At 30.7% G+C, this 72,089-nt stretch overlaps 6 protein-coding genes and 1 long non-coding RNA gene across 12 annotated transcripts in view; 2 read left to right on the top strand and 5 right to left on the bottom strand.

Annotated features, from left to right (window-relative positions):
* LOC132732249 (uncharacterized) overlaps positions 1 to 23,038 on the bottom strand; it is a 28,204-nt gene extending 5,166 nt beyond the window's left edge. Inside the window, exons 1-20 of one of the 5 annotated variants that reach the window (XM_060718638.1) lie at positions 22,886 to 23,038; positions 22,280 to 22,396; positions 19,276 to 19,355; positions 15,674 to 15,877; positions 14,236 to 14,409; positions 13,952 to 13,978; positions 13,443 to 13,617; positions 13,086 to 13,188; positions 12,788 to 12,874; positions 12,342 to 12,408; positions 12,172 to 12,260; positions 11,193 to 11,366; positions 10,751 to 10,842; positions 9,248 to 9,311; positions 8,101 to 8,283; positions 6,967 to 7,172; positions 5,875 to 6,214; positions 4,712 to 4,858; positions 2,007 to 2,181; positions 1,643 to 1,830 (exon numbers count right to left, since the gene is read on the bottom strand). In XM_060718638.1, the coding sequence (XP_060574621.1) occupies positions 1,643 to 1,830; positions 2,007 to 2,181; positions 4,712 to 4,858; positions 5,875 to 6,214; positions 6,967 to 7,172; positions 8,101 to 8,283; positions 9,248 to 9,311; positions 10,751 to 10,842; positions 11,193 to 11,366; positions 12,172 to 12,260; positions 12,342 to 12,408; positions 12,788 to 12,874; positions 13,086 to 13,188; positions 13,443 to 13,617; positions 13,952 to 13,978; positions 14,236 to 14,409; positions 15,674 to 15,877; positions 19,276 to 19,355; positions 22,280 to 22,396; positions 22,886 to 22,950 (2,757 nt within the window). In that variant the 5' untranslated portion in view covers positions 22,951 to 23,038. Of the gene's footprint in view, positions 1 to 1,642; positions 1,831 to 2,006; positions 2,182 to 4,711; positions 4,859 to 5,874; positions 6,215 to 6,966; positions 7,173 to 8,100; positions 8,284 to 9,247; positions 9,312 to 10,750; positions 10,843 to 11,192; positions 11,367 to 12,171; positions 12,409 to 12,787; positions 12,875 to 13,085; positions 13,189 to 13,442; positions 13,618 to 13,951; positions 13,979 to 14,235; positions 14,410 to 15,673; positions 15,878 to 16,305; positions 16,610 to 19,275; positions 19,356 to 22,279; positions 22,397 to 22,885 lie in introns of those variants that run through there. The other 4 variants (XM_060718639.1, XM_060718636.1, XM_060718637.1 and 1 more) reach the window with 4 other exon arrangements.
* A 1,717-nt stretch (positions 23,039 to 24,755) lies between these two features.
* Positions 24,756 to 27,241, bottom strand: LOC132732255 (uncharacterized). The gene is made up of 2 exons (XR_009626003.1): positions 26,313 to 27,241; positions 24,756 to 25,905 (listed from the first exon to the last, which is right to left on the bottom strand). It is a non-coding gene; the product is annotated as an uncharacterized LOC132732255 (long non-coding RNA).
* A 1,477-nt stretch (positions 27,242 to 28,718) lies between these two features.
* LOC132732254 (uncharacterized) lies at positions 28,719 to 33,031 on the bottom strand. Its single transcript, XM_060718645.1, has 5 exons — positions 32,737 to 33,031; positions 32,268 to 32,297; positions 31,744 to 31,950; positions 30,300 to 30,467; positions 28,719 to 28,921 (listed from the first exon to the last, which is right to left on the bottom strand). Exons 1-5 carry the CDS (start codon positions 32,816 to 32,818, stop codon positions 28,734 to 28,736), a joined length of 675 nt encoding a protein of 224 aa, XP_060574628.1. The 5' UTR covers positions 32,819 to 33,031; the 3' UTR covers positions 28,719 to 28,733.
* A 7,852-nt stretch (positions 33,032 to 40,883) lies between these two features.
* On the bottom strand, positions 40,884 to 53,199 carry LOC132732252 (von Willebrand factor D and EGF domain-containing protein-like). Its single transcript, XM_060718642.1, has 16 exons — positions 53,037 to 53,199; positions 48,572 to 48,799; positions 48,173 to 48,343; positions 47,434 to 47,460; positions 46,900 to 47,062; positions 46,538 to 46,640; positions 46,261 to 46,347; positions 45,551 to 45,781; positions 44,809 to 44,979; positions 44,310 to 44,392; positions 43,924 to 43,990; positions 43,404 to 43,598; positions 42,818 to 43,038; positions 42,106 to 42,439; positions 41,700 to 41,860; positions 40,884 to 41,024 (listed from the first exon to the last, which is right to left on the bottom strand). The coding sequence occupies exons 1-15, from the start codon at positions 53,089 to 53,091 to the stop codon at positions 41,726 to 41,728; spliced, it is 2,271 nt and encodes a 756-aa protein (XP_060574625.1). The 5' UTR covers positions 53,092 to 53,199; the 3' UTR covers positions 40,884 to 41,024; positions 41,700 to 41,725.
* Positions 53,200 to 54,478: 1,279 nt separating this feature from the next.
* LOC132732253 (pancreatic secretory granule membrane major glycoprotein GP2-like) lies at positions 54,479 to 60,037 on the top strand. 2 transcript variants are annotated; one of them, XM_060718644.1, is made up of 7 exons: positions 54,479 to 54,600; positions 55,029 to 55,061; positions 55,686 to 55,895; positions 56,323 to 56,490; positions 57,297 to 57,347; positions 58,274 to 58,387; positions 58,786 to 60,037. In XM_060718644.1, exons 1-7 carry the CDS (start codon positions 54,555 to 54,557, stop codon positions 58,839 to 58,841), a joined length of 678 nt encoding a protein of 225 aa, XP_060574627.1. In that variant the 5' UTR covers positions 54,479 to 54,554; the 3' UTR covers positions 58,842 to 60,037. The 2 variants fall into 2 exon arrangements, with proteins under 2 accessions (XP_060574627.1, XP_060574626.1); XM_060718643.1 differs by having other exon boundaries at positions 57,204 to 57,347.
* Positions 60,038 to 63,056: 3,019 nt separating this feature from the next.
* On the bottom strand, positions 63,057 to 65,443 carry LOC132732251 (uromodulin-like). Its single transcript, XM_060718641.1, has 4 exons — positions 65,241 to 65,443; positions 64,717 to 64,884; positions 64,052 to 64,156; positions 63,057 to 63,206 (listed from the first exon to the last, which is right to left on the bottom strand). Exons 1-4 carry the CDS (start codon positions 65,299 to 65,301, stop codon positions 63,103 to 63,105), a joined length of 438 nt encoding a protein of 145 aa, XP_060574624.1. The 5' UTR covers positions 65,302 to 65,443; the 3' UTR covers positions 63,057 to 63,102.
* A 6,233-nt stretch (positions 65,444 to 71,676) lies between these two features.
* The window catches only part of LOC132732247 (von Willebrand factor D and EGF domain-containing protein-like), a gene marked incomplete at its 3' end in the record, with an annotated part of 17,296 nt that continues 16,883 nt past the window's right edge, over positions 71,677 to 72,089 (top strand). Inside the window, 1 exon segment of the mRNA XM_060718634.1 lies at positions 71,677 to 71,921. Coding sequence (XP_060574617.1) covers positions 71,855 to 71,921 — 67 coding nt within the window. The 5' untranslated portion in view covers positions 71,677 to 71,854.

Genomic DNA, 72,089 nt, shown 5'->3' with positions numbered 1-72,089 from the left:
ATTCGATTGATAATGTCTGGCAGAGCCAGACGTCTTTATTGTCTAAGAATAGATTATGATATAATCAAAAGATTAACCAGAATCTTCAAATACGCTTTCATATAGAAAACAATTGTAGCAAACGTTATAATAGATGACACAAAGTTGGACAACAAAAACCACCAAACTGTCCAACCAAACAATAGCGAGCATTTCAAAGAATGAAAGGGTTTTGCGTGATTCATTACAACTTAATCTCCCTTCCCATGTGAAAGTGTACAATTTGCGCACCTCCTGCTGTTATTGTGCAGTCATAAGATCAAAGAAATATATAGTTGTAAATTCCAGACATATGGAACAGATTAATTAACGTTACAGTATAGGCTTGAAATACATATCTTAAAGAAATTGGTGATGGTTACTAATAAAACATAAACGAATTTATATGCGACATAAATTACGATTTGCAGTTATCAATCGATATCAGTTACACGTTTATAAGATCTTCTTTCCGGCTACTGGTTTGACAAAAAGTACAAAATACTCAGCAAAGTTTGGAAATGAAGTTGACTTTTTCTCCGACTATAATTACTTGAATTGTTTTTATTCAAATAAATTATCTGGTTATTTCACATTGCATCACTACATTTAAAGCCAATACCTGAGAAAATATTTCACTAGAGACACAATGTACATTAAATTCTTAGCGAAAGTTCTATTAATCTAGGTATTTTAGACAGTGTAGCAATACCTCGTGTCCGTTACATCATTTTCGACGAAATTTCCGAAAAAAAAACATTGCTTGATCCGCAAAAAAAAAGCCGTAAGAATTCCATTTCTGCATCATTTTTTTAATATTCGCCAGTCTATGCGGAAAAAGATTCACTTACCACGAAATATTGGATCTCCTTCAGAAAAGGAGGTGTTTCATCTTGAACACTTTAAATCTAAGAAGTCTTTTGTACAAGAGCCGACGGCAGTTTCAAGCTTTTTCGTTTTCTTGCATTATCTGATCTATGGCATGACTAAAAAAGTCAGGTTAAACAGCATGCAATACCGAAGGCAAAATCCAAATTAAATTGTTGAAATTGTTATTATCTACAGCGTCAATCTTATCTTACCTTTGTCTTCAATTGTTAATAGTGGCACCGGTTCCCGCTGTTTTCATTTTCAAATCAAACAATGTTTGTGTTGGAAATTATGCCGAAATGACGACAGAGACACGTGGCATTGCTTCACTGAGACATAAGTATCTAAACGTATCATTCTCTTTAATTTGGATTTCTCTCCCCCGTCAAACGCAATAGCATAGTTATGATGTATAAGAATTTATCCTGGTAAGATGCCGAATCCAATTTTTATCAATTTATCTCCCTTTAAATACATGCATGTTTATTTTTATTTGGAACATTTACATGTCAGGTTAAATAGATGTAACAAATGTTTTTTTCTTGAATAGTCTCCCTAACCTTCTTGAACAAAGAGAGTGGATAAACCTTTTAGGGAAATTGTATAAACGAAATCGGAAAGGGATCATGTGTTTTTACAAAACTATACATTGATCTATTCACATTTTTCATGTAATTAATGTAAGGCGGAAACTAGAACAATGATATATTAATAAGAACTTTGTAATTAAAAAAGAGTGTTTTTAAGAGTAAACCTGTATCATAACTCTTTTGCAGAAGAAGAATTCGTGTAAAGCCTCCAACTGAACAGCGAAACAGCTACAGTCTTTACCATAGTTCAGGTCACAAAACCCTCCTCCCTCAATATCCTCAATTACTGGCCCGTCTGATTTGATATTACTACAGGTAGGTCCGAAGAAATCACTGTTGCATGAACATGTTCCTAAAACACATAAAATAATTGTATTTTTAAAATACAAAATGTACATTTTACAGTAATTACACGGCCTGGTTTTATGACGACGATTTTTACTAATTTGCTTAGAAGGACATATCTTAATGACACCTAAACATAGTTACTAAAGAAAAGGTAAAAATTTAAAAACAATTTTGCCCTACCATTTTCTAAGCAGGCACCATTTCCATTACAATCATAAGGGCATGTTTTTGTTTTGAATTCTTTCAGTTCGTCAGTGTGAGAAATCGTGTAATTAGCATCCCTTTTATAACTTGTTTCTATGGCGGATAAAGCTGCTTGTTTGTGTGTCTCCATCCATCCGCGATCTTGTCCTGTCTGGATAGATAACATTATTCATGGATTACCTACACCAAAAATACTTAGTTGACCTAACTGATTTTAACATAAATCAGAAACCTTTCAATCAGAAATACGATAATGCTACATTAAAATATCGTCTTATTAATACAATGAAATAAAAAATATGTATACACTTTGCTCAGATTTGATATTACAAAATATTAATATGTGCTACTCAGTCTCTTTGTAAATATAAAATAAACATGTCTTGACTTAACATAAAGTAGATATGTTATATTCTTTATACATTAGATTGTCACAATATGAACATAAAGTGTCATTAAAAAACTGACAGTTTTATTTTAAGAGAAGACCAACCAATTTTACTTGACCTGTAATAGGGAATGTAGCTTCACAAATATAATTTGTATATTCTTTTATGCAAATTAGATAAATTTAGTAAGAAATTCATGCATTTCAATAAATTCTACGATAAAAACAAAACAAATTTACTTGACCTGTAAAAGGGAAATCAACTTCCCAAACATAGTTTATTCACTCTTTAATTCAAATAAGAGATCAAGAGATATTTAGTAAGAATGTTGTGGATTTCAATAAATTTCTGTTACTAGAATATTTAAATTGTGGATGCAAGGATGAGCAAAGTACATCTTTCACTGGTTTTGCTTGAACAGAAAATAAGCTGAAGTTATCAGTAGCATACATGTAGGAAGCTAGACCTGTCTTTACTGATACAGTCCGGCCTGGCTTAATACTGTTGGCTGATAACTTCAATACATTTACATCGCAGTTTTCTTAAAATTGACATTGGACACATGGGCAAGATCGTATTAGAAATTAAGCAAGTTGATAGTATAAAAGTATTTGTTTATGACTACTTTGAATTAAATACATACTGTACTAATCTTTGAGTAAATCTTATATCTTAAATTATACACCTGAAAATAAGTTAAGTAACTCCCCTCCTGGGGGTTTAATAGCAATTGTTAAGGTGTGTATCTTTACCACGAAGGCGTTCTTTTAAATATGACCAAAAAACAACGTATATTGCAATTTCTTTCAATACTGTGACTAGAATATGAAGTAGGAATTGGCCAGCAGAAAAAAATTTTTTAGTGTGAAAAATGTGTCTTGAACTGAAAGTGTGTTCAACGTAAAATATACTCTGTATTAGGTATATATCTACAGCTTCCACCTTGACGATTTCGGTAACAGTTATTAGTATAAATGTCGTGTCAATGTAATGCCTAAACCTTTTAATATCGCTCATCGTACACAGATGAGTGCGTTTACTTTAAGTCAAATTTGCTGCATGGTAATCTGTCTATGTAAAGCTTCTTCCAATTGGTTCAGATTCTGAGGAGATTGGTCCATGTGTTGTATTCGACGTCCAAGAATGTCCCAAACATGCTCAAAGGGGTTCAGATCGCCACTTTTGGCTGGCAAAGGTGATGTTGCAATGGCGTTTACTTATAAAAATGCCGTTACTGTTCTGGAACAGTGAGATCTACAGATGCAAGTGGATGGTTGTCGAAGTTAGGCACAACGACTGGCTCAATGTATCGTCGGTCTGTAAGCGTTCCTTGTATCGTCATCAATTCCGATTTGTTACCATTGGATATGTAACATCACACCATAACAGAGCTTGCCCCGTGCAAAACGGTCGTTTTGATATTCTTTAGTGAATATGCAGTGATCCTGTGTTGACAGATCCTGTGATCCTGTGTCGCCAGCAAGAAACTGTCCTCATCAGACCATTGGACTCGCCGCCATGAAGTCGGATTCCAGCCTCTTCTCACTAAGCACCATTTGGTTTTGAGTGTCGACCAAGGCCGCTTTATTCTTCTTCGAGAGAACAGCCAAGCTTTAGTGAAATTCGTAAATGTGGCAGCCATTAATTGCTATTCTCGAAAAGCACGGGTAGTTTTATATCTACGCCGACAACTCCTTGCAACAGTATTTCTAATATGTACCAAAGCTTGAATTCCGTCTACGGAATACCATTTGAGACAAAAGTTAAACATATTTATCAAAAACAAAAGCTTAAATATTTTATGTTAAAAAGTATCAAGGCGTGCTTAACATATATCCAGGTGTGTTTTTTATCGTTAAAATTTATTGAAATGTTAGAAATTCTTACTAAACATACTCATATCGTGTCCACCATCAGTGTATAGAGTTTAAACACACTTAACATATTTCTTTGTGTGAAGTCAAACAAGGTTATTCTATATCTAAAAAGAGACTGTGTAGCAAATATGAATGTTTTCAAGTTTGAAGTTTGAGCATAGTATATCTTTAAAGCATTTACGTAATAATTGTAAAGATGATGTATTGTGTTTCAAATATGCTTACATAAAGTTACATTTAGTTGATTTAAAAGAGTGATATCATTTAATTCATTGTGAAGGAGATTGCTTATATTCTATCTTTTGTCCGCTACATATATCAGATATTGCTTCAGTATAATAAAATTGAACATATGAACATACATTATGGAGTAAGATAAAATAGATACAGAACAAAACTGGCACTCTAGAATTACATAAACATCCCAGGTGCATTCCCAAATGGCTTGAGATAAATTAAATCCTCCCAAAAGTTGCAATTTTTCTTCAATCGCCTGTGCGTGCAAATAATTGGAGCACTCATCTCTAGCCATTTCTTCGGTAATATTCTCAACAACTTCCCTCTGAAAATTAATGCACTCAAATTAAACGACAAATAATGTTACCATTACAATCAACGTTTCGTTCAAAGGTTCTATAAGTTGTCTCTATGCCTCGTGTATGTTTTACTAGGATACGATAAGCCAAATATTGCAATAACTATCAATAGTTCTATAACATATAAAAATACTCTGATGTTGTATGCAAAACTGATAAGAATTCGAATGGTTGGGTTTATATTGATTATAAATATATTTATCACACACCCGTGCCGATTTTGCGACTCCGTAAATATGGTATTGCACGGCCGTGCATATATTTTGACGTGACGTCATTAGCGTTATACAAACATAGTGTAAAGACGCGCTAAATGTTAGCGTTATACTATAGGCGCGTCAATGAAAAATGACTCTTATTTCACTTTAAACGGTCTTTATTTTGGGTATGTGATAAATAGAATATTAAATTCGTGTAAGTTCATTACTGAATTTATTGCACTCGTTGGATAAAATAATATTATGCTCGCCAGAGGCTCGCATAATATAATTTTATTCAACTCGTGCAATAAATTCAGTATTGAACTTACACTCATTCAATATCCTCTATTTATTATTCAATACAACCGGACTCTTTTATGCAAAGTGTTTAAGGTTGCTGACCTTAAAACAATGACCTATCACTGCTTTGGGTTCGACTCCAGCCAATGACTTAAGGATCTTTCATGTAAGTCATGAATCCGTTTGTGCATTAAGTGTTGCTCAGAGGGAACCCTACATCTTTCTCAAGGGGGAAAGCTGAAGAATCAAATGTTCACCATACACATGTTTAAATGTTGAATTCTGTTTAAGTCGAAGCTTGGGTCGTGGACAGTCGTGTACTTTTCAGAACTGTTCATGAACAGGCTCAATCAAACCGAGTCTGTAACATTTTCAACTCTGCCGTTTTGGACTTTCTTTAGGGAGTCTCTATTTCTATGTTAACGGTGTCGTTGTGATTTAACCCAATGAAGAAATAATCCATACTTATAAATATTTCTTACCTTTGCAATAACCTTATGAGGAAGTTCTGACCTTGCAGCTAGACGTCTCATTTCAATTTCAGGATCTTGTTTCAGAAAAAATGAATCTCCACGTTTTGCTCTTAATGGAACATAGCACCGTTTATTGAAATACTCGCAATATTCACTTGTTTTTCTGTAACTAACAGTACAGTTCACGTACTGTGATGGAGAACATATAACCTCTTCTTCAGGAGCCCCACAATCATATTCTGTATCATGACATCGACAAGAACAATAAAGGGCTTGGTTGTCTGCTGTCCATGTACCAACATTTAAATTACAAGTTGGTAGCAACAAATTGACATCTTCGTCGTTTAGTCTAAACAATGAATTAGTAAAACACAGAAAACATAAGTGATACATTCTTACATTTATAATTTAGTAAATTCTTTTCTTAATAAATAGACTGAAATGCGGATATAATATATTATGAAATATTGTTTAAACAAGGGGGTAATCTGTGGTTATTATATAGTTATAGCTTAAATAAATAAAATCAAAATACTGAATTGTTGTACCCATCAACTATTTAAGAAATGGTACATATCATTGAGTGTTTTATAGCGTTATTGTGACCGATCAGTCAGCCCGGAAGCCATTCAAAGACCGAAGCCGAGTACATGGAGTAATGTGTATTATTTCTTATATTATATCGCACTTTAGTAGAACAAAATGGTAAAAGTTCAACAAGAAAAAAAGTGAGTACTTCTTGTAAATTGTACTGAAGCTCGTTTTGTACAATCTCCCTGTCGGAAAAACACTACTTAATTTAAACTGTCCAATAAAGACAGAATAGTGCCCGATCAGGTGGTCACTATATTTTTGTAAGACAGCTGACATCATGGTAAACATCATTATCTACTGACTCTTACATGGACATTTACGTAAGGTTTAATATTAACTATTACACACTTCTTGTTAGGTCAAAATCATAACTTACACAGAAGAACTTGCTTACGTCGATTTTATTTAAAAGATATTGTACTGGGGCTTGATTTAATTCATTGAACTATCATTGGTCATTATTCTTTATTTTAAAAGGCTATTTAAAACGAAAAGGGGAAAACTAACGTCCAAGCTTTTAAAAATGCCTTTTCGTCGACTGGGTTTCCGTTTCTATCGTGGAAATCATTGTCCGTGTCGCCGTCAAATGTTCCACATAATCCTTTGGTTCTATTGAGGTCCTTTGGTGCCATATATATATCAACGTTCATCATATTTCTGTACTTGTCTGTTAATATCTCTATCTTGATCAAGGTCCCTATATTTGTTTGAACCTATAAATGATGATTTTAATATTCTATGGCAAGGATTTATTCTGAATTCAAATAATTAAGTAAACAAACTATAACACCGGTTCATTTAAGTGTATAAAGCTTAATATCATTCTGCTTTTTGTAGTATAACATTTGTTTTACAAAAAAGAAACACTTCCTTAATATCTGTATGAAAGAAACATGTATTCATATACCCTTAGAAGTGAATGCTGTATGCACAAACCATTCCTAAACGGTTTAAAACTTACCAAAATAGTTGCATTATATTTTGTTCAGTTTCCGGTCAATATTCATGGTTGTAAAAATAATAGTAGTATATGTTACTACTCTTTCGAGAATCAACCATTAAATTGCCCAAGAAACTTCATTTTTCCATTTATAAATTTTATGATTTTTTTATTAGATATAGCTTTTTACATTGCAATATTAACAAACTGAAAACATGTGTGTAAGTGGAATGTAATTAGATAGTATCTTTACGAAGGATGATATTTTTACTGTTACTCACAAGTCTTTGTGTTATTTATTTCATAACCCTGAATAAAAACATGTCCTGAATTGAGCTAGTATTTTCAACTACGTCTAAATGTAAAAATTTGAACAAAGAGTAGCAATAATTCAACTATTTTATCTTGCAAGTGTAAGTGTACTTGAGAAATTGTTTTTCATTCATGCATATAAATTTTAATGAAATTATTCGTACAATAATAAACTGTCAACATATTTGAACATTAGGACTACCACTGTTTCCTCCAATATTAAATCTCCAACAAATCGAAATATGTTGAAGTCATTGATTTTCGTATGTATTTGCTAACGATGATAAATATTCAAATTCATGAGTCATTTTTTTCGCTTAACGTATTGTGACAATAATTTCAAAAGACAGCAACTTCGTGTTTATACAAGAAAAGAAACGATAAGTTACCTGGTAATTAACTTTTGACGTTTCCCTAATTATCAGTACACCCCCGTCTTTGCAAGAGGTCATGTCGATAAAACGTAACCCCCCACAAATATTGATCAGGAAGACATCACCACCAGCTCGCACTGCAACTGCGCATGCGCAATATGCCCTATCACTATTGCAGCCTATCGTCTTCATTTGTACCTAAAAAAAATTAGAAAAATATATACATATGAAAAGGGCTAAAATAACTGTGATGATTACAAACGATAAACGCTATATTTTTGTACAAGCTGTTCAGTACTAATCTTGGGTTATTTGTATTAGAAAGAGCATCGAAACAAGAGGCTATCTGATTTGTACGAGGGGAGCGTAGCCCCCGAGTATATTAATCAGAATGTCGAGTGTTAATATTCTGCCACGGTTTCTACATCGTACTCGCCAGTATAAGCATAATGGCTTCGATTACTTTTCCCTAATTGTATCTCTAATTTTCAGCAATTGTGTTCATTACCCTTTTTCAATGCTTTTAGTTTATGAAGATGCATGGTGGTTTCGGTTCACGTCACCATGAAATGTGCGGACGTGATAGTGAGTGTAGCAGACGCTGTGTATGGTTTGTTTCTCTCTTTTATTGACATTGAACGTTCACACTGGTAAGAAGTGACGTTACATTAATACCACGAATATTAAGAATATATAAGAATTTTTGTCTTAATATTTTCAAAACTTAGTGCGTAACTTTAAATAAGCAAACTAAATTTCTGAGTCACATTTGTGAGCAATATAATCAAACTATAATTTTTTTATGAAAATGATACCATGCAAAGTTTCATAAAACTGCATGTTTGTTACGTTTGTTTTAAATAATTAGACAATTGACGTTTAGGGATTTCTTAAACATATTTAGCGTACGGATGCAAATAATTATGAATCAAAGCTGTATTTGTAATATAGAAACTTTTAAAAGACAATTTGGTAGTTTACTAACGGTCATAAATGGCTTTACTTATATTCCATTTATATCAGACTGTTTCTTTTATGAACATAAGAAAATATAAATACTGCCATGACATTTGCAATAATAGTGCATAGAGAAATGGAATATTTAGCAATGGATATTCTTGTATATGACAAAGTAATAAGAAAAAGCAAATAACGTTGTCACCTGTATCCCTGATTCGTGTTGGTACAATATGAATGACCCATTAAATGCATTGTTCTCAAAAGTCCTGTTAAGATAAAACATTTCCGTTGTAAAGCAAGACAAAACAAAGGATAGTTAATAGAGTAATTGAAACAGGAAGCATATACATTTGTCTTATCTTATTAAAAGATAATAAGCATAAGTTCAGTGCATATATATTCCATATAATATTCCTCATAAATTTAGAATATTGTCAGAAATTTATGATTTATATTATAAAATGATTTATTAAATGAAATGATCAATGATATCAATGTTTTAGGTGAAATTTACCTTAAGGTTATTTTAATGTATCTTGTCAGTTGCTCTTTTAACCAATCCTGAGTGTTCAGATAAAGTTTTTGTAATTTACAACTCCACTGGTTACAATGTATTTCAAATACGATTTTAAAACGGATGCGCCGAGAAAAACGTTGGTTTTTTTAGAAGTCAAGATAAATTTAGATCGTAGTTTTACCATTCCCGACGTCGATATTTTACCAAAAGTACCTCAATAGAATCATTGTAAACAAAATAAAGCTAGATACACATTAATAATAATTAGCTTCCACGTTATTATATACGCGTAATCACAATCAGTTTCGCCTCAAAATATAGTTCATATAGAGACATTTATATTGTCTGTATTTTATAAACTTGTAATTTATGAAAAACCTTCAAATTATTGTAAGCCTCTAAATGCATCATATTTATTCGTTTTATGTTGTTTTTATTTCGTATGTTAAAGCCTGATTTAATGGACATGATGATGGAATATGTGTAAGATATGATTGGTTTGATGATGATTGATATGGTCGACATGATAAGGAGTATGATAAAATGTATATGGTGATGAAAATGATTATAATCATGTATATGACGGTGAGTATGAAGATGATATAATAGCGATGGATATGATGCCGGATAGGATGGTGGATGTGATGGTGGGTGTGATGATGAATTTGATTGACATTAAGATGGGTTTTATGACTGATACGAATCAATTTTGATAAATATGACAATAATGTGATTATAAAAAACAATCATGATAAAAAAGCTTGTCTATGAACTTAATGGTGGGCATGATGAACTTGGTGAATATGGTTAATATGAGGATGAATGTGAGGATAATGATTGACATGTTGATTGATTTAATGATGAATACGATGATGGATATGATTGATATGGTGGATATGATGATGTAAACGATGATGAACATGTTAATAATGATAGATATAATGATGGATAATACAAATTTTATAATTGACATGATAATGGATATGATGTAAGTGATAAATAAGGTCGATATGATAATGATAACGATGATAAATAACGATCAAAATAATGAATTTAGTGTTGGACACGATTAAGCAATTTGAAGAACAACTGAATTTATTTCTGAAACAAAATCTCAAAAAAGAAAGGAAAAAGGTTCATTTATCAAAAATAAAAAATGCAAAAAACTGTATTTCAATATAATCGTACTTTCCATCACTTGTTTTTTGATGGGGGTCAACGTGCGCATAACAATGTGTCTTTGTTTCTTCATTATATCTCTCATCTTGAATTATAAACAACTGAAAATAAACAACTTAAGGGTGATACATTCTACATTATTCATTAAAAAAATATTGCTATTCTGTATCCAAAAAAAAAGAGATTCAAATCTAGGCTGTCGGAACATACAGGAATATCTAGCTCTCGAGTAACTCGGCATAGCGAACAGTTATCCAGTTATCCTCGAGCTAGACATTCCGGTCTTTACCAACAGCTAGTGTAAGATTCTTATTATTATTCGACACAGTATTATATAACACCACATACTATAACATCGAATCATATCACATCGTATAATAACACATCTTATTGTTCTGCTACTTAGCTGACTTCTATATTTTCAATAAAGTCATAAGTTATTTCTATTTACCTGGAAATCAGATATAGGGGCCTTTTTCCATATAACATGTGTCCCGCTATTTTGTGTTTGCAAACTGAGTTTGTAAACAGTTGGATCTGAGTTGGAGAAAAATGGTGATGATATTTTGAGAGTGGCATTGCTCATTTGTTTTTGTCCGTTTTTGATATCCTTTGGTAGAAATCCCTGTCATTGATAAGTAAAAAATTGTTAGCAATAAGGCACGTGATTGATAAATAAATAAAGAAAATTAATAAGATCCTGTATGTTGTAATTGAGGTTGCATACCACACTGAAGTGAAATTATATATATGTATCGAATTATGCTAATAAAAAATTCAAACATCGAAGAATATGTAAAGTATGTACTGCAAATATTTGTACATATCATATGTAATTATTAAAATATATGCACTCATTACTTATTGAAAAAATTGACTAAGACTTTATAGAAAATCATTTTATTACCTCCCTTTATTTACATGAAATGTTAAATTCGGTAATATCTTTATAAATCTTTTTGGAACTGACAAAATTGATAAATCTTAATTTGAGCACCGTATTTATGATATAAAACCCTAAAAAATTGTGTGACAGGATCTTTTATAACTTAAATCTGTTCTATTAAAACTCTTATATAAGCTTCCTTGAAATCCCAATGAGAATTATATAAAAAAAAGCCTAATAATAGTTTTTCTCAAATTCCGGTTAGAGTTCTCCTAAAACTCTGTAAACTGTTTTTATCAAACAGTAAGAGTTCACGTCAAACACTAATATCGAAACAAAGTTGGTGTCTCAATTTCAAATTTCAAAAGCAGTTAAACCATTCATTATGTCTTTTTCTTTATGTAGAATAATTTATGTTTTGGTAACAAGCTTAAGCAAATAAAATATTATTATAACTAATATGCATTGGTTTTTCTTTCCTAAATATCAACAGTAGAAATGCGTTTACGCATGAAACAAAGAAAAACAAAGGTGTTATTGGTACCGAAATTTCTACTCCACATTTAGCTTGTACGTCTTCCACCTTTGGTTGTGATCCAGTATCAGTGTCTCCGATACTACATAAGTTATCTGATAATTCAGGGTAGTACAAGTTTATTGAAATCTTGCAAGGAATGTCTCTGTCGTCATTAACTCGTGCATAGCAACCGTATGGAACAGTTGGTTGAAGAGTGAGATTTGCAGTATCTTCTTTCTTCATATTTATAAAACTTGGATGAATCTGAAATTACAAGGGAAGAAAACAATTATGTTATTCTTAATAATCATTTTTGAAAATATAACCACTTTGCAATGGATTTGAAATCTGCAGATATGAGGCTTTTTTAGTTGTATTAACTCCAAAATACATCTGTTTTGCAATATATTCTTTTGTCGACAACTCTCACAACACGGAAGTCATATAGCGGAATATTACCTTTTGATTCTGATGCAGAATACATTTACTCTTCCATGCTAGATACGTAAAATGTATCTTTAGTAGGCTCTATGATTGTTTGACTAATTTAACTTCTATTCCTCGTCCATACCCATTCCATACCAAATAAAAATGAATATGTTTAATAATGAAGGCAAACTTTTATTTTAATTCGGGTCATTACCTTAACTCCGGCAAAGAAGCTTTCACTGTATTTCATCCCTGTCTGGTACCCAGTGACAGATGTTGATGTTCGAATACCACAGTGTATCTTAAAACAGATTCCAAAGCGATAACACAAATGTGACACAATAACTCTAAATTTGAATATGTTTTAAATACAAATGTATACAAAATTTCATATGACATTGTTTAGCCAGAAAAAATTGTTATAAAGAAAGTTAAACTTACAAAAATTTATGTCGCTTTTAAAATGTAAATATTTTCAATATTGTTAATAAATACTGGCAGGGCACACATACCGTAAATCCTATTTTATATCCCAGGTCTGTAAGTTCTTCTTCGTCTAACGGCATGACATATTGTTCACTACGGAATGTCTTTATCAGGACCGACTCAATGAACCTGTATCAAATATTTACCTCGATTGAGTTGGTTTCAAATTGTTATGCAAATCCCTCGAAACAGTGAAACTGATTGAGAATGGAAATCGAGACTTTGCGTTATTAATCCTATCTTGAGAGCTACTAAAAAGTCAAGTATTTTACTTTTCCTGGCAACGAATTTAGCAGAATTTAATCTTCAACTCTCAGAACAGTAAAATCTAAAGGTAAAATAAATAATACAGTATTTTTACTTTAGAATGAACTAGATATTACCAGTATGTTGAGTACAATAGATTTGGCCTGTTTGACCGACCGTGTGGTGGGTTTTCGTTTTCACTACAGTTGAATCTAAGGAAAGGTATTTCAAACCCATTTGTTATTTTGAACTTCAGTTCTGTATGGACTGATAGATCGCCTATTGTAACATCGGTTGGCGCTGCCTCAAAATCTAAAACACAGAGATCTCCGTAATGTGACCTCAAATAAAAAAATGACACATAGAACTATTCTTAGAACTACATATTTTTATTTATCGATGAACAATTGCTTAAATAAGTAACAAATTAATAAAACAAAAACAGAATACATAGCGATTTATCAGCACACATGTATAATTGCAAAATCATAAAAGGTACTAGCTTTGAGATTATTTTTATCTGATTCTTTAAGAAAATAATTAATACGTTTTAATATTCAATATAAGGTGTATTTTGAAATTTGAACATATATTTCATTGTTAATCAAATACATTGTATATTTTTCTGTTTTAATTTTTTACTGACCAGTTATCCCTTGTATATCAGGCGGATCTGAAAATGAAATAAGATTTCTGTTAGTTTCTGAAACAAAATTGATAAACCGACTATAACTTAAAAATATCTTTAAAGATATCAAAATCTTTAAGCAAACTTATTTGACGACAAATCAAAATGAATGTTTTTCATGCATAGACGGTCATTTCGAGGTAATATTGGTCACAAGAATTGAAAACATATCAAAAGAGAAAATAAAGCTATTTTAGCTTGATAATTAGACTTGATTAACTAAATATTTTGTCTCAACTTACCCATACAGTATGCAGCTGTATGACTCGTACGTACAAGATAATACTGTGTTTCATCACCGCATTGTCGTATATCTATATTACGTTCATTGGAGCAATTATTAAACGGATACCATTCACAAGTGACCGCATGGTATACTGTCTCACCAGTCAAATCAGTCACTTCAGGATGATCCCCTTTTAGAAAAATGAAACGAATTTAAAATGACTGTCAGTGCATCAATCGACGCAACATTAAGACCACAAACTACTTTATTCTTCAATGGCAAAGAAAAATGTAGATATTCAAAAACGGTTTAAAAACATTTATTATTTATACCGTTTCTCCTATTGTGTGGCTACACTTATTGCATAACTAAATACATATACAATTATGTTGCTTTCGTAGTTTATTGTTAGTATCTGTTTCTCTAAAAATATTTTTTATCATACTGACTGATTCAAGTATCAACCAAACAAACTATTATATGTAAATCATTATTTTCCTGTAAATCCTGTCTGATGGTATTTATTTAAATGGTATGCATACTTATTCAAATCCAAAGTTAAGTTAAAGTGACATTATGCTAACATTTTCATAGTCAAATTAAGCTGAATTGACTTTATATCTCAAAAGATTGACTGTCAAAATGGTGTTTGACCAACAGTTGATACTGACAAATGCTTAGGATAAAATTATAAATCTGCCAATTTAAAAAGACTGCCCCACTCTTTTAATAAAATAAGCATTATAGTTAAATTCTAATGGATATTTACAGAAATTTTGTTTGGATTTGTGCGTTATTTATTGTTTGTGCGAACTTATTTATTAAATTAAAAGGAATTATGGCAAAATGACAACTTATTTTGATCTTCACCCGTTCACTCACTATATACCCGAGGATGGGCATAATGTCACTTTAGCTGTGTTGATTTATTACATTTTTCTTATTGGTTTTGTTTTATCAGTACCTATTCACCAGCCCGTGATTATTCAACTACTAAAACCAAATTTCGAACTTTCTCAAGCAAATTTTTACTTTTTTCACATATACTAAAAAGGGTTTGAATTAAAAATGAATTAAAGCATAGCTTATATGATACTATTATTAATTTACAATTGTTATTTTTTTTTATTAATAATTGGTTTTCGGAGGAGAAAAACTAAATGATTTTGAGAAAACTAAACGTTAGATATGTTTTAATATGATATCACCAAAAAAAAGGAAGATTGTGTGTTTATTGAATCTTTTGTAGAAATGACATGTGAAATTCAAAGATTTTAATTGTCTCGAGTAAAATATAAATACATTGTATTGTAAACACTGACATATGTTTTAAATAGGATCGTAAAACGTCAATATGAAAAAGAAAGAAAGCATTTTTGATGACACTTTTAAACAAAATTTTAAAATACATGTTTTATGGTCTTGTCTAGAGAATGTTGATTATCTTATCTGACCTTTGATGTAAATAGGAGCCTCTGTTCCACATGCCAAATATTCAGGTACTGTGTGACTGTCAGGCATTTTATATTGACCAACACTGAACCAAGCCGGGCCTAAATATTCATCATATATATATTCATCATCTTCCCCTTTAACTATATAGTTTCTTCCCCGTTTGTCTATGTCTGGCAAACGTGTTGCTGTTTCACATCCGAATGCTTGGTTTGAAACAAAAATAATCAGCAAATAAAGTCTAGGAAACTTATTTTGCTAAAATATTATATTTTGATAAATGATGCATAATTTTAAACATTTTTAACAAAATATATCAATAATTATAATCCAAATGTTTAATACAAAATTAGCAATAAATCAAAGGGTTTGAGTTGTTTGAACTAACATATTAAAAACGACCAACAAATATACTCATTACTTGCAATGAGAAATAAATATAAACGTTTTCAAAACATAGAAAAGAACAAGTATTATTAAATCAGTTGTAGAAATATCTCTAATTTGCTAATTCTTTTCCTATAGCACTTTTAGAAATATATTATGTGTCCAATTGGACTTGCAAGTAAGATATTAATAATTCATTTCTACCCGATTATATTTCGTAAATAAGACTAAGTAAATAAGTTCTTACCGTGGCTATAAAGTGAACACAAAAGTAAACATAAATAAAACATTTTCGACATTTTCGTTTAAAATCCTCACAAAGTACACGAGGAATTGACAGGGTGTAAGATCAATTAATTTTTAATGTATTAATCATTTGATCTAACCATTAGTACTTCCTCTTTGGTTGTAAAATATAATTGATTTAAAATGCCTATTCACCGACTTGTGAATTGAGATAGCAAAATCTGCAATTCAACCACACGTTGAAATGAACCTGCTATTTTTATTAATAAGTTGGCAAAATAACAAAACCCTGCCATTTACTAAAAAGTGTTATATACCAAGTTTATTAAAAATAACGATACGAAGATGTATACATCCGTATGAGTATATACTTATAATACATGTACGTAAATAATTAACTGCATAGTTTTCTCAAAGGACACTTCTTAATTAGTCACAAAGCTCTGGTAACGAATAACGCTCCAACAAAATTGCAGTAATTTCATTTCGATGAACGTGAAAATTTGAAAACATTTAGATAACTTTCGAGAATTTAGTTACTGTTGTAGGGCAATGCAAATAAATGTATATAAAATTTAATTGCTGAGAATATAATTTAGAAATATCTTTAAGCCTTAAAAATCTGGATAAAGTGTGATCCCTGGGAAACCTTAATCACAACAGAATTACATGAGAATTGCATACTCGTGTTGATTGAGTCTTCAATATGAATATACGAAACAGACCTTAAGGAACACCAGTATCTTAAATGGTAAAGGTAAAAAAGTAAAGGTCTTGTTTATTATAGTGTCATCTGAACCGAAAGGGCCCGTCTTTTCTGATTTATGAGACACCTTTCTGCTTGCATACCATGTACCTTTAAACTCCTAGCACTATGCCAGGCGCCAGGCGGATATACTGAAGGGTAACCAATTATTTAATTTCATCGCGGCTCACGAAGGAATGATTATTTTTATATGGTTTACCATTTTTCTATCGACGTAGAACTACATTTCAAGTTGTGTCATTATTATCATACTCATGCCAGTTTTGAGGGAAAGAAGCATTTGACAGAGCGAAACGATGACTATAAACGTTTTTGACCGATTTATTGAATGTTTAAAGATATACTATGCTCATCTTTGAGTAAACTAATTATTTTGCAGAAATTAATTGAAATCTAAAAAATCCTTAATCAATATGACTTTTTTAAATACAAGAACGTATAAACCTTGTATGGGAATCTGCGGTCCTTAGATTAAGGGGCACAAAGAACTAGTCCTAACAAAGAAACACCTTCCAGTATTTCCAAGGTTACGATATATTCAGTGTGGCACCTACAGACAATGCATATTGTTTCATAACCTATAATACAGGTTACGCTGTACCTTGGTATTTGATCAAAGAATATAATCTATATTGTTTAATAACAGCACAATGCAAAACTGGCATAAAGATAATCTTCCAATTGGTTGAATGATTAATTTTACAATATGAAGATAAAATGTTGCCAATAAAAAGAACACATTGTTATATTTTTAGTAGCCTTTTTGTGTTGTTTTGTCAGACAAGTTAAAAGAATTGGTATGTAGTTTGATATTGTTTGGTATTGTAATAATGCTGGCACAGACTTTAAAAACATGTTTATTTAATGTTTAAAACGAGACCGTGTAGTACTTATTAATATTTTCAAATATAATTTTGTGCATAGTATAGCTTTAATCAATTTTGTATTCATCGAGGTCTTTGAGTTAGTTGTCTGAAATGAATTCGTATCAATATCAAGTTCAACCATCTTGCCAAAAGGTGTTTAACAGTCGTATTTTAAAGGACAAATTATTCATGCTGTGCTAAGTTACCAGTCATTCAAATGAATAAAATAAGATGAATTGATCAAAAAGTAAATTCATCATGGTTCAATTCGTATTGTCTCAAATACAATGATGAAGCCTATATATTTTGTTATCACACGTGGCACCTACAGACAATGCATATTGTTTCATAACCTATAATACAGGTTACGCTGTACCTTGGTATTTGATCAAAGAATATAATCTATATTGTTTAATAACAGCACAATGCAAAACTGGCATAAAGATAATCTTCCAATTGGTTGAATGATTAATTTTACAATATGAAGATAAAATGTTGCCAATAAAAAGAACACATTGTTATATTTTTAGTAGCCTTTTTGTGTTGTTTTGTCAGACAAGTTAAAAGAATTGGTATGTAGTTTGATATAGTTTGGTATTGTAATAATGCTGGCACAGACTTATGACGTTACAAGGTGATGATCTTGCATTAACTTATACACTTATGATTCAGTAAAATTTATAATAAAACAATGGAATAATTATTTTGAAATACTTGACGTGAAACATTTAAATTAACACGTGACTGCTAATCATGTTCAGGAAGTTTGAAATTCAATCTGATAATTATAGATTCATATCGGATTTAAAACAGCTATCACAAAGGCCCCTTCAACTTTAAAGGCTTCATATAAAGAAGACGTTCGTGACTGCATTACATTCACATATTGTGCATACAATAAACCAAAATTAATTACACCCCCTTAAAGCTATTGCGAATAATAAAAGTCATTCTTGATGTGCTGTTATGAAATTTTAAAAGCATGTCATTGACATGTCCTTCAGATATTTAAAAAACATTTTGGGGATTTTTCGAAATAGCCCGGAAGTTAAACCCCACAGTGAGACAAGGTCTATACAGCTTCTCAAATTCGGCAATTTTCACAAAGATAATTCTTACAAAATGTGAAAAGACGAATAGTTTAAGGCGGATCTCTTTAACACCCACTTTTTGCTACTCAAGATTATTGAGATACACGATTTGTTTGTGTAGCTCAAGTACTACTTTATGTAAGTTTGAGATAAAATCATTACAACACTTTGAAAACATAAGGTATTACTGTAGTAAGCCAGCAAGAAAGCATGTTAGCTATGCAATGAAGGCAGATTAAATTACTTACGTGTGCTGCAGTTCTCTCCGGTATACCCGTTGCAACATACCTGTCTTTCACAAGTTGATTTGCAAGGATAAAACCTCTCTCTGTATTTAAAATAAAAATTTACATTTACAAAAAAGATACATTAGGCTAACATAGTATGAGAGTCTTTAAATAAGTTATTTTTATGACCCCATAATGAAATTGTCTTTCATTTAAAAATGATGAAAATTTGTATGAGTGACAAACAATTATTGAGATACTAATTGACATAGAACACAATCCCGTGCGACATATGTCGTCACATATATATGACGTCATTTGAACGTCGCTCAAGCGTCATGGTCGCGGTTAGTTGTCGTGAGGGTAGTTTGACAGAAAAATTGTGTTGACTATACTTCATTTAATTCATTCGAGAAAAATCCTGTTGATTATCCATAATGACTAAATATTCAGTATAATAATGACTGAGATAAAACACTTTTCTCTTTGCAAACTTTTGTATCTGCGTACATGTATATGTTATCAAGCATTGTGTCAAAAATTAATAACTTTCGGAAATTACATCAGCCATGATATACTTTTTAAAATGATACAAGTGAGACATGCCATGTTAGTGTAGACATTACACTAATGCGTATGCTCAGCTTACAATATCTGGGTTGAGTGGTAGAAAACTTAATATGTGCAGCATATATGTTAATGAGTGTTTATGATCAATGATGAGCGTTCACGAGCGTCGCGTCGATGAACCTTCATCCGAGTTGATTTTGTGTTCATGAGTGTTTAAATACATCCATAAGTGTTGCTGAGCGTTTCTAAACAAAAACAATGTATGAACATTCACAAGCGTATGTTAACATTCATGATTGTTAATGTTGATGTTTGTTCACGAGCGCTGCTGTAATACCATGTATACTGATGTGCGTTTATGAGAGATATTGTGTTTATGTGTGTTGCTTGTATTTATTTTTGTTGTGTTGCTGTATATTCATGAGTATTCAAGTGATTTTATTGATTTGAATGTGAGGTTATGAGCGTTGATGCGCGTTAATTGGCCATATTAGCTAACAGCCGAGTTATTCATTAAACAATACTAGAACAAAATGAAGAATGAGAATAATTTGGGCATACTTCTACAATTGTAGTTGAATTGCAGAGTATTCACGATGTCTCTTTTCTTCATTAATCGGTTGATAATCAAAAAGATCCAAGCCCATTTTTTTTTTTTGAATTTGGATAATACGAGCCAGACGTTGTGAAAAAATATTATGAACAAGGACCCGCACCTTAAAGGTTATCTTGTAAATATGCAAACATATCAAATAATCTGACACTGTTTCGACCTTTGATTGACTATTTTGGCAACAAAGGTTTATCTTTATGCCTAAAAACATCCTTTAAACTGAACAAGATCTTAGTTAAATTTTTTATATTTAAATTTCAAAATAAATATCGGTTTTGTTTTGCCATGCCAGTCATGCCAGTATTTGGCAAATTCAACCTATATTTCTACGCGCTTAAAAAATGAAACTATCAAAATTTTAATATTTTCTATATATACTAATGGGGTTAAAGTAAATATGGTTCGTTTTTCTATCTTTTATATTGTTTGTAAAAAAAGAGATACAATTATGTATAAATTTTGCCATGGTCAGATTGTTTACCTGTTTGCCATGGTAAATGCTTTGTAGCAAAGTGAAGAAATATTTTCCATGGTATTTAAAAAGGGGTTCAACAAATTTCTTCTAAGACATTTATAGCAGCTAAATTGTAATATTATAAATCTACAAACTTAAAATTTACCATACAGATCGCTTGTCACAATAAATGATAAGCTATCAGACACAGAATAATGCCACTTTTCTATTTAAGCTCCCAGCATTAAATTGTCAAAAGAAAGTCACCAGTTCAAATTAGTCGAGACTTACTTGATAATATTGAAAATTATATAATTTAGATAAGCACACATGAGGTGACTACTTTACGTTAAAAATAAGTAATTTGTATGATCAACGACATCAAAGGCATCACAACATTAAATCAAATGTCAGGACAGAACTAGGAAAAAACTGTAAACATCAGATATCAATACAAAATTGAGAACACATTATTAACAATTGTCCAAAAAGAGTGCTTCCCTCTGTTTTCTGTTTCATCTCTTATGCAAAAGATAACATAACCGTATATTGTACACGCTGTAAAACACCGTTTCCATTATATACTTTTGTTTAAACTTTCAGCAACATGGCAAGTACGACAAATTGCAAAACAATCAGAAATATATAGAACAACGAATTTGAAATGAAATGACGATTAGATAACACATGATGCTGGCTGTCAACGGCAATAATGCAACTTCAAAATAGTATGCCCCATAAAAGAATATATCTTTATTTCTTAAGAAATGGCAAACATGAGTTCATATTTCAATACATGTAATTATTTTGAATTATGTAAGATGTTTGTTACCTGAAGAAAATAGCGCTTAATGTGAAACAATGTGTTATAAAAGTTAAAAAATGTAAACAAATCAATATTTTGACTTTCATACAAAAATCAATATCACTATAAAACTTAATGCCAAAAAAAAATATTATTATGGTTCAGATAATTGAGCAACTTTCTGGAAACTGTTAAAGACACCAACAATAAAAGAGAGAAGTTTTTGAAAAAATAAGGTTAAAGCATTTCTAACGCAAAATGTGCCTTTGACAAGAATGCGTTAGATAATTATATTTGATATTCTTTTTGTTTTTGTTTTACATTCGACCTTTTCTTAAACTTTCTTTAAAAAACATCATATAACATTGTCAAGCATCATCATACTTGCAGTTATGTTTGTCATCATGTACATGTATTAGTTTGATATAAGTCATAAAACAAAGTTTTCATAGTAAATGAATGAAGAAAAACTAGATAAATTAAAATAATCATTTAATAAAATAATATGGGGTAAACATTTCGAATATTTCCTTATAAGCGCCTGTTTCTCACGGACTTAACTTGAGAAAAATAGTACACATACCTGTAAACGGTGCAGTCTGAAAGGTCTAAAAATCCACACGAAGTTTTTTCTTTATCTATTCTGGGGCAATTCTTATAACACTCGTATTGCTCAGTACAATATCGTGACATGGACACTCTGTCAAATATAATTAAATACATAGTTAATAATAATTGCATTTGCAAGCCATAGCATGTGTCAAAATAATTAAAAACAAAATAAACGAAGACTATATGGCTATAAGAGACCGCTAAAATAAATGATGATACAGGCCACGTTTCTGAAACCTTTATTAAACAAATCCGTTACTCCTAGCGAAAACGTCGAAATGAAATTAAGTTTTACTTTGACACCGAAACTAAATTGTTTCAGTGTTTATGTACAATACAAGACAAGACATTAAAAATAATGTAATTCTAGACCAACACAATATTTAATAGAAAGCTTTCGGTGTCTCAATAACAATCAATTCCTTTGTAACCCTGTATTATCTTGCTCTGAATACTTATTAATTAAAATGATCACATAATACTAAAAATGGGCGTTGTGATATTTTTTAAGATAATGCAAAATGCATAAGTAAAGATTAAATTAATTTCAAACAAAAATCTAATAAGTGTCACTTACATGTCTTCAACATAGAAAGTTATGAAAAACAATCCAGCAATTACGCTTGTTAGATATGCAGCCATGTTGAGCACTTTTCTGCCTTTGAACAAGGAAGTTGATATACATTAAGACCGGTCTATTGTTTAAACGATTTTATTGATAAAAATCTTGTTATACGCATATTAAGTATATTTATTATATAAGACTGTCATTTTAACTGTACAAATAAGAAGCTTTGGTAGTTTAGAACGGAGAAGGTAGTCTAGTACTGGTGTAACTCTCCAGGAACGATGGTTAGGAAACTACCCGCCCATATGACTGAAATACTGTTGGGAAAAGGCGTAAATTGAAACAAACAAACAAACAAAATTGTACAAATTTTACTGTCTGTAATGAACTATCGAAAACAGTCGTATTTAAATATGTCTGTAAAATCCAATTTATCAATGAAAAATCTAGTACTCTCGTCAATATAAAAAGAATAAAAACAGAAACATTATCATTATCATGATTGAGTTATCATATTTTTTTCTCAAACTCTTCATTTTTCATTATCGATCAAGTTTAAAGAGATTACGACGAAGTTAGTGCGCAGATCTGCATTATGCTAATTTCTTCTACCGATGAATGGCCGTAATGCAGATAGGCCTGAGTCTTTATGGATGGTCGACTTTTCATCAAAATGAATATTCACATATTTTCAGTATATGAGGTATATGTGGCGTTTTAAGAAACGTAATGCAACGTCGTGAAAAGTTAGTACATTCATGACGCTTTTTTGTTTTATTATTAGGATAGTAAAATCTATAACTGATATCGATAGTTATGGTTGTGGTTGCGTTTGTAGTTTACCCTGCGGATCACAGCAGTAAACCACATTGAATAATCCAAAGTTAAGTTCAGTCACCGCATCGTTGACAGGCTGTCAAGCAGTTTACCAGTACTATTTGTCCTCACGGATTACTGCTGTACATGCAAGAACAGAGGTACAGAGCTAATGACGAAAGAAAGAATTTCATGATCAATCACAACGAAAGTGACATGTATCTTCCGGGAATTTAAACTGGGCCGCCAAATTCACAGTAAAATGCTCACCCTTTTGAGCTACGCGGACAGCATTCATATCGAGGTTCAGCATTTTACGAAAATAGAGTCTAAAGTCTTGTCATTCCGATGTACGTAGAAGTATCAATCTTAACAGTGTTTTAACAGAATTCTTGCATAATATTGTAACGCCCATTTGTATATAAAACAATGAGATTTTTCATATGACAGGACGGAAAATAATTTTTCGACATAAATGTTCCATTTGGTGATGGTCTAGACCAGAAACTCGGGTGTAAAATTTCAGGACATTCGCTCTCTCCGTTTTCCACAACAATAATTATAATTGAAAAAACAAATAGGATTGAAAAGTGCTGTAAAGCTTTTCACTCAAATCGGGCTAAGAATAGCATTCATATTTTTGTTTCTAGACATTTGGAACTACGTGGAAGTCTGAAGGTCAATATTCGATTCAAAGATGTTTACCATAAACAGCTTGATCGTAAAATTAGAAGTAATGGGGAAGTTCCAAAACGAAATCAAAAAGTTGAAAATTTGTTGGATTGAACCTGTTCATGAAAGATAAAGATAGGTGCAGTATCTCTTATGCCTTCTGCATCGGCATTAGTCAACAGCTCCTAAATATCTTAATCTCCAAATCAGCACCCCTGATGGACCAGATAATTCGAACCATGAATAAAAGAGTTTTTAATACCGTTTATTTTACAACTTATCACTTATTCCCGCCTTGAACTTCTTTTTACTTTTAAGACGTTTCTGTTTCCTTAGCTGTTTCATTATCAATAGTAATTCATCTGAGAGCTTACATGAACAAAGAAAGCACTTAACATATACTTGTTTATTAGCAAATCCATTTCGAAAGTAATAATCGTATATGCATATTCATATAAACACATGTAAAATAATGAAAGAAATGAAATGCTATGATAGAAATGTGGTAAATGTATTAAATCCACTGTCTACGTTAACTTCTTTAAATGTTGAATCATAAAATAAATAATACAATTGCGATCAAACAGAAATGAGTCAGACAAAAGATGACACGAAGCTTTTTCAAATTGTATGAGTGAACTTTCGTGGGTTTGATATTCTTTCTTTTTTGTGTCATAACCATATACAAAACGATATCAACCCCTGAAAAAATAAGCCAAATAGCGGATACAAGTCAGATCCGTTTCTCTTATCCCCTTGTCTCGGGTCACGTAGTCGGTTCAGTAAGTGCACGAAATATTCATATATGTAGCTTTTAATGTTTTGTTGTAGAAATTATATTCATATCCTAATTATAAATTTTTGTTGTAGAATTCCAATTTTAATCCCTTTTTGAGTGGGAAAAAGATCTTCAAAATTTTAGCGCGACTTGTTTACTGATTTTTATTTGAAAAAGGCTTATACTAAGTTATATATATATGATAAGTTCATGTGCTGAGATCTACAAAATACATTTCAATTAATGGGAATTTAAATGCGTTTTCAGATCTTCACCCCAAGTGTCTATAAATTTTTAGTTGTAGAATTCTATTTTTATTCTTAATCCATCCCTTTTGAGTGGGACAATGATCTTCAAACTTTTATCGCACTTTTTTACTGAATTTTATTTGAAAAAGGCTTATACTAAGTTATATATATATATGATAAGTTCATGTGCTGAGATCGACAAAAATACATTTTTATTAATGGGAATTTAAATGCGTTTTGAGATCTACACCCTAAGTGTCTATAAAAGGATGTCATTCCGTATGACAGATGTTTCAATCGAGAATTGAAAGAATAATGTTCCTTGTTCTGTGTTTTAGTTATTAAAATTGTCATTTGTTGTGACATTGAAGCTGACATCACACGTGCTGGCGTTTGGAACACTACCTTCATTCTTATTAAATGTTGACAAATTTGTATTTGCTCTCGAGTCATTAGCAATATGCTTAAATGCTTCCCCATTCGTCAAATCTTCAGTTGATATGGAATTCTTCGACCTGGAAATGCAAAGATGATGTTTTTTTATTATTTATAAACCAAAACAACATATAACCATCGTAGTCCGTGCACAAAATAGCGAATATAATAATAATTATATAGAAAATCAATTAATGTTGAATGCATGTGCTACGGAAAAAGTTTTTTCAACCAAACATAACATAAAGTCATGTTGCAAATAGAGAGCCAAGCTTTAAGCAAAAACGATAAATGAACACAAATAAGTTCTTAATATGTTTTACATTATCGGAGCATTTTCCGTTTATCAATGAACTTTGAATATAAAAACAATTATGTTTCTTTAGTTTGTAGATGAACCTGAATAGTTAAAGCGTGAACAGGGTAAGTAAATACAACCAATTTACTGAATGAAAGTTTCAAAGCTAGAGTAACAAAATATAGTTACGGTCGAACTTTGCAGATCTGTTGATTAAATTTTCTATATAAAGCGACACCATTTGCTATCAACGATAGCACAGCTATCACCAGCAAACATATAAATGCTTCCGGATACAGTATTGAATTATCTGAAATAAAGTAAACAGATTTTCTCAAAATAAACTCCGTGTACAATTGTAAACACGGTACCGTACACCGGATAAAACGTGTTTTTATTTTTAGTTGTAACAAACTCGAAAAGAACGTACACGAGATAAGGAAGCTCATTTTAGCTCATTTGACACTTATGCGACCTGGGCTAGAATATATGTTTTACCTAATATATATTCAAAATATAATATTTTTGCAAGTATCAGCAATGAAAACCACAATTGCTCACGGGAAAAATCGTTGCCAATGTAGCAAAAAATAGTTTCTTTGAAAGTTCTGTCAAAAAAAAAAGTAAATAGGCAGTTTTCGTTAACCCCTATATTTGTACAAACACGCATTTCTTGTAACATTGGCAAACAATATAATTCTACAGTTCAAAAATACACGCACCAAGTGTACTGGGTCTGTATATTATATGCTCATAGTGTATTACGTTTGATTAGCAATTGTGTTGAGTATTAAGCATAATAAGAATAATCCGAGGAGAAACACACTTTATTTTCCCACAGTTGCTAGTAATTTAACCGTTCGACTTGAGAGGGTAGGGCAGAATTCATCAGGGTACATCTTCATACATGAATAGAAGTTCAAGTTTCAAGGTCATTAACTGTGATATCATGTCCAGTGTTATATATTATGTTTTGATATAACAGGTCCAAATGACCTTGACATTTAACCTTTTAACCTAAAAGAATTTGATTAAAGTTCCAAGGTCAGTGCCAATGTGGCTATACCATGTGACTTTTCGGGTACGGTACACGCAGATTTTACACCCGAATCAGGAATGTTTTTTATTAATTTTTTTGCTGTTACTGAACCGATTTTTGCCAGGAAATGCACGTGAGTACCTGTCATTATATAAGCTATCCACTGTAAATCGATATTCTGAAAACCCCTGAATAGTTGAGTACAGATTTTTTCTTAGCTTGGATGGCTTATATAATGACGGGTACTCTGCGCCTTATCTGATAAAAATCGTTTGAGTAACAACAAAGTTATTAATAAAAAATCATACCTGAATCGGGTGAAAAATATTTGTGTACCGTAACCGAAAAGAAAGTAAAATCGTATCAAATCACTTACTATTGATGATAACTGATACAATTGCGTAGGAAGCTTTAAATACATAGAAACCCTGAGCAATGTATGTAAAATTTATTAGGAAACATCGACTTGATCCCAAGTGACAAGAGATCCTTAGATTACTGATCCTCCGCATAAACCACTTGTCTATGCCGACACACAATAATACTAACGCCAATGAGCCAAAATGTATCAGACAGACGGTATTGTTGATATATTTCTTAAGATTTTTATATCTATATTTATATATTTTAATCATATCTATACTCCACAGAGGTTTTTTGACATGAAGGGACAGTAAAAAAAAATGATATGTCAAGATTTATGAACCATTTGGTCTGGACCAATTACGTTTGTGCAAAATATCAGATTATTTGTCTAATTTGTTTTAACTTCTAATGATGTTGAATGACAGAAATACGCAAAAACGAAGAGCGATAAACGCTTTTTACTAACATGGGGCAAAGAATCGTACAATAAGATTATAAGTATATTTTCATTAATATCTTTTGCATATCTGACAGTGCCTGAGTTGATTCCTGAAATGAATTCAAATTCTATGTTTTTTAACTTTCAGATTTCAGTAGATTTCCTTCAAGTGAAAACACAAAATCAAACCCATATCAGATAATTGCCATATATTAGCTAAGGAATCTGGTAATTTCGTTCCGATGTTATTATGACTAAACCCCGTGTATATCCGGTGTATGATCCCATACCGTGAACATAAAACAAAATTTATTCAATACTACTTCAAATCATAGTGATGCATAATATTTGATAAGAGTAAAAACTCTTAATTGTCTAAGAACAAATTTAATTCTCGAATATTGTATAATTATCGAATTAATAATGTATGGATGGCTATAGAAAGATAACAGAAAGCGTTCCATTGTTAAATAAAGTTCAAAGAACTTTTGAATATATACGATTGGTAACTTTAAAAGATAGCATATTGTTTTCTAGTAGTCAAGGTGATAACATTTTACAATTTGAGACTAATGGTGGAATGTGTTTTACTATATTACAGAATAAACATGATGATTTTGTTAGTCATATGCTTATCATGTTTGGTACATAAAATAGACCATGTAGGATTTAAAGAAATTGACCATCAACACAAGTATTACTCCTTACACCTTTGTACGCTTTAGTTATTTAATTTAAAATCGCATTCGAAATTCAGTGCGAAAATTCATACAACTTGTAAGACTAATTCAATACATTTTAGAAACTGAATGATAAGTGCCAGAAATGAAAAGAGTGTTACTAAAAATTTACCGGGGTCTTTAACTTCTTGTGGGCTACTTTCGGTTGTTTCAGATACAATTGTAACTGTAGTTGTGGGCGCAACAGTTGTTGTCTCAACACTCAAATCTGTGTCTACAATCAAAAACAAGAACACATACAGTACAATCTGACTTATTTTCAGATCTTTCAATGTTATGCATGCTGGTCTGATCGTTAATATGTCGATTTCGCCTTCCAGTCGATTTGGAATTTTCCGATAGAACTTTTTAAACCAATCAATCATCAGAGCAGCATTTTACAAATCATAATTATCAGTGAAAAGAGACAACACATTAATTTTACGTTTGTGGACATTTTTACTGCGGAACATTTTATTATATCTTTTTTTGCACCGAAGCGTTGTTTTAAGATTATTTATCCTAAAAGCATGATTGCCAATAATTTGTGTTCACCCTTTTTATCTTGAAGTCATGAAATTCACGTACACATTTTTGGTTTGCAAAAGGTTAAAAATTAGAAACTGGCCAACTTTAAAGAACACATGGCACTGATAAGCTGATTGAAATTTCATGAAAAGAGGTGAAGGTGACACCCTTTTGGTGATTGTCAGATCCTAAAATTTAGCTATTTAGATAATTTTTAATCAGATAAATTACCATGCGTAATATATCAATGTTTCAATAGTGTGCAAATCATATATTGCCGTATACTCAGAATAAATGTAAAAAAGACATTTATTAGGCACGACCTATAAATGCCCTTTAATCCAATTTTGCATGTTTTATATTAAATAATTTTGAAAAAAATGATTTATCAATTCTGTTAATCTAAAAGTGGTACATGTAGGATATTGAATGTTATTAAATTGTTAGTTTTGAGAATTTAGATTAATTTAAACGAAGGCTTGAAGGTTATGTTAACTTCCTAAAAGTAAATCAGAACTGATAAGTAAAAAGGCAGACATATTAACCACTAACACACCGCTCCCTTTGTAACAATGGTGCCTTGAGTGGATGAATTTAAAAACAGAGGGTTATTCCTTTTTCATGCCGCAACATCTCCAGAAGCACAAGGAGGCATTCAAATCCTGACCACAAGGAGAGATATTTAATTAGGTCCAAGGGCTTCCTCATATATTGATGCATAAAAGGTGTATGAGCACTATTCTTGCATATAAGCTTGTATCTATTCTGCATTTCAATATTTTCTTATATTATCTTATGTCATGATTAAATTTAACGTGGTCGTCTGTGCAGTCAGCTATTTTTACAAGGCGCCCTCGGTCACGCATATTTTAAAAACACATACAAACAGTGCATTGTGTTTTTATCCTGAACGTGCGCATTTTATATGCAAGAACAAATTTAAGTTACACTTATGTACTTTATTACCTTTATAAAAGATAAAATTACAGAAAAGGACAAAAACGAAAATTATTTTTTGTGTTCCTTTTTGCAAATGATATCATTGTATGATAAAGGAAATATGACAAACTTCAAAATAAACTGACCTAGACAGAATCTGCTATGGCATGAGGAATGTAGATCCAGAAAACAGTACACCATATAATATGTACAGTTTCTTATCTTTAAAGCTATGGTGGACTCACAGCAACTTGAAAAAGTTTTTACACAACCTACTCCATCTACAGTGCCCTCTGTATCAGCTGGCAGACTTCCTGTGATAAATACAAAGATTGTATATCTTAGTAATTATTTTGCTACCGAAAAACAGTACACCATATAATATGTGCAGTTTCTTATCTTTAAGGCTATGGTGGACTCCAGCAACTTGAAAAGGTTCTTACACAACTTACTCCTTCTACAGTGCCATCTGTATCAGCTGGCAGACTTCCTGTGATAGATATAAAAATTGTATAGCGAAGTGTTTATTATGCTTGCTACCGAGCCGTGGACCGAATAGTGAGATAAATAATCCCTTAACACATTACCCGATATACACGCCTTTTAACGCCTTTTTCACCCCTCCCCCTATTTGTTGTCCCAAATGGTGAAAAAGGCCTTATTTCTGCCCCCAACACATGACCCCATTGAGAAGTTGCAGCACTTTGAAATCAATTTGGGTGGAAAAAATCAACTCAAAATCGTGATTTTTGGCAATTTTGGGATATCCCCTAGTTGCACTGTTCACAGGAAATTTAAGACTAAGCATGTCGTTACCAAGGTGAAGGTCAAGTCAACATTTGTGCCAAGTTTGATAAGTATTGAAAAAGTTTTTATAGTTAAATAGCAATTTGAACTTGTATCGGGAGTTTTTTCCAATGAAAACAGCCATTTTTCACAAAATGCTCATGCAGTAAAGGGTTATTAAGAAGGACCAAAGCGACGGCAGAACTGAAAAAGTTGCAGGCTCGGTTTGATTGAGGACGTTCAATGACAGTAAATGAAATTGTAAGCTACTGTCCACGCACTTTGGCACTAGCTTCAGCGAAATGACACCTTTAAATATTGTAATGGTGAAATGGAAAAAATTTGAATTTAGAAACATCCGCCAAAGTGTTCATACGATCGCAGTCATGTTTAAATAAACCTCTGCCGTTTATTAATATAGCCAATCAATCAAAATATTCATTTTTTTAGTCTTACCATGAATGGCGTTCTTTTAGTCCATTATGTATTAATATCACTGTGAATATTCAAATTATCAATAGTTACATTATTAACACTCATTAACTCTTTGTTATTATTTACAAAATAAATTTATAACTTGTCATTTTTCAAAGACGTGGTGTCAGAATACAAAATTAAACATACCAAAATTTAAAAAAACAACACATTTTCTCAAAGTAAGAAGTAAAGCTAATAGAAATACTTTCAATGACAAAAATGACTTTATTTATAAATAATCATGCAGATGTAACAAGGTAAAGTTTGTAAGATTTGATAATACTATTAACGTTGCAAAAAAACGTCTAAGATGATTACAATGCTTACCATTAAGCCAAATAGGATCCGACGTTCCGCATTTTCTATGATCCACACATTCTGTTATAAGGTTATAACTACTTCTATACCAGACATCGTGCTGGAGTGCATGTAAGTCACAATACTTAGTATCGTCTGTTGATGATGAATGATCGATGGAGGGATGTCTGTCATAGACATAAGGCAACTCTTTATTGTAATTCAATTTACAAACTTCTGAAATTAGGAATAAAGGCAAAAAACATTTAAAAAGTTGTTTACAAAGCATAGTATTTCTTAAAATTTACCTTTATATGAAAGGCACTTAAAGCTACTTTCTTTTTAAATAAATCACAAGTCAGTGAGATAATAATCTATGTTGAAAGTATATTTCATATGCATACTTTCGTGTTTAATTATTGAGTACAGATTTAATGTCATACTTGCTTTCGTTTAACATCATTATTATCAACAAAAACAACACCAAAACAATCAATAAAGTGCCTACATTAGAATAAATATAAATATTTAATCCGGCGATTATCTCCACTTACCTGATGATGTTGAATCACATAAACTGGACGCTGAAATAACAACAGAAACTGTTGTAAATCACGTGTAGATAGAGATTAAAATAATTATTTCATTACATGTTTGAGTTTACAGCAAGGTTTATGTGAGAAATTATATCTTTAATTTACTCTTTATAATACCGATACTTTATATCTGTGTAACAGCATTTCCGCTCACACATTCAATATTAAGTTTTTGTCACTACAGCACACGTTTTCTTGTATTATTGATAACAATCCAATATCAAGTTTTTCAAATATTAGATTCGTATCTTCGAATTGTGATTTTTTTGCCGTTTTGCCTTTCTCTACACTGTATCATAATAGTTTACAAAATTAGATTTACAAACATCAGATGTAATAGTTTTGATAATCGCTTAAACCTAAGATGAACGATTTAGTATTATGTTTTATGTGTAATTTAAGTAACGATAAAAAGTAAATATCTTACCTTTTTTGAAGAAAACAATAGCCAAAATCAAATAAATATCCTTCATCATTAATGATACTCCTTCATTAATATTTCTTTTCATTTAAGTGAATTAATTCAAGTTATTTCTGCCTCATTTTAACATCAAAAAACAAAAATAGTGTAAGACAATAACAGTATGTTCGTAATGAGAGACGTTAATCAATAGGTAATGCATAATCAACCATTGTTACGTCCTATCAAATTTCAAACAAAATAACCACTCTGATAAAGACTCTATTAATAGATTTTTTGTTCAGTGTTTACAATGCAAGTACACGTTATTACAAAAAAAATAAATGTGCACATAATAGGACAAGAGAAATGAATCGCTTGTATACAATTGTAAAGTCTTTAAAAGGCTAGTTTTGATATAACAGGAACTTTTAAGCCTAGTCAAGAAGTTAATACCTATGCTGGAACATTTTCATTCTAAAATCTGTCAAAACATATGAAAGTTATTCAACGTGTCTTTTATTACAATTTGGTCTTGTTTAAAAATATATATATGAAAGAGGTACAAAAACTAAGCCAAATGTTGTTTTTTTATATCATATCTTTATATCAATATTTCTTAAAGGTATAAGGCAGTATGAATAAATTATTGTCTTTTTAGCAATGCATGGAGTAGTCTCATTCCTCTTATTACAGTTATAAATGCTATAAATGCGATCCATTGTTTTCTGCTTATAATATGTGTTGATCTAAAACGTTTGATAATTATATCGTGACGCCAACGGAAGTATAATAGATTTGTTAACAATGCGTGGTAAAGAATAATCTAGTTTAAAATTAAAATGTCAAAGGTAAAATCTGATAATCTTCGCCATTGCATGCACATCTTCCTTCAAATATCAATCTACACCGGCTGCATTGATTAAATAAACGGACTTCTGCACTTCTTCTTAATAGATATAAACTTTTTTTCTTATAACTATTCTTATAAGAATAAGAATAATAAGAGCAAATACACCTAAAATAAAGAAGAATAAAATCCGATTTTAAAATTTCAGTGAATCTATGGGATGGTTCAGTGGTTTAAACTAATTTGGCATGTAACAAATAAATCAGTCGTTGAAATTTTGTTTATTTGAATTAAGTTATCAAGTTATCTTTTATATAATAGCATATATTTACAAAGCTTTAGAAAATGATTTTTATCATCTATCTCAATGACATATTCTTATTAGTGATATAAATATTGTTTTTACATGGATGGTTGTCTCTTCCTGCATACCAGGATAATGCTAAAATCACCATTGTTTTTCTGTATATTTATTCTGACCCAACGGTTTAAAGATTGACATGCGTATAATATTGTTTTATGTCAAATAAAACAATGTTTGATAGCAATCGTCCTCAATATCTCAAGGCTGCATGTGTTAAATCGTTTGCATCTCTTATGATATACCCGCGTTATCATTTCTTGAGTGATGACTGAGAAATACTAAAGTAAGAAAACGAAAAATCGATTTTCAACAACAGATAAATCTTGACGGCCTACCCAGGAAGGATGCGGAAGCCATGCTCTTGTGAATTAAAATTGGCTAACTGTCTTGGTCCAGGGGATAAAGTTCGAATACCACAATCACGATAGCCATAACGCCTGGGAGAACGCATTTTAAACAGTTAACAAGTACAAATGTTGCTGCAATGCAGGAATTGAGAGGCTCCGCGCAAAACCAAAATCAACTCATAACAGATACCTTACCAAATTATTCCTACACACAGGTCATTTTCTATTAAGATTAGGTACAATTGTAGATTATTCCGGATGTTTTGTAAATCAGTTAAATTTGCATAATTATACTTAACTTAATTTTGCACTGTCCATGAGAAAAGGTCAGATATTAAATTAAAAAAAAATGCTTAACATGATGCCTACATTGTAAGTAAAATAATTCAAATACAAACAAGATTTACAAGATTTGTAAAGTGACATGACATTAGTGCAACATTGCTCAATGTGTGTCAATTTTGTAGTCAATAATATTAGATGATAAAAAATATCAAAGCATTTCTTTTTCACCTATAATGCAAATATCAACACCTAATCATGGTAAGAAATATACAAATCCATATGTAAATAAGCCAAACAAATACTTGCATCGACTTATTTTTATTTATCCAGATGTCCGTCACATGTTTTTCAGCAAATGGTATATCATAATATAACAAGAAAAGCATTGATACAAAGCATCAAAGATCGTCCAAGCAAGAAATGCAGCAGCAAGTAACGTTGAACAAGTAGACATCTAATGACAAGACTTTCTTTTCAATGGTAATTGGATTTTACCATAAATTCGGCATAATTGTATATCATAGATGAATGGTTGGACGAAAGACATTGTTCATTATAAACTTTGGTAGGCTTGCTAGACATAAGAATATTTAATGTATTTTCTTAGGATCATACAAAACAGCAGTCAAAATGAACAAAGTATAATTATTTTTTATTATAATTGTAACAAATGTACAAACAATATATAGAAATATTAACAAGAGGGACTAATATTGTAATATTACATGCTTTGTTTCCTGTCAAATTTGAAGAAATGGTTTCTATATTAAAACCTGGGACTTAAGATACAAAAGTTATATTTCAAATTCCAGATAAATATTGAAAGTAGAAGAATGAAAAAATTGGGATGAATTTTAAAAAGACCAATTTCAGGATTTTTTTATTATACACATTAACAAAAATAATGGTACGTTAAAAATCATGAATGAGTTTGCATGATATTATTTATTAATATAATGGAAGACTTTAACCTGAATTTCAGAGAGGTATGAAGAAATTCGCTAACATCATGTTCATGAATGTCAAAGATATAAAAGCTACTTGATATTGGTATAAAGAGCTATTGTTAATTGATTTATTTGGAGATCAATCTAATATTTTGTTGAATTGCTTCGAAATCTTCGCCTCACCCACCAGTGTGTTTACATTCCTATCAATAACCTATTACACTCCATATTAAAACTGCAGACGAAAACTTATGTTGTTAAAATGTCCCAGCATTTGGCGTCAATTGTTTCCGTCAGCAAGGACCTTTACACTCATTGCTTAAGTATTGGCTGGTTCCAGAATCGAATTCGATAAATTTTCAATAAGCTTATAGCTTCTAACACAAGCGAACTATGTAAATTAATTCAAACAAATAAATGCTTTTTGTGGTCGTGTGTTCGAATATTTTCGTTTGTCATCGATCTTCTTATCAACCCTGTTTATTACTTTTGACAGTAATTGCTACACTTGTTTAGAAACCCACACTTGAGGCAGTCAGCCAACTCTTTGCGAGAGTCAATGCCACAAAAAAGGTGTACCATTGATTCACACTTTGTATAAAACATGAGTGCTTGAAATATTTGAAAATCTTAAAGTTAAATTTTTTAGGAAAACAAAAAAATACATGAACCAAAATATTTACCGCAACTATTTACCATAATAAGTAGACGCACGAACTATAATGGTATCACATTATATCATCAAATTGAAATTATGTACATATTTTATTACATCTTTTTTGCCTTAAGTTAACATTAATGTGCAAAGATTAAACATATACATAAAAACATAAAATTTATAAATGATCGTGATATCAAGCAAATATACCATCTTTATTGTGTTTATAATAATACATGGATTGCAATGATAAAACATAAACATAAAAACATAAAATTATCATGATATCAAGCAAATGTAATTTCCTGTGAAACTATCAATTCAGCGTCAAAACCTTTCAAAAGTGTTTTCTCTTCATATTGCTACAATCTGGCCTCATCGGAACTATTTTCATGCGTTCTTAAGTCTTGTAAAGATATATTTGAAGGGTTTATCGCTTGGTACTGTGCAGCATTATCATCATTCGGGTCAGTGTGGATATCTGAAAGTATAAAAAAAGTTTCATGCTTAATTTGAACTATAAACATTTAAATATCAGTACTTTGGATGGACTTGATTCTACTTTTATATATAAGATATGGATACACATTAAAAGATACAAAAGTTTAATAATTATTAAAACAGCTTCAACAGTATCACTAGTCAAAATATTATTTAAAAAAACAAGACACTTACCCTCATATTGGGCAGCAGAATTACTATCAATTCTGTAAAAAAAACGTTTTCAGATCTATAAAAAGTAGTCGAAAATCAATTCAGACCAACATATAAAATATTCCATAAAAAGCGTAAGTAACGGTCCAGTCAACTAGTTTTGTCCATTTTTACAGTTATCTAGTTAAAGGAGGGGAATCACATATCACTTTATGAAACTGAGCAGTTGTTTATCGTAATGCTTATACTCATACAAAACATGCACACACCAAATAACATGGTGTAGCATTTTTCGACGGAATAAGCCAAACTCGTAATTTAACTAGATAATATGAAAGCAATGTTCATATGTCAGTTTCTCAGCGTTTCTGTAATAATGTTTTCCATCACTGTGAGTTAAATAAAAGTATGAAATATTGGTCCATAAGATTAATTAGTGTACATAAAATTAAAACGGCTTTAACAATTAACAAAAATATAATCTTGTTCTATCATATGATTTAAACTCTTATAAAACAATTATATAAATATAACCACAAAGCAATTATAAAGAGAGATGATGTCTATAATTTTGGGCATATTATGAGGTTATTATATACATTGTTGAGTACAATACTTTGTTCTTTTGGAAGAGTACACAGCTGTAAAATCTAAATTGGATGAGGTCTTAGACAGGTCTGATATAGGTTTTGCAACTGTTTCGAGTCCTTTGGAATCAGTTTTGTGATCAACAACATATAAAGTGCCTTAATTTCACATTTTTTATAATCTTGACAACTTTGCGCCTTCAAGTACATAAAGGGTATTTTTACTATGAACACATAAATATACATCTCTATCAAATGCATCATACACGTTTAATATAAACATTATAGGAAAAAGAAACATGGCTAAATTGATATAACACGTACAATGCTATTTTTCATTTTATTTTAAGATATGATGGAATTCTGTCACCACAAATAAAATTCACACTTTTTGGCATTATATTTTTCATGTTAAAGCGGTATTTGACTAACCTCCTGTTTATCGTCGTCACACATTTCCTAACTATATAAATGATTATGAATAGACCAATAACACTGCCAAGCACAGGTAATACGATTGTAAGAAGGATATTTTTATCATCATCTTTATCTTTATTCTGACAGTCTGAAAGTATATTTAAAAATGACTTTTTTTATTTGATCCTTGCAATTTTGGTTGAATTTTACGTCGTCCCAACACAGAAGAGGTCAAATAACGACTATACAGGTTTAAAGATTGAAGAAGAAAGTTAAAGTGAGAACTGAGTAGAACCAATGACATTCCGTGTGGCAAGACAGCTTCTTTGTATGCATGAATGTGGAGTCCGTCGGAAATTTGAACCCACAGCGGTAAGAAGTGGACGACCTCAATCACTCGGACATGGACATAACTTAAGAAACTGAATATGTTGATAGTATTACCAGTCTTTTACGTAATTTCATCTGACAATTATACTTTAACCTTTAACGAAACTGTATATAATTATAAATAGATTTTTGAACATAATTTTATCATGATATTGATTTTAACACGACATCAACACTTGTATACACTTACAGAAAAGGTGAAAAGCCGAATAAGTTATTGACGATATAGCTTACACAAACATATTACTGGAAGAAAAACATATTGCAAAACGTATGCTCGGTGTTATGCAAAGGTAAGATATTTAGATCTTGTTAAACACTACATGTAGATATTTAGATCTAGTTAAACACTAAACTTGATAAGAAACTAAGCGAGAAGGTACATCCTGTTGAGTCTGGTATTATCAAAGGCAAGTAAATTTTTAAAGAAAAATATTAATACGAAACTTAATTTTTACCTGTGGAGACGACTTTTTTAATGTTGACTTTCAATTATCTTTCAGAAGTAAAGCTCATTCTGATATATTGTTTTTTTTATTTACAATCTTAATTATTTTACGCTCGTACACTGATACTATATTTAATCAAATAGCCGTAGATACTGTTTTGTAACAATAGAAATAAAAAGTTATATTTGTACTTATTGAATGTTGCATGCGTGTTATTATTATGTTCAGAAAATGATTTCTCTGGAACAGAAGAACAAATACTTTATTTTAGACTTGTACGCAACTTATTCGTACATATCTTTCAAAATACAAAATATTTTGCTTTGAACACCAATTTATCATCTTCACCAATAAAAAAATATATTTATATTGTCAAATCATGATTTCATGTCAATAAATAGGACATTTTATCATTAATTATTTTCTACAAATGTTATATATTAAATTGATTGTAAAAGCATATGGCTTTATTTATTGATTGTGCCATTCCTAAATTAAAATTGTGCGCCTGAGATTACTTAACTTTTTTTAAGCAGACCAATGGAAAACTTACCATGTGTCCAATCAAATCTGTTTGATGAAGGTAAACATTTGTAGCAGTTGTCGTTTATTCGGGCTTCATTCTCTGTCACACAGTCATTGTCAATAAAACACATCCCATCCTTGAAAAGATGAAATTTAGTCTATTTGAAGTTTGGTTTTATGGCATATTTGTCTTGATAACTTTTGTCATGAAAATGTTTATGATGTAACATATTGTAAAAGTAGTTGCTATGTGATGTACGCGGTCATTATGTAACACATGTTTAATAGAAAATAGATCTGAATTATGATCATACTACTGTATCCCTTATGCATATGATATCAACGCATAGATTAAATTGTCCGTTATTATGTTACGTTGAAATATTTCGAAACTATATAACTGATAAACAGACCGCAATAAAAGCATAAGACGGTCATTTTTGATTTTTTATGTTATTTATTAACAAAATGTTTCACTATGTAACGTTTGCACCATAAGGGCACATTCACTTTGCAACATTTTAAGCCATGAACATATCGTACTGTTAAATTACATTCTAAACATAAAACTGATTTTGTTCAAACATTTTGCATAATGTATGTTCATTCGAACACTGTAGATGTAGAGAAACATGTCATAATGCGACTACCAGCTTTACTTTGAAGGAAGACCTCAGATGCCCCTCGGCTAAGGAAACACCGACGTTTGGTTAGCTAGCACTAGCCTGGAAGAAAGATTCCAATGTTCCTTATGGGATGTGAGCCTACAACAGTGAAGGGCAACTTGTTTCCGTGTAAATTATTAGATATCTTTTAATCAGTTTAAACTTAAAAATTAACAAATTTGAACCTTTAAAACGACCCTGGCTTGTCCTTGAATGTCTGTAAAATATTCTTGGCATGAAGAGTCGTAAACATGTAAGCTAACTGCCTGACCAAAATTGTTGCCATCGTTACTAACTGAAACTTCAAACTCATAGAACATGACCTCAGTCAATGGTCGTTTCTTCCAGTGATATTCAAAACAACATTCTCCAGTGAAAAGGTTAATGAAAATTCCATTCACAATGGATTCATCCACTGTTGTTAAAGTGCCATTTGATGAAACCTGTAGAACAAAGTATCGCCACGTATGTCATTACAAATTTATAAATCATTTGGTTAGGGCTACAATTTTCATGAAAAATGTGATATTACACAAAATTTTGTTCTTTACAGATCTTACATGGATATTTTTAAGAGCCTGATAAAAGATGTTACTTTATTTTCCATGACAAAAATCAAAATATTCATTTCAGCAATTTGTATATGCTATTTTTAATTGGTTTACACTTACGATTTTCAAGATTCTTTTGCAATGGAACGGATCTCTAAGCATGTCCATTTGCATCTCAGAACACCTACATTCACTCCCAAATCGTCTATCACAAAGCCCTCCACCTTCTACATCTTCTATTGTAGGCGGTACTTTAATATCATACCTACAATCTACACCATAATAACCGTTCTCACAAACACACCGACCTGCAATAATGTATACACAACGAATGACTTCAGAAATCAAAATCTTGATGAAAATTTATTCATGGAATGCTTTCTTTGATAACACTCTTTATAAAAAAATATATTTTCGAACAATGTTTTAATTTACACTAAAATATGACAACCTTCTTCTGTACAAGGTCCTTTGTCATTGCAGTTTGACGAACAAGACTGTTTCTTGAAAGAAATCAACGTCTCCCTGTGAGTTTCCGTAAAGTTTGCCTTCCTTTTGAATCCGATTTGTACAGCATCTTTCATTACCTCCACATGAGCATCAGACCACGTTCTGTCTTGACTTACCTGTAAAAAAACATGCAATTACTCCTTGATAGATATAGGGTTTTTTTAAACATTGACAGTGAATTATCTTTTGCGTTTTTGATTTTATATGAATTAATTAAGCAAGATACATTAGGAAAATAAAAACCATTCGGGAATGTTATGTAATAAAGTAGCATGTTAAATGTCGCAATTTTGTATTTAACACGTTAAGATCAATCAAGGCACTGAACATGACAAATTCCTTATTGACTCTAAACTGCAAAGTAAAATACATTTTTATTGCAATAAAAGAAGTACTACATACCCACTAGTAATTCTACAGATAAAGAAGTGTTATGAATGAAAACAACGTAATTGTGGTTTTAATTCAAAGAATTATTAAATTACGCTATTGTAGTTTTTATTTTACAAACCTATTTAGGTGTATTTTGTCAATGTTGGACACTTTTTCTCACTTTTTTCACTATTTTAAATATTGAAACAACAGAGATGTATAATTTTGATATTCTTATCATGCATTTCTTGAGAGAAAAAAAGTTTAGTGATTAAGTATTGAAATTTATATCTTGAATGCATTATTTTGATAATAACAATTTATTGTCTGCTATATGTAGATATGTTGTATCGGACCGTGAACACTAATTGATAAAACCTTGAAAAGTGCGATCAGTCCATTCACTATATAAAACTTACTGAAACATCGTATCTGCAATGTTCGATTATATGAGAAGTGTCGACATATCCTTCCAGTAAATTTGAAAAAGTTTCTTAGACGCTATTGATTGACCGATAGCATTAGTACAAAAGTCAATCGCTTGCTCATTTGATATGTTCTCTTGTTCATTGGTCTGCCTCTGTAAAAACAATGAATGTGTTAAATTTACAACAATAGATATTAAAGTACTGTTATTATTATAAATAACATTTCACTTTAATAAATGACAAGAAAATGTAACAGATAATGGTTATCATAAATAAATAACTTAAATATGTTAATGCATTAATTAGTAATTGACTAAATTACTTAATACTTGAAAAAATGTAATTTTCATTTATTTTCCAACAATTCTAGATTCTAAATCCATAATATATTTGTTACCTTTCGTCTTGAATTGTTTGTTGTATCGGCCAATTTTGCTCGCCTTTGCATTTCTAAATCCGGATCGACAGTAAAAGATCTTTTCTTTCGATTCTCGGGAAGGCATTTGTCTCTAAAATTACTACACAGATCGTCTGTTTTCTGTAGTTCTACAGTACAGTTTATATATTGTGTAGGAGAACAAACAGCTTCAGGATTAAGTGTGCGGCAGGAGGACGACAAGTCATCGCTAAAACAATCACATGTACAGAAAAGTTGTTCCCCATCTTCCTCCCATGTGCTCACGTTTGGATTGCAAGTCGGACTAAGGTAATTGGTGTCTTCAGAGCCTATTCTATAAACATATTCATAAGAAAAAGAGATACAATATGGAATAAAATCCGCAGCAATATAAGCAATATATAAATAAGGCAAATGGAAGTCTCGCACTGTAAAATATAAGCAAAACAAGTCAAACATGTCTTGAAACAAGAAATTCGTCGAAATGAAATAAAACCAAATAGTTAAAATCACAGACTAAGTTCTGTTGGGTCTCTTCATGATAAATTGTGGCTATTGCAATCTTTTACATGTTTAGCACGTTAATTAATTTTTCAAGCCTTCATTCTCAAATGAATGGAACCTATGACCCCGATGAACCGGAAGGCGTCACGTAATCTAAATAAACTATGATTCTTATCTATCTAACTGCATTAAAAACACTATTCCATACTTCCAAGAATTAATGAATTCCTCACTATCATCTAGAGCTTTTCCGTTTCTGTCATGATAGTCATTTTCTTTGATCGAGTCAACTATTCCGCACAGTCCTTTTGTTGAATTAAAGTCTTTAGGCGCCATGACTATATCAATGTTCATTAAATTAGTGTAATCAAGTTTACTAGGGTTTGGTCCGATTCGTATCTTTACAAGTGTCCCAATATGTGTCTCTACCTGAAATTTTCAGAAGTCTTTTAGCCATGCAGTATGTGGGTCTTTGCATGAGCTCTTTGTAGTTAAATAAAATCCTTTTTAGGATTAAATAAATGGTTAGGTATTTACAAAGTTAAAGAATTATTTACAAATCACCTATTAGGACTTGCAATAATTTGCCTTATATTGTAGTAAAATGATGGAAAATATTACATATGAGATATATATTGTTTTAAATAAATATAAAGAATTTAAGAAAGTTAACTATTTATAGTCAGAAGCTTTTTTTCACTGTTTATATATGTTATTTATTAATATGAAACGCCACCAAACTGTTATGACCATAAGCCCATTCATTGCAAGTAAAAATCTCAATGTAGAAAAACCTGATAATTGAGCTCGTCCTGTTTTCGAATGACCAAAGCACCATTATCTTTACATGCTGTCATGCCAATAAATTTTAAATCGTTACACAAATTTATCAAGAAAATATCTCCACCAGCACGTATTGCTACTGCACAAGTACAGAAAGGTCCTTTCTCTTCCGATTCCGAAAAGCACGAGGTTGTTTTTTCCTGTATCTACAAATTACAAAAAGTTTATCATATGAAACTAAACATATTATGTTTTTCACTTAAAAGTTTTTGAGTATTCTGTTTTGAGCTCAAGGCTGCGTTTCATAGAAAGTCCTAATTATATTTTAAGTTTAAGGACTTATAAACCATCGTGGGACTAACTTAAGACTGTTAAAGTAAATACTTTTTATCTTCAGTATATGTTTTAGACTTTTATTTACTCATTCCCCCGAGAAAAGTTACAAAATAAATACAAAATATATTATAAATGACATTAAATTTAAAAAAAAATAAAATAAAATAAAATTTGAGATATTACAATGTCTCTTACGACAATATTATATTCTGTATTCCAATACAAAATGAATTCTCCTGCAAATTCGTTGTTATCGTATATTCTGTGAAAGAACAAACCAAAGCATTTTATTACAATGTCTGTTGCTCAATCAATTCTTTTTTGTTCATTTATTTTAATGTGAAATCAACTGACAAAGGAGATATTTTAATTTGTTTTTCAATGTTTCTTTCTTGATTATTTTTGGATAGATTTTACCACATAAGGTCTATTAAAAATTTAAATAAAGTGAAATGGACTCTGTCTTTTCCTCATTTAGATATAAATAAGAAATCTGTAATATCTGATAAGCTCTAAATAAAACTGGAAATATAAAAGATAATGATGGTAAAGTGAGTTTCAATGTGTGTAAGTTTATATACTTTCCATCTCCTGTACACATGTGAGGATCTACATGTGAGAAACAAACTTTATCTTTGAAGTCAATATCATCTTTAATGTTAACCTAAAACAAAAAAAGACAGACTATTGTTTGCTTGTGTTTTTTTGTTGTTGCTGTTCCTTTTATCTTTTTCATATATTATTTCTTTAAATATTACGTTTTACATTTATCTATCGTATAGTATAAACCGGTTCTATTTACCATGCAGCTACACATTTACAGCTACTTTTATATAATTCATTGAATATTTCAGATACATAAATCTTCGATTCCTACGAAAATCACCTGATTTTATATGGTTGCATAATTTAAAGAGGTTTAATAATGTGGTTTTAATAATTGAATTAGTGTAAAAATTGAATAAGAAAATGACTGTTTTTGAGTTTTCTTTACAAACAAAATATACACTTTCATTCATCTTTTAATTTTTATACACTTTGAGTGTGACAATGTTAATTATCAATTTAATTGTTATTTACCACAACATCATCGAGGACAGAACCTTTCCAGATTTCGTGAGTGCCTGCACTTTGTGTCACAAGACGAAGTACGTACGATTTCGGATCATCGTAGCTAAGAAATCTTGTTGTAATATTCATAGCTGAAGTCTGCTTAGTTACACTACATTCAGGATCGCCAGGATAGCATCCCTAAGAATAATTTAACACAAAATATCCTTTTATAAACATTTTTTTTTTATCTAATACACTAAAAATGATAGTACTTTACCATTGTTATCAGATAAGAAATAGTGTCAAAAATAAACAAAAGGTGCTTATAAACAGTAAGTTAAAAGGCCAATCAATATTTATTTATATTTTATCTATGCCAAACTGGTTGCAAAAAATATTGCAACTTCTTTGTCATATATTCTGCAACTTCGTGTCTGAAATAACGAACATACAGACAAATAACAAAAGAAAATAAAATTCTATATACATACAGTATGCTATTTAATCTAAGACTGATTCTGATCAGTAGTTGCGAACGTTCAGTCTTTCATCCAAATAGTCTTAAATTCAGCTGTTGGACTAGAATTATTCAATGTAAAAGTATGCCCCAGCTTGTGTCAAAATTATGCATACATTCAAAAAGGAGTTAACTCCAAAGACATAAATGACAGATTGTCTGTGAAGATACAAATTGTTATAAAAATCAAAATCTTATCATCATTGATAAAATGAAAACAAAAAATTACTTTAAAAAATAAGATGGACTTACCAAAATTTCAAAACCACAGAGCGCCTGAAGAGATTTTATATTTTGTGCACCCAAATTTGTATCAGAGAGCACACACCTATCTCGCTCGGGAGAAAACAAATGGACCTTTGTTCTACAACTAGCTGTGGGTATAGGTCTATCTTTGGGTGCATAACAACCATATGGAACTGTCGGTTGAATGTTTAGTGACTTTATTTCGTTTGAAGACATCTTAATCAAAGTTTCTTCAATCTGAAATAAAAAACCTAACTTATCTTTCTATTTAAAGTATTACTAAAATACGTCACATTCTGTAGCCGTTTTTTAATATTTCAGTACTCATATCATGTATCATTGAAATAAATCCTGTTGAAGGTCTTGAAAGACCGAAACTGGTAGATTCTTAAATAAACCAGTTTACAAAAATATTCTGATGTGTGACGTGTGTTCTCTCCTCTTGATTTACTTGTTGTTTTAATAACATGTATTGTACGAGATGTATCGACTTACAATATAAATATTGATAATGAATTGATTTATGTTTTGCTTTGTTATCAGATTAGAATAAATATTAACCAACAACTTTTTCTATTTCCTGAAAATATAACATCGAACTGACTCTAATTCGAAAATGATAAAACAAACTGCGCCTTATTCCTGAAATTTACCTTTAATTCTGAATTAATAACAACAAACTTACCCCAATTCTGAAATAAAAACAGCAAACTTACCCTAATTCCGGCAAAAAAACTTTCACTTTTAAACAATTTTGTCATGAGACCAGTTGCGTTTCTTGCAAGTTTCACACCACACTGAATCTACAAATGAATGGAATACTTTATCAGTATTATAAAGTCTTCATTTATTTCAGCAAATGATTAAATCTTACCAGATAGATAGGTTGTTGTTTCATAAGTTAATGTGCAATATTTAGAAAAAAGCGATAAATCTTTTTACCATAATGAAATTATTACATTTCAATCTGTGTAAATTTTACTGGAAATTTACCATTATGCCGAGACTGAATCCTCGTGAAAGCAGACTGTCTTCAGTTAAATTTCCAATTCCTTCATATCCTTTTTGTACAAATTCAATAACACCATCAATGTACCTGAATAAATTCAAAAGGAGGACATATCAGATATTCTAATGTTCTTTTCCAAAGAAATGAAATAAACGCTACCATCTGACACATGCAACCATTCATGATTCATCAACATCATCAGCAAGTGTCAAAGGTTGAACATGTCTTTATTCAATTCTGGTTTATTTCTTATGACATTTCAAGGAAAGAAAAAATATTCAGTTTCAACTGGAATTAATATTTTAATGCAATGAAATAAAGCACTTAAAAGGTATAAAAAGTATACCAGTATGTGAAGTAAAACAAGTTTTGACTCCCTCTGTCGGTATCGCCGCTTTCTGTACATACGAAAGCAATGTATGGTAGCAACGAACCAGAAACTTCCTTAAATCTAAGTTCCGACTTTACTGTTAATGTACTTATTGATTCAGTCGGAGCTTCAGAGAAATCTAGAATAGAAGGCATATAAATAGCAGTTTGACACAGGTATAAGATTTTATAGGTGTATAGCTAATGTTGCTTAATATTATTAAAACATTCTAAAATTATACCAATGTTGTGACAAGAGAAAAAACGATATTGTAAAATACCAATTTTGAAAGTCATGAACATTCAATTTGCGAATGCAGTTACTCTCTTATGAATAATATTTAGCCAATTACACATTTATTTAGTGAAAATTTCTTCACTTAACCGTCAAAGGAAAAATATGAAGTATTCTTCTTTATATATTTTACATGCTAGAATGATATTTATTCTCTTACACTTAAACATAACAAGTATATCGCTATTTTTATAAGGAGTGAACGGATAATCATACCTCTCACATTTTGCAAATCCGGAGGATCTGAAGTGAGAGAAATGAGTTTTTCTTGTTTATTATAAAGTATGAGTAAAACCTTTTGAAATCTATAATAATCCAACATGTGCAGTGGGTTTCTTTACAGAATTCGTTAAAACAGTACTTCTCTAACGACGATCAAATATTCCATTAATAAAATCTGATTTATGAATTGCTTTCAAATGTACACGTACAAGTATAATACATATGTTTCGATTCCTTAGCCAGTAACTTTCCACATTTACCAGGACCAAGCATTACAAGTGTAAATATAGTAGAATAATAGCAATAAAAAAGAATGAATTTTGTCAAATTGACATACAAAAAGTCATGTATTATGAAAATGTGAAGAACGGGAGATCCACCGAGAGCAATATAAACACAGTTTAAAAGTAAAACTTCCAGACTTGGATTGATTGAGTCTGTTCATGACAGATACTTAAATTGAACATGCAACATCTCTCAGGCCCTCTAGTACCGATTTAAACAGTATTCAACATTTTACGCAATTAAATATTGGAATAAATGAGCCACAAGTACAAGACAAATATATCAACACTGAAGTGAGGAAATTTTTATATCTTTACTTATCTGTCTACATAACTTTGATTTTACATGAAAATCTTTCAACCCAGCACATTTCAATACATGCCGTTAAGAATTGGACAACTGGTTAAAAAAATGCCTGTCAGTTTAATTGCATAAAATAAATTCTTACCAAAACAATAAGCTGCATTATTACTTGTTCTTGGTAGGTAGTATTGCACTGAACCGTCACATATCCTTATCTGGATTTCAATTTCATTTTCACAGACATTATGAGGATAAAGCTCGCAAGCGATAAATGTGTGTGGTACTTCATTTAATGTACCTTTATCTGGATGTGTACCTTAAGTGAAAATAAAGAACTTAACGGCTAATTCTGACATTACTTCTTCAATGGCGTCAGCTGAACTATTAGCCCGCCCTTCCTAGCAGAAAAACATATTAAGCATTGATTAAGTGTTTGATTACAAAGTAGTTCAGTTATTGTATGATATTGCATACGAACTGAATGATTTGCTTAAATAATTATAATATACATATTTAACAATAAAAAATGCTTCATTAATATTACCACTGAGATAAATAGGTTGGATGGTTCCACACTGTTCATACGCAGGCATCGAATTTGCATCCGGCATCAAATATTGCTGGCCATCAAATGACACTTTGTACCATTGTGGCGATAAAAAGTTGTCGACGACAATGGGGTCACTGCCTTGTGTACCAGCTGCATCTGCCTTGTATGTCCGCGATCTTTTGGCAAGCTCCGGTAACAAAATACTATTTTCACAGCTTCCATCTGTAACAAACAATTTTTTACTTTAACATATCTTTAAAACGATAATTAAACAAGTTAAGCAATAGAAAGAGCATCGAAACACGAGGCTATCTGATTTTTACGAGGGGCGTAGGTTGCCGAGTAATTTGATGTTCTTTCTCTTTTGTATCATAGACAAAAATAAAAACACGTTCCATTTTGTCACAGTATGAAACCTCAGAACAAAGTTACCAATGATCTAGCATCTGAATATGACATTTCTATCGCTATCCCTTTTTTATCATCTCTCACAAAGTAAACGCCAGGCAAAATGAGGGAATGAATGGACATGCGGGTAACTTATACATGCGCTCCAGTTAATACACTGTGAATGTATATGTATGCTATTTAACTCTGACACATTTTCAACAAAAAGGTTCCCATATTATGATACAACTAGTATTTTACTCATTGCAAACTCCTATCTGAAGCAGCTTGGCATAGCGATTCCCGTACAATTTAGATATATCCTATATCGCATATATCACTTGAACTGATACAAAAAAATACATCCAGTGAACGTGCTATGTAAATAAAGAAAAATCCAATTTGTTTGATTTAAACCTTTCATCTTATATAAAATTAAAAGAACCTCTTTATATATGTATGTTTAACCAAACAAAAATGAAAAGAAAAGAAAGAATTTCAAACGCTTTTAGTATTGTTCCTACCTTATATTGGTTGGTATAGTATTAAACACCCAGGAAAAAAAACAGCAATATATTTCATAAATTATAGCAAAACTCAAAATATCAGAGAAATTTGCAAACATCATAATGAATGAAAAAGCTACATCTGTCAAACTATGAGTTGACATTGCATCAAATGTTTGCAGTTCACCTTACAGAAACTATTGTAAATATTTTTGCAGAGCAACACCGTATAGGAGACAAAACATTTGGTTCTTGCTTAGAGGTGTTGCTCTACAGAGGTAAACTATAATGGAAATCTTAAATTTCAGAATAAATATAATTGTTGTTGTAAAGAGATAACTGGTCTACAGAGGTCAGCTTTAAATAGGTTATACTGTATATACAAATATCTATTCTTATAGAGATAGAATACTGCTTTATTTCAACTTTAAAATACAATTAGTGGAATGAAGTGATTATCTGAATTGTCATACTATTCTAGAAAACGTTATTGAAAAGTTTGTTACTTGACAATACCAAACACTTCTAGATATTCCAATTGTTCCATTTTTTTTTAACAATTCACTTTAGTTTCATTCATTTCGTCATTTTTTTCTTTTCGACACAAATGATTGTAACAACTTTGATATACTAGTACAATAAATAGTATACATAACTTTACATTTCAAATGTCATTGTAAATGTGTGGTGACGGTTCTCGAATTGTCTTTGAAAATGGGCATTTTTATCAATAATTTGTTTATTGATATACACGTCGCTTTTATACGTATGTTAAATAAATATGCCTGTAACTAAATATTCAAAAATAACACATACATCATGGTAAAGCAATACTATTGGTAACATGAGATGAAAGAGATGAAGGGTTTGGTATTCGAAAAGATGGGTTGTAAGAGATATATACCATTTTCAAAAGTTAAATGTTTCGCATGACATTTATTTGTAAGGGCGTAATAAGTCTAAAATATTAATGTTGAATTAAAATCATTACGTGACTTACTTCATGTTTGCCGGTTTATCTCAAAAACATTGTATTTATTACTGTAATGTTTAAAGTTATGTAAAGATTAAATCTAAACGGTATATTTCAAAAAAGAATTTTTGACGCAGTTGCAAAAAAAGATTTAAGATTAGATAAAATTACAATGCATCAACTCCATAATGGATTAATTATAACGACACAAGAGTTATCGCAAACAAGGAATCTAGGGGGTCAATTCAAGCGTCCATATGAAATTGTTAGTATTCCGATATATATCACTAGAAGGCAATGCTATTGTCTATCTAAAATCAATTATAAACTTTATCAATTGCCAAAAATAAACATAATCAAAATACAATACAATACAATGGATAGAATAGTACCCTTTTAAAAAATAATCAAGACGCCGTGAACAAAAAAAGCTTTTGAGAAACAAAAACATTTATAATGCATAATTTTGCCTTTTAACAAAAAATATTATTGATAGTTAAGAATTTATACCCGAGACAAATATTAAGTATTATGAAGGGTGATAAGATATGACAATTCTTACTTCCTTGTAATTGTACAATGTTTCGTGCAGAATGTTTGCAATCAAAAGGACGTCTTGACAACTATAAACGATCTTTTAGGTTTAACAACCAAATTGAAATACCCTTTATACCTTTAAATTCATTGTTTTTGTCCTGTCTGTATTATAATAGGAGGATCTTTCATGTAAGGGTTAAAGTTGTCCACTTTGTCACTGAATGATGTAAGGACTTTTCCAATATAATCATAATAGTACATTTAAATGGTTACCGATTTTTATTCTATTTATTTAATTTTTTTCTATTTTTTTTTATTTATTTATTTATATTGGAAATGTGCTTAAATGTGTCACACATCTTGTGTCTAACAGTATTGTAATGACATAAACGACGTTTAAACGATCGCTCAGTATATTTTTGTGACTGATATTCTTTTTGTCATAATTTATAGTCATGAAGGTTGATATTCCCTTTAGAGTAAACCTACAGGTTAAAATTAAGGTCTAGGCGAGTACACTTAGATGTACACGTTACAACGATATGTTAAGAAAGTCCTTATTTCTTTCATTTGGTGTATATCAACATCATACTATTGTTACTGTTCGCTCAGAAAAAAACCTAATTATAGATAATTTTACTGACTCTTGGCTGACATTTGCCTGTTAAAGTAAACAAAATACTTATAAATGAAATATTGAGAAATATTGATGAAATAAAATGCGTATTTTCATTTTCCATATTTTCACTGCAGCAAAGCATATTTTCCGTAATTTCACTGCATTGAAACATATTTTCCGTATTTTCACTGGTGTCTTGCCGTACTACTTTTTGCTAAATTCAGCCAATATACAAAATTTAAGGGAAAGTCTTTCAAACTGTCATTACAATAATACATATACGGTATGACCTTGCAATCACTTCCTTTATGTTATTTAACTATTAGTAAGATTATTACTAGTAAAAGTTTGACATACACAGCAAATTGAACAATTATATGTACACTTAATTGACCTTTCAATATCGAAGTGACCATCAGATAGACCAAACAAAGCCGACATGTTCTTTCAGATATCTACATTGATATCAAAGCATTGATTTAAGTTTGTTTCTGATAACAATGATATGTGAAATTCGTCATTATCTTTACTTGATGGGCGAGATTTAGTTTCCGAATTTTTTTTGGCTCTCCGATGGTTCTTGTCAATGTTTTTATGGACAAAATACATGTCGCCACATGCTTTTAATTAGATGTTTCAAAGATGACGTCACGTTGCGTTAATGACCACATATGATTTATCATGCTTATGGCATTGATTAGCAATTTCAAATCATGTATCTCGTAGAAACCAACGTCACACAACTATTAGTATATAGTTTTGCTGTCACGAATGGTACAATATACTATCTACATTATCAATTGCATACCTCAATATGGACGAAATAAATTTACATTTTGACATATATATATAAAAGAAATGCTAAACAATTCTAAATTATTTATAACTATGCCGCGTTATGATGCACGTTAAGGTAAAAATAGCATTATTTTATGTCATTTTTATGTTAATACAGTCATTATGAAGTACAAGCATAAAAAAATATACCAAAGGAATATGTGACTATTAAGATTTGAGGAAAATCGTTGTAAGAACAACAAAGTCGCTGAAAGAAAATGTCATTTTACCCCTCTGGTATTAAATGGGAGCTGTAATAGTACAAAGACACAACATGCACGGATCATTCACATGAAAAAAGAAAAAACGCGTTTCGAACCCCCAGCGGCGGGGTATTTGATACGATGTCAACGACTTAAACTTTGCGATCAAGGAAGAAGTCCCATGTGTAAAAAATGTCTTACGATAAAAAAAAACAGTTGTAATATACAAGTGTTACAAATGAGACATTTAAGTGTGCAATACTATTGTAAATAAATAAACAGGACATTAAATTATTTCAGTAAAAATATAAAATAAAAATGACATTAAAAATTTAACATATACAACTTCGTTTTAATTGTTGCAATAAAAGAAAACTAATCATATATTTAAACTTACAAGTCTGATAAATATGTAACATCAAAGTCAAAATGACTATTAATCCATTAAACATGATTCCAAACTAATGAGCTGCAGTACTGCGTGAAAGATAGTAGTTCTTCTGTTTTACTATTTTGTCCTCATTCTTTTGTTCTATCAGTTGTAAGTTGCACATAACCGTCTTTATAAAGTATTCAAACAATAGTATCATATTACACGAATTTTTATAGCCATATTTGGAGTATTTTTACAATACGGCTAACAGGCTTTTGTATATATTATAACAAAAGTTTTATTATATAACATGTATAATGGAATAAAGCTAAATTGTTATTGTGTCTGCCTCTAAACCTAGCGCTAGTGGGCTCGAGTTTCACTAGGATCACGACCATGCCTCTTCCTTACATGACACCAGCCTAATTACATTCAGGAACTGACATCAGTACTAGTTTATTCCAGGAAGCAAACTCGAAAGTTATTCTAAAAAGAAATGATTTTAAGATTACATTCAAAGTTAAATAAGGAGAGTTTAATATTTCAAACTAAACTTTAGTCTAGTAGATTACAATCAAAGATAAATAGAGATTCACGTAGTTGAATATGTTTAAACTAAACAAGTAGATTACAATCATAGATAAATAAAGATATATGTAGCTGAATATGTTTAAACTAAACAAGTAGATTACAATCAAACTTAAATTAAGACAACAGTAGATTACTATGATCAAAATTGATTGCTGAATATGTTTATACTAAACAAGTAGATTACAACAGATGAAATAAGAATAGTTGCAAAAATCAAGATAGTATTGTCAATAATTGATTTATCTATAAATATTTGGTGGTGTTGTTAGTTGACTATCTGGATCACGACAGGAAGCCACGTTAAATTTACCAGATCATATCGTTCTTGGGTAAGCTGTCCAGCCGTTTACCAGTACTAGTTGCCTTCACTTTCGCAAGGAACTGATATCTCCTGTACATGCAAGAGCAGAGATACTGTGCGAATGACCATACAAAAGATTACATGATCGATCACAACGACATTGATCTGCACCGTCCGGGAATTGAACCCTGATCGCCCGATTCACAATTTAATGCTATTTCTATTCAGTTCACCGAACGGCTATGTTATACTATTTCTGTTTGAAATTCTAAATAGGTAAACCTTTGACTTTGTCACCAATATAGAGATAGGCAATTCAGCAGGTATTGACCGAGTGTCCGTGCAGTCTAGCCAGGCTCTATAATGTGGGTTTCTCCCGTTTTTGTATTTTGATATTGAAATCCGTTGTAGATTCCTTAAGATATTCTGTATCGCGTGATCATATTTGATTATTGAGCATTACCATTTAACATTTTAATTAGCAAATAAGGCTTTTTCCTTTGTTAGGTCACGCATTGATTATATATCATATATGATACAACTGTGGCAAAATTCCCAAAACCTAACAAAAGAAGTTGAAGTAAATTGTCCCTGATAGAGGGTATTTACAGATATTTTTCTGACTTATAATCTTTCCGGATACACACAATATGGCGCTCTTCCTGCTTCTGTGCTTGTGTTGCCTTCTTAAAGCTGGTAAATTATTTATGTTTTTCATATTATTATCATTTACTTTACAGAACGTTGAGAAAAGCTGGCATTTTTTGTCAAAAGATTCAATCTTTGTACAATAATATAACTTTATGTTCTAAATTAAGATAGCTATGAACATTTCATTCATAAACATGTACATGCATTTTAGTACTAAAAGTTTCCTCATATTTGTATAGCATAATAAATGTCAACGAATACTGAATTTTGTATCGTACTGGAAATACTGTTTGGTCTTAATAACACCAATGCATATTATTCACTGACATTGTCATTTCTGTCTAATCTATTCTCTGACACTGCCAAATTTTCTTATTTATCCTCTTTAATTGGTCTTATTATTTTCTTTACATTTACAGTATTCATATGTTCAAAGTTTATATTACTTAATGGACCATTCTTTTGTTTTAAAGGAAATGCTGGACTTTGTGACGCAACGGATTTTGGTATGTTTAATTTAACTGCAATTCCATTACATCTTAACCTATTGATTTCATCATGATACGCTTTTGTATACAATGTTATTTACAAAATATCGGCCAATCGTTTGTGGTGTGTTTAACTATAGTTTGGAAAATTTTAAATTATAATGTAAATTACCTCTTTCCAATTAATGGAAGGGAGATAAGTGCAACATCAAATAGTTTTACCATTAAACAGCATATTTGACAAAATATGATATTATGAAATAGTGTATGTACAAGGGGTGCATTTTTTGTTATTTGTTTTCTTCAAAACACACACACATAGAAAAATCTAGAAACTCAATAAGTGCTGATGTTTTTTCTTTACATTATTCAAAAAATGGCAGGGTTATTACAAACATATACATGTACGTATTTTCCCAACATCCCTCGTAGAAACCTGAGCAATGGTCGTCAAATGCAAGATAATTGAACATGTTACATGGTCTACGTACAGTACTGAAAGTTAACGTCAAAGTATCATTTCAATTATTTGATAAATGTTCATAAATGATTATATCTTATTAACCAATTTGCAACATATACGTAAATGATTCTGAGCCTATCATATTGTTCTATGATATTATGTTGTTGTTGTTTTTTCAGATCCGTGTTTGTTTAAAAACAACTTAAACATTGTACCATATTTGAATACCAGACACCCTTCAGTTGATTTCTCGAGAACGACAGATGACACTAAATATTGTGATCTTTTTGCTCTTGATCATGGAAAGTGGTACTGGAGCAGTTACAACATGACAAATTACTGTGTCGATCATAGAAAATGTGGAACTAACGACCCGATTTATCTTAATGGTTTGCTTTTTTCATCATTTAAATTTTGTTACCAATCTAGTCTTTTTATAAACAGAACAGATATTTTATTAAGATTTGTAAATTGTACATCATCTTTAATACAATAATTTTACAAACATAATGTCAATATAATGGTAATAGCAATCATGACATTTTTCAAAATTCTTAATCTTGTAAAAAGAAATTTAATTTAGAAATGTATATACTACGAATTGAAAAAGTAAAGACATAAGTAAAGGAGAATAGGCAATTGTGATGTTAACGCCCAACATTTAACAGTGTCTTTCTCAAAGCAAGTGCTTCTTGAACAATTTTGAATAACTGAATTAGTTTATATTTACTATTTGTGTTCAATAATAAACAAATTTATCAAATTGCATATTGTAATTGATATTTAAATGATAAAAATGTTACCTTTATATTCAAGGAAGCATACCAAGTCCAGAAGACAACGTTATTGATGCCACAGCTTGTGTTCGAACGTTTGGAAATTGTTGTGCAAAGACATTGAATCTGAGATTAAAGAACTGCTGGGATTTTATGGTGTATTGTTTCCCTGACCTTGAGTCCTCTTGTCACAGCAGATTCTGCTTCGGTAAGAATTTTTTAAAAAACCAACTTTGATCCTTTTTTACTTCGACAATCGAGAATTTTGTAATATCTGATCTTTATGGATAATTATTGCATTATACATTTTTATGCTTGTTATTATGTTACGCATCTAACCGTTACCACGATAAATATTTTAAATGGATCTTTCAATCTGAACATAACCATTAATCATTTTGAGGGAAGTTTTCAAATATGTATTGATTGAATAGTAAACAGTGTGTGTGCCCATGATCAGACGGCACACATGTGTCAGCTTATCTTAGCCTGTACCGGTCGCATGGGTAGAATTTGTTGCCACTTAAAGACGAATTTAAACGAGATAATGGCCTACAATTAGCATTGTTACCCCTCACTTTGTGTGTAATGTTAATTTCTCATAGGCCAATGGGCGCTATTTATACTGTTAATGCAAATGTACCATGTGACTAAGAACATGTGACTAAGAAATTTGTACTGTCACTTAGTCTATTTTCTAAATAAAATAGAATAAATTCATAAAAAATATCATCACAGTTATTGTTCGGGATAACGCCTCGAGTAACAGCATTTTCCTCGGGATATTTTACTGTTACACAAACCCATGTGTTATTTTTATATTATTACTTATAGATCTTTTCATGCATTATTACACATAGTTACGATCTTGTTTAGGGTATTCTGCATTCTTCTAATTTTTCTTTTTTTTTCATATATAAGATATCGACTTAAAAGTTGAAACAACAACACTATCAACAACAATGAAATCAACAAAAACACCAACTGTTGACTTGACATATTTGATGGATTCAGATAGTGATAGCTGGGAAGATAGAAGAGATGTATATACTGACAAACAAAATGGTATGAAGTGTACAGTGAAAGAGAAGAGGTCAAGCCGGTGCTATATACGCAAATCATTTGCACAAAGTCAACCGCAATTTCAAACAGTGGCAGATTTTAAGATATAAATGACAAACTTAAGTGAAAGAATTTTTTAATTCAATTCGACATTTGTTTTAAAGAGCAATTCACCAAGAAAAATGATCAAATTACATTTCCATTTATTGTTTCAAGTTAAGGCATGGTTTATTTCCTACCAGGGGAGAGTGGGTGCAGTATTAATCTAATTTTAAAAACAATTCATAGTTCAAAGTATGCCAGGTTTTAAAATGGCGGTTGACCTCGTGAAAGTGTTTCACGTATTGATTCGATATGGCCAAATTCTAAGAATGCAGAATACTTGGCACAAATGGGCATTTCAACTTGTAATTATCGCAAGGCTACCCGAGGTAGCTATGGGGATAACGTGCTCTTCTGTTTCAAAGTACAATCAATGGTCAGGAATGCATTTTGATTATATTGCCTAATACAATTCCTAATTCCTAACAAATGATTGCAAATACATAATGATTTTATGGATTTAAAGTTAATACCCGTTCAAGAAAAGGGGAATAAGCCATGAAACATTTATGGTTTTAAATTATTCAAGTTTTCTTATAGACTAAAAGATTCAATATCATATTTAATCTTATTAAAAAACTGAAACTGTACAGTTATTTTGATATCCATACAGTTTTTATACAAAATACTATCTTAAAAACAATACGTTTCAATTCTTATACTCGAACCTTTCAAGTTATATTGTAACGAAAGTGAATAAAGAATGAATTGCTTTCATTAGAAAGAAGTAGAAGGTATATTCGACCCCTGCTGCAAACTCCCTCCGCCCGGTATGAAAATTAATATGTATACATGTAGCATGTCAGTATTTTCTTTTCCGTTTACAGGAACGTGTAGGACAAGTTGGGTGAAAATTGCGTTGATAGTTTGGTTTTTCGTTTCTTTAGCAGTAATCATAATAGTGTTTGTCATATCTTCAATCGTTTACAGAAAGTCAAAAGGTAATTACCCATCGTCATGTATGCATGTGAACACCGAATAGCATTATTCCAAAATTTACAGATAAGATCCTTTAAGAGCAATAAATAACACGCCCCCCCCCCCCCCCCCCCCCTCCAAAAAAAAAGTATGAGTAAAATAATTAAAGTGTAAACTATTTGGACCTTTTTTGTTCTATATATAAGAGTCTAAATCTTTAAGAATTATAACTTTCCATAATCTTAAAATATTCAAATAACTGCAATTAGAAGAAAATTAACTGTACTGAATATGTATTATAAATAAATACGCAAATGCCACATGCATATGAATATTAGCTTTTAAATACTTCAATTGTACTATTTTTCAATGTTTATTTTTTGCAAAGGGATTTCTAAAATCAATATTTCCTTTTTTGTAGGTTTTATCCATGGAAAAGATGAACAAACCAATAAACTAACGATGTTGACTCCATGAACAAAAAGTACACGTGATTGTTTAAAATTTTGTGAAGTTGTTTTAATCTTAGAAATCGCGTATCATATTGCTTGAACATATATGAAATGAGGCTTCATTGACGGGGAAAAAGAATAATGTATGAATGGAGGTCACAAGTCAAAAGAAGGAACATTTTTTACCGTTTTGTATTGCTTTTTTCTTGTCTTTTTATTAACATTTTATTAAAACCTTTTCACACTCAAAAATGTAATTATTTTCAGAATCATTAACCGTAACTTTTCTTATAATGAAATAATCGGAAGTTATGATTTTGGCTACAAAAGTGATTGAGGTTTTTGTTATAAGTAAAGCGGGCAATCGAGGTTTTTTTGTCAAGCCGTTTATATCTCTTTTTGTATTGTTTTTATTTTAAGTTGACATTTTACTGAACTCTCCTTTTCATACACAGGAAAAGGGATATCTTTGAGACAATCAAAACAAGACAAAAAAACTTGTAGATTTGGTTAATAGGAAATAAATGATTTACGTGTTATTTAATTGTAGTTAATTTATTAATATGTCATACTTTTTTACTTGTCAAATATACATTTTGATAATGATTTTAGTTACTGATAATTGAAAATTAATCAGACATGCAAGTGAAAATAAAACTTATCGTTATATTACTTTTCTAACGTTTTATATAGCTGTTAAAGTAATAATATGTCAATCCAAGGGTATATAGTGAGTGACCGAGTGAAAGTCAACTTAAGTTTACTTTTTGCCAGAAACTGTTTCATTTGCATGAACAATAAATAACTCACGTGATCCAAGAAACTTTATGTAAATTTCCATCGGAATTTGCCTGTATAATTAAATTTATAAATAGAGTGCGGCATTCTTTTTATATTTTAGGCAGATTTATATTTTACCGAAACATTTTCCAATAGCCACTTTTGGTCAATCACCATAAACAAAGTCATTCTTTTAAAATATATAGTCAATTCAGCTCAGTTTAACAGTGAAAAGATGAGCAAAATGTCACCTTTTTTGTTTGTTTTTACATATAAAAACTTGCTGGAGATAAAGGACAGGTTTAGGGAACGAACATATTTCGAATCATCTTTGTTTGTTCCGAAAAATAGCCACTGTATTTTTTGCATATTATCATATTTTTGTTCATTAACCTTTTTGTGTTTACTTGATGTCTTTACTCAGACAAATAAAAGATAATAAATGTTTGTTTTATAAGATTGATAATTTCTGTACTAAAAATGCAAACTATAAAGCCAAACAAAGAAAGATGTTTACAGCGTACACACTTGAGCAGCACTGGACTACTTTCTAATGATATAAACAGGAAGGGGGTAGTAAATACGTGTATATAGATGATATTAACACTATTGATTTGAATCATATAATAAAATGTTAATAGCCCATTATAAAACATTTGTTGACCCGCCCCATCATAACATTTTTAACACAAATGAGGCATCCATTCAAAATTTATTTGGAAATTGAATAAACAAAGTTTTACCGCAACGTTTGTCCAACTCGTTATAAAACATAAGTCATTGAGAATAAAGAAAGACGGAGAAAGGGCGGGTCTCAAATAGTGAATGTCACTTTCCCCATCTTGGTATTCCTTTTCCTAACGATGGCTCATGGAGTGCCTACCTAATGGATATTACTCACAAAGCTTGACAATGTGTCAACTTTTTAAGTATCACTTGAAATTGTTTGTATGTCCTTCATTCGCCCGCTTCTTGAATATGTGGATGTAGAGCGAGACAATACCACTGCAGAATCTGAGGAACTCGAAAGCATATACAGAGGATTATCACGGAGCAAGACAATTGGTTTCATTTGTAAAACTTTAAAAGATTCTTCTCTTGAGCCTCTTAAACATCTAAGACTAAAACATAAACTAATTCTTCTTTAAAAAATGAGTCAACCCATTATAATATCGGAACTTTTCCATTTATTGTTGTAAACACCACCTCTTGCAGCCTTCAAAACTTGGATCATTTAAGAAATATACATTTTTCAATAATCGTTTTTTTTCTAAATCTTTCATACGGTCAATTATTTCTTCTTGGAACTTGCTTCCGCCTGACATTCAAAATGCCAGGTTTATGTCGGCTTTCAAACAAGTTTTAAACAAGAACACATTAAACATAAATGTGTACATTATAGGTATCAGAGAAACAGCTATATAACAAGCACGTCTTTGTTTGCACTGTAGCACACTAAAGCAATATCTGTAACATTATAGAGTAAGCAGCTTGTGCGAAACATTAACCAAAAAGCTTTATATACATATTTCAAACACTTTGTGATAAATGTTTCCCTAGAATTATTGACAGAATAATCGGACTTGAGATTATTACAAGAGTTTCACCTTTTGTTTTCTCTCGAATGTTTCTAATTTTTCTCCAATTTTAATACAACGTCTGTGATGTGCTGTTTGACAGCTGTAAACGTTGTATAATTTTCGTGGACCTTCAAAGATACTGATTCTTATGATGAAGATAGATCGATAGATTTATTTCAGTATTGTGCAATAACATTGTAAAACATATATTTTATTATACATGATAAAACAATAACAAAGTAAAACGTTTATGCGGAATGAAACCACATCAATGACATCATACTTAGGACGTATTTCCATTATGGTCCTTAAGTGCTGATGGTTTTTTGCCTGAAATTAGAATGTCGCTGTCCAAATAATTTTTATTTAAAACAATAGTTTAGATAAAAATTTATAAAAAATAATATGTTTTACAATTGAACATAAGAACATTATACATAATACATTGAACATATGTATCAAAGATATATTTTCATATTTAAAAAATAAATTTTGATTAGCAATTTAAAGTTTCGTTACTACTAGAAGAATATGTCTTATTCCACAGGACACAACTATTAATATATACCGCAACCTATGACACTTTCACCTGACCTAGGGGATAAAAGTTTCAACTATATAATCAAAACTTTCTAATGCTTTTTAAAAGATTTCTGATGCTTTTTTAAAAGATTTTAGAAATACGAAAACGATAAACAAATAATAAAAAAATACATCACAACAAAAGTAATTCATATTCATTACTTATGTATAATGTAACGGAAAATTGTTAAGCATTTGAATCTTCTTTCGTCTATTCTTTAAAAGAATGAATACACACTAATAATTGTAATAGTTAATAAAAGTTTGTTTGAACAAAGCTACGAAAGATCATATTCACACAAAGAATTTTTTTCTTCATTAGAAATATACATATTGTATTTATATATATTCAAATAATAAAATTATCTTCCTTTCCATGGTTTCTATATCTAATCTATCTAACATCAGGTATACACATTTTGATTGTCATGCATAACTGATTCATTTCCCCCACTTGTATGAATAAATGAAAAAAAGCAAAACTAGAAAACACGAAGAGTGTAACCGAGCGTGCACACACAATTACCTCGCTATTGATGGTGTGATAAAAATAAATCAAGGATTTGTCATTTCAATACAATCCACGGTCCTAAAATTAACTCATTGTTTTTAAGATTCGACCGGTGTTAAAAAATTTTCTTTAAAATTCTTTTTATGAATATGAGTTTTTCTTTTTAAAAAACGTCTTCATACGGGGTCCCAAATTTCTTATTGCCTCTTTTTCACAAGACTCACGGAACGATTACAAAAAAAAAAATAGGAAATTTTTGGAAAAACACAACAACAACAGGCAAATAAAGCACCCTGGGAATTTGTAAATTTGACAATTTTATATAAATATCAACGATTAAACTTTATTGAAAAGAGTTAAACAAAAAGATGATACATCACCATTACCCCAAAAAGGGTCTATAAAAGAAAAAACTTTGATTGATTAATAGAAAAGTAATGTTTTTACAACACCGTGAAAATTTTGAAAAATCGTTATAAAGTTTGTTACAGGTTATTAGCCCTATACAAAACATTCCTTGGATATATAATCCAAATCCTTTAAATTTTTTTATTTTGGAAACAATCGTTTATATACGGCCATATAGCCTAATAAATGTATAAAGAATCTTAAGAACGTATTTATAATACAACAAAATTCCTTACTAAGGGAGAAAACAAGAAATTACTTCATAAAAGGACAGCAAACGTGTATATAGTATATATAACGTAGCATGACTGTGCCAAGATTATATAATGAATGTAGACATTAAAAATGTGTCATATTATATAATAGTTTAAGGAAAAATATTGTTCAGGCCAGATTCTTTTGTTTACAATATATATTTTGCTTATTTACCGTCTGCAAATGTATATAATCACTGCCAACAATGCCAGGATGATTACAATTAATACTACAACTGTAACAATCCATCCAGTTTCTGTACTATTTGCTTCATCTGTAAACGCAAATATAAACACATACATACATTAAAACACATAATACAAAAACATGGATTTGTTTTCAAAACATACGATTAACCATTGGCTATACTAAGTCTAAATAAAGTATTATTATTTTATACGTTCTATTTTACTTGAAATGTGACAGAAAGGTGTACATGTTTGCAAAACTGTTTGATTTGATTAATAAAATGATCTAAACAAACATGACTATTTCACATATTTTACAGTATTTTTTTTATATCATCAACTATTAAAAGAACACAGAAAAAAGTGAATATTTAAATCAAAGAATGATAAATAAATACTTCGTGTCTATCATCTCACACCTTCAAACATGATCATTAATTTCAAAAGACATTGCATGGAAATGATAAAATTTAGCACATTTTCTTTTGAAAAACCTACTATTCTATCATTAAAAATACATGTTTCAGAATAATAAACTATACATCAAAACAATGGCAGCACTGTATGAAAATAAGTTTCTATCATTACACAACGTTCAGTTTTGAAAATTAAGTTTTGCCGTTGTTTTGTATTAAAGAGATTTTCTATCGGATTAAAACCATCAGCTACATTAAGTACTGTTTCGGCTTCTTTTTTGAAAAATGCATGGAAGTGCTTTTCATTCAACGCATTTGTTATCGTATTTTGGTGGTTTACAAAATAAATCTACGTCACGTGATGAACGTACATATCGGCTTGCTTTTAAAACATATATAACATATATTTATGACAATTTCTATGATTATTTTCTTCTGTATAAAATCAAAAAAAGCTCACAAAATAACATTGTTCGAAAAATCTAATGTAAAATCATAGATAAATTCATTTATACCTTTGTGTTTCCTTCTTTTCTCGTCGTCATCATCTCCACTATCAGTATCTGGTTGTTTCGAGGTAGCTTGAGTCGTTTGTGTGGTTTCTACCCCCAGGTTAACATCTGTTTAATTTCAAAATCAGATTCGTTAAATGTTTTCTTCTGCCTTAAATAATTGGAAGTCTATGTTGCAGGCTTTATGGGCACAGGAATGATACAGACTTTCGTCTGAAGAAAAGGGAAATCTGCTATGCTTTATAATTTTAAAAAGATCTAAAGCATGATAAATGCTTTACGTTAAGCAAGCAGAGATTAATGTGAAATAATTTCTCATAATATTGGGAAAATATAAATAGAGATTTTTTCTTCCGTATGAACTTAATCACAATAATGGCCAAAAGGGAAAGACATTTTCAGCTATTCTGCTGAAAAATACTCTTCCTGAAATTGAAACAGAACACCAAAAGAGAGGTGGTAAAAAGATAAGAGAATGATGAGGCTAAAAAGTTTTTAAATAATATTGGCATGGATCTGCATTAAATATTTTTCAAAATACTCAGTGATATGAATTAATTATCAAGTCCATTTAAGAATTAGATATGAATAACGTTGAAACGGTTTGAAAATATATACTCGACAAAGGATCGGATTTAGACTCAAATTTCTTTTGTCAAATCTCTTACCAAAGCAGAACCTGCTGTGGCATGACGTCTCAATCTCAATGAAACAATAAACCATGTAAAATCCGCAGTTCTTCAATTTCAGATTTAAACTGTTTTTACAACAATCTTCAAACGTTCGAACACAAGCTGTTGCATCAACAACACCGTCTTCCGGACTTGGTAAACTTCCTGGAATATTTATGGTTGGAAATATTAATATTGTCGGTTTTCATAACCTTTTAAGTGATTTTGTATGAACTATTATATGATGAATACTAGTATTTTGTTCTAGAACACTTTAAAATATATTAAATAAAACTATTAATGAGTTTGCACTATCTATAATTAAATATACTGATTTCTATTCGATAATAAGCTTTTAAATATTTAAATAAAATAATGACAAACAATTAACATTGAATGAGTCTTTGCCATATAACATTTAATCAGTATATCTTTACATATAATTAAGTTTCTGAAAATTTCAAATTGTATTTCAGACATGAATAATGGAAGGTAAATAAAAAAATCAAACAAAATCAAACCATTTAGATAAATCGGGTCGTTAGTTCCACATTTTCTATGATCGACACAGTAATTTGTCATGTTATAATTGCTCCAGTACCACTTGCCATGATCAAGTGCAAAAAGATCACAGTATTTGTAGTCATCTGTCGATGCTGAGAAATCAATTGAAGGATGTCTGGTATTCAAATATGGCAGGTCCAAGTTGTTCTTAAACAAACATGGTTCTGAAAAATAAAATCGTAAACCAACGCTCACACATTATAAAAAAACTCCTGAATTTTATAAAAAAAACCCTATTTTTTTTTAAATTTTCGGGCTTTTTGAATATTTAATAAAATTTCGAGAAATTTTTAAACTTTTTTAATGAAACTCTAGTTTAAAAAAAACCCCTAAGAAAACACTTTAAACAAAAAGGGTGCTCGGTAATTATTTTTTTACATTTTTAAGTGGGGAAACTATTTTCCCATATAAAAAAAAATTGGGTTCATAATAATTTTTTGGCGTCAATTAAAAACTTTTTTTTTTCCCATAAACACAAAAAAACAAAACCGAGACCCGTTGTATCGAAAGAGTGTATTACCCCAACCCTGAAATTTGAATTTAAAATAGAAACAACAAAATAATTAATAATATATCCTCTATAAAATAGAGGATATTGAATGAGTGTAAGTTCAATACTGAATTTTTTGAACGAGTTGAGTAAAATTCTTTTATGCGAGCCTCTGGCGAGCATGATAATTATTTTATTCAACGAGTTTAATAAATTCAGTAATGAACTTACACGAATTTAATATTCTATTAAATATCACATACCAAAAAATAAAGACCATTTAAAGCGAAAAAGAGTCATGTTTTCATTGAAGGGCCTATAGTATAACGCTACCATTTAACATGGTTTTACATTATGTGTGTATAACGCAACTGGATCACGTCAAATTATATGCACGGCCGTGCAAAACCATTTTTACGGAGTCGCAAAAGCGGCACGGGTATGTGATAAAGAAATTTATTGTTTATCTTTTATGCTTTTGACCATAATTAAAAATGTGCTATTAGCATATAACCATACTAACCTTCAAGACCATGCGGAATATGACAGTCCAACAATGATACCCATTTGTTTATTTAAGTCAATAAATTTGTTTTTAATTTTGGTGTATTTTGATAATATCAGCGACTCAAATCCATTTAAATCAAAAACACATTTTTAAAAATGATTATTTTTATAAAAAAAATTTTAAACAAAACGGGAAGTTTTACCAGTTTTAAAGAAGGAAAGCAAAAAATCCCCATGTAGTTTTAAATCTTAAATAATTGTGTATCCTATAATTTTACAAAACTTATAAAACTGTTTTTTTTTAAACTTTAAAAATTTACAAAACTTAAAGTATTTCAAACTTTTAAATCAATAACGTTCGTTTTGGGGCAGTTTTTTGGATATTTCCCAAAGGGTTTGTAAAAAAGGGGCGGGTTTTGAATAATAAATACCTGTATCTTTTGAAAACCAGCCCCAAAAATTTTTGGTTTAAAACGTAAAAAATCAATGTGGTTAGAAATTATATTGCAGTCAGATGTTCTCCATCCTTGAGAATTTTCTAAAGATATCTATGTGTTTTGTAAACACACCAAAAATAAATTAAAAGAAACAAACTAACAAAATGAGTTTTAAATATTGCTTTAATTTTGTTTAACTTTCCAATATTAACCCATAACTTAATATACCATACATATTTGTAATTAAAATATCTTATGAAATAGGCAATGATGAATTTGTTAACAGCTCGTGACAACAAGAATAATACTTATAGTATAAAAAATGGAAAGGTATCATAACGCATTAGGACATCTGATAATTCCCTTAATACATTATATCTACTACCTGTATGGAAAAGTAATGAAACTAAAAAAGGCGTTACATAAATAAACTTTAAATATTTTCTGTTCAATAATTGTACATCCTAACAAACCAGAATGAATAATAAAAAGACATATGAACTTCTTTCTCTACAAAAGACTCATCATTCATTTAATCACTTACCAATGCTAGGTACTATATCGCTATAAAAAAGGGTAGTCATTATATATATGACGTATTCAATCGCCCTGAATAAATCTGTAGAATAACTTGTATTCGACCTTTATAAAGTTCAATTTTTTTCCCATAATATTTCAAAATGAAAAATGTGGGGATACGCTTCATTTTTTTTGTGTATACAGACAGTGCTTTTGTGGCATGATTAAAAAATAGAATAAACATGGTATCTAATAAGAAATATCCGCATCCGCGCATTCTGATCAGGATCCATGCTGTTCGCTATCAGTTTCTCTACTTGTTATAGAATTTGTATGCAAACAGTATGGATCCTGATCAGACTGCGCGGATGCGCAGGCTGGTCTGGATCCATGCTGGTCGCAAACCCATTATGTTGGTTTTGTCATGACGCGGCTCATTTGTATTTATCTACAGAAAACATCATAAAATCATAAAAGCCTGGATATGATGAATGCATGTAAAACGATAACTTATACAAAGACGTTTTACGCATTTGAACAGAGTAGTCATCAATGTAATTTGAGAGAAAACTGATAGTTTTCGCTTCCTGTTTGTGTAAATTAAAAATTAAAAAAGAAGAAATGTTGAAAGGATTATTTATTTTAGCTACTCTTAATCTTGGTATTGTCGATGTTTTTTCAGAAATGTAAGTATAGCTTTTAAAAAAAAAATTTAACTTAAAGACGAAACACAGAATTGATGATTTTAATTATCATTTAATTTAACATTAAAAAACATGTATATATACAGAACCTGAACTGTTGAAATATTTGTTAACTCTTGGTATCTTGTAATTAATCAATAAGTTTTTCGTCCATAGATGAGTAGTAAAGGTTTCTTTGAATCTATCAATATTTCTATTTATGCCTGTAATCAAATATGGAAGGACAACTGATATCTTTCTTAATTACCAACACTGCATAGATGCCGCATTACATTTTTACACATCTGCCCATTGAACACTTAGTTTAATCAATTTGATTACATGTCATATTTATTCTATGAATATCTGGAAGTAATTCTATGAACGCCGAGGTTTAATTTGAACAAACTAATAAAATGGGTTTTAAGTATTTCTTTAATGTTTCGTATAACTTGTCTATAATAACTCCCGAATATACCATATACATTTGTTATTAAAATATCTAATGAAGAAGGCAATGATGAATTTGTTACCAGCTCTTGACATTAAGATTAATATTTGTAGGATGAAAAATTGAAAAAAATATTTTAATGCGTTGTGACATGTGATAATTTCCTTAATACATTACTATTTCAAAGTCGTGTAAGGTATTAATGAAATTAAAAAAATGACTTTAAAGTTTACTTTTTTTTTTCAAAGATTTTTTTTTTCAAATTTAGTTTCACAAAGCATTCTTATGATATCATTCTTTACAGATTTCATTATCCAATCATGACTTCTTTACATCACGTGACCTTACAGACATATATTCCCCGTTTTGTAAACAAGTATGACAACTTATTCTTCGGTTGAGCGGTCGTGCGCAAACATAACCGAATAGAAAGACTCAAAATAGGAAAAAGTAATAAAACTATAAAAGGCGCTCTAAATATACTTTATTCAATAATTGTACGCCCTAACAAACCATTATGATAAACATTTACTTCTAGGCACGGATTCGTATGGTGGCTGATATGGGCCATGTCGTTTTTCGCTTCTTCGCCTCAAAATGCGAAAATGCGAAAACACGAAGGGACGACAAAGTTGGACTTTGTTGTCTTTTCGTGTTTTCGTTTTTTCGGATTTGCGATGCATCAAAGCGAAAATACGACAGAAAGAGAGCGAAAATACGACACATAAAATCTGTCGTATATTCACATTCCATCTGTCGTCTCTTCGCATTTTCGCTTTTTCGCATTGTAACATTTTCGCATTGTTGCATTTTTGCTTTTTTCGCATTGTTACATTTTCGCGTTCCGGTTGCACATGCGCATGGAGACATCAATTAATTATTATCATTTTTAAGTTTTGTAATGTCTAAAAACAGTGATATATATATCTTTTAATAAATAGTCATATATAAGATATGTTGTATTCACGTAGATGTATAATTTAAAAGTATCACCCCGCTCCTTACTCATGTAAAATAATTAAATAATATAGCGGTAAGGCTTTCAGACTGTTTTGAATCAATTAATGCAACACTTATTATAACAAATAAATAGATACATTAATATCCTCCTACCATGTATAGGTTAGAGTGCATATTGGGTGTTCTTCGTAAATAAGAAAGCTAAAAAGGAGCGGAGCTTGCGAAGCGACTGTAGCTTTCTTATTTACGAAGAACATCCAATATGCACTCTAACCGGCTTAGTGCTCCGCCCACTTGCGTTTTATAATATAAAACGTCCAGTTTATATAAAATCTGTTCTATTAAGATTTGAAACCTGAAAATTTGAAAAATCCTCGTCGGTGATTGGCTTCAAAAAAACTGGCGAACACTAAAGTCACTCCCCGCACACATCTGAAAATAGATATTTACTCTGAGATTGAGTTGTATTTTCACTTGACAACATTTTATAATGTTTGTTAATTCTAGTACAGGACTTTTGTAAGACATAATCATACTTCATTTGATTATGTACAGTGCATGTTGGATTAAGTTCGATTAAAAAGTTTGATGGTTTAATTTAATGATAAAAACACACATATGAAAACATTTGGTTGTCATTAAGCCTTCTTCAGTGGCTTTATTGCATTTTGAATTAAAAAAAATATTTCATTGATTATTACATTATGCCATGTTGGCAGGCGTTCCCAAGGTCTTTAAAACAAAGTTCTCGTGATGGTCATTCTTTCTGTCATCTTCCTCATATTGCACGACTATCAATAAATGGAGAACGATTAAAATTCATAAGTATATTGTATTAAGATCATATTGTATTATACTGTGCTTCTCTTAGTTCACGGTACTTAATGCTTTCAAACAAGAAGGGAAACAATAAACTAATGGTACAAAAATGTCATTAGCTGTACCATTTAGGTATTTTCAGATTGATGTCTCCGTGCGCATGTACAACCGAAACGCGAAAATGTAACAATGCGAATAGGCGAAAATGCAACAATGCGAAAATGTAACAATGCGAAAAGCGAAAATGCGAAGAGACGACAGAGTTATGCTTTGTCGTCTCTTTGCGCATTTTCAGACGAAGAAGCGAAAATACGACATGGCGTAAATCAGTCATCATAGATTCGAGAGTATGTCAAGCTTTGAGCGTCCTTCTCAATCCAACTAAAACAAATTCAATATAAACAAAATCTACGAACGCCAGTATCGTGTATAGAATAAAAAGTTATGTAATGATGTTCTTTACAATACCGGTAAAACGTCTGAAATGGTACCCGGCTAAAGATAAGAATAGTGTTATTAAGCTGTCTTGTAGCTCGACAAATCCAGCTTATATGTGTTGCTTTAGATAACTGGCAAAAAAAAACAACAAATCTCACTAACTTTAAATCATTTAATTTCGCTGGCATGAAATATCTGATATTTACCCTCTTGAACACTTGGTACCCCCCCCCCCCCACCAAACCCAAAATAAACGCTGTAAATTTATAGGTCATTCGTAGTTACGTGTTTTTGTTCACATATAAATTAACATAACAAAATATGTCGGGAGTACCGCAGATTATTATAGTATTTAATAGTACTGACGAATCGTAAATCAGTGGTTGTATTGAGATATCGTGCTTTAACGATAAATACTAATTTACTAATTGCTATAAATGTATAATCGTATAAATTATATCATTTGCAAAAAAAACATGACAGTTTCACAGCTTAATAGATAACAGACAGCGTGTCGTATATGATTAATTTGGTGAATTATTATGTTCAATAAATTGAAAAAGTACCAGTTTTTTTATTATTTTCAAGCTCTTTCCTATTCTTTTATTTTTTTTTAGTTGTTAATTCTTTTTTATATTTTTAAAGCTTAGCATATCTTTTATTTAGTAAAAAAGTGTTCACCAATATCTTGTTAAAACCATGATAGCGTTACGGTATTTTCATGAAGGATGCATATAAATGTTATATATGTTCTATGCATATATCTCAGACAACATATTATTCGGACAACTGTAACGTTCTTTTTCTTTCTTTCTTCTTTTTCTTTTTCTTCTTCTTTTGGATATCTATTAGCACGTAATACGCGACAATTCGTCCTAAGCGAACAAAAGTGATTTCACATTATGTAAAGAAAATTATTCCTGTATTTTCAAAAAGCCTCCCGGACAAACGTCCTCCAGTCCAAAAATGACTGGGCGGACAAAAGCCGTCCAATGAAAATGACGGAATGGATTTTGTCCGGGGGGGGGTCTTTTGTCCGTATCCAGTCTTTTACATCAACTCATTAAGCAAAACATATATTTAAATTAAAGAACAGCTTTGTTATATTATAGGTCACAGCTGTGCAAATAGTAAACTTCTACCAGAGCTTCCCAAAAGATCGAGGACATACACGGCAGATGGTGAAAGGGGTAGTGACCCCTATGTTGATGACACATTTTTGTCTCCAGAATGGTACAATGTATCATTTAATGGTCAGCAATATCTAATGCCCGATGCAAACTATATGCCTTTATTTAAACAGTGTGGAACTGTGCAGCCAATTTATCTTAAAGGTAATATTTAACAAAATTATTTTCTTAATAAAACATTAATTGACCGAAAAGCAGATTTTCGTTTTTGTACACAGTTCATAAGATCGCCCGACCGATTTTTATGGAGGCTATTCGTTGCCAAAAATCCAGCCTTTGAAACTTGACAATGCATACTTCGGTTCAACTAAA

Source organism: Ruditapes philippinarum, unplaced genomic scaffold, assembly GCF_026571515.1.
Source record: "Ruditapes philippinarum isolate M1 unplaced genomic scaffold, ASM2657151v2 ctg2442_1_1_1_1, whole genome shotgun sequence".
Lineage (NCBI taxonomy): Eukaryota > Metazoa > Mollusca > Bivalvia > Venerida > Veneridae > Ruditapes > Ruditapes philippinarum.
This window is presented reverse-complemented; position numbering and strand designations above follow the sequence as displayed.

Bases quoted from the DNA above. Each gene is read 5' to 3' on its own strand.
- LOC132732254 (XM_060718645.1), bottom strand. From the start codon at position 32,818: ATGAAAAGAAATATTAATGAAGGAGTATCATTAATGATGAAGGATATT. The intron at 31,951-32,267 runs GTAAGTGGAGAT...TCCTAATTTCAG, and splicing joins ATGTGATTCAACATCATCAG to AAGTTTGTAAATTGAATTAC. The intron at 30,468-31,743 runs GTAAGCATTGTA...TATTTATCACAG, and splicing joins GGATCCTATTTGGCTTAATG to GAAGTCTGCCAGCTGATACA.
- LOC132732252 (XM_060718642.1), bottom strand. From the start codon at position 53,091: ATGTTTAATGGATTAATAGTCATTTTGACTTTGATGTTACATATTTAT. The intron at 47,063-47,433 runs GTATGATTATCC...CTTCTATTCTAG, and splicing joins GGATTTGCAAAATGTGAGAG to ATTTCTCTGAAGCTCCGACT. The intron at 46,348-46,537 runs GTAAATTTCCAG...ATTCATTTGTAG, and splicing joins GATTCAGTCTCGGCATAATG to ATTCAGTGTGGTGTGAAACT.
- LOC132732253 (XM_060718643.1), top strand. From the start codon at position 54,555: ATGGCGCTCTTCCTGCTTCTGTGCTTGTGTTGCCTTCTTAAAGCTG. The intron at 56,491-57,203 runs GTAAGAATTTTT...TTCATATATAAG, and splicing joins TCACAGCAGATTCTGCTTCG to ATATCGACTTAAAAGTTGAA. The intron at 58,388-58,785 runs GTAATTACCCAT...CCTTTTTTGTAG, and splicing joins CGTTTACAGAAAGTCAAAAG to GTTTTATCCATGGAAAAGAT.
- LOC132732251 (XM_060718641.1), bottom strand. From the start codon at position 65,301: ATGACAAATTACTGTGTCGATCATAGAAAATGTGGAACTAACGACCCG. The intron at 64,157-64,716 runs GTAAGAGATTTG...GAAATTAAACAG, and splicing joins CCACAGCAGGTTCTGCTTTG to ATGTTAACCTGGGGGTAGAA. The intron at 63,207-64,051 runs GTATAAATGAAT...TTGCGTTTACAG, and splicing joins GAAAAGAAGGAAACACAAAG to ATGAAGCAAATAGTACAGAA.